The following is a 56,277-nucleotide window of genomic DNA, read 5'->3' as shown; positions in this document are numbered from 1 at the left end:
ACCCGTTGACTCACCTAGTCAACCTTGGAGAGGGATCTCGATCCATCCTCCCCAACGCAGGTACTGTCATCCTCTCACAATCATCTGCAACCTGAAAACCCGTCTCTGTACCAACTGCGAAAGAGACCCTACGCATGCACGCGCTACCACTCCGTTTCCAACTAACCATCGAGATCTTAGGAACACTAGTCACTGTGTCCCCAATCAGACGATATAATCCACCACACTTTTCTCCTTTCATCATAACCATACAGCCGTGTGTGATTTTCATGGCTCCACTTTGCAGCTGAAAACCTTCAACCCCTGGAGTCCAACCGGCCAAGCGATACTAGATTCTTCCGTAGCTTTAGGACATACGTCACACCACCCAAAGTACGAACCACTCCATCGAACATCTTGGTCTTCACTATCCCAACTCCCGTGACGTCACAAGTGGACCCGTCACCCAATGACACTACACCAGCCCTTGTCTCCTGGAATATCAAAATATTTTCTTCTGGAGCATACATGAACAGAGCAACCTGAATCTAGAATCCACTCATCATGAGAAGTGTGATTACCTGAGGAGACTGTGAGAATGTCTCCAAACACTACGCTCTGTTCTCCCGCCACCACAGCATTCGTAGCACCATTATCCACCCGGTCAGTTCGCTTTGGACAATCGCGCTTAATGTGGCAATATTCCTTGCAATGGTAACATTGCACACCCTTTCCGCCGACCCTGGATCTTGACCTGTCTTTTCCTGATCCCCTGTCAGACGACCTTCCTCTTTGATTCCCACCATGAACAACCAACCCTTATTCTTTACTTACACCAAGAACAGGTTTCTTTCGCATCTCATTCGATAAGAGCGATGTCGTGATTTCCTCAAACTTTATCGTATCCTTACCATACAATAAAGTGGTCACCAAGTTGTCATATGAATCAGGAAGAGAAGTAAGAAGCAAAATGGCCTTGTCTTCTTCCTTCAACTTTTCTTCTACCTTGTGGAGTTAATCCATAAGCCCGTTGAACACCGTAATGTGTTCCAGAAGATCCCCGCCTTCCTGCATCTTCAGCCTGTACAATTGCCGCTTCAGATACAACCGGTTGGCCAAGCTTTTTGACATATAAAGCTTTTCCAACTTATCCCATAATTTAGGCGCATCTTCTTCTTCCATAACGTTAAACATAACGCTATATGCCAGACATAGTCGAATCGTGCTGATCGCCTTCGACTCAATGTCTTCCCACTCGACATCCGTCATCTTCTCCGGCTTCCCATCCTTTTCCTTCAACGCCTTAGACAAGCCCTGTTGAACTAGGATATCCTTCACCCTCATCTGCCATAGGGTGAAACTTTCCTTTCCGTCAAATCTGTCGATGTTGAACTGAGTAGAACTTGATTTTACCGCCATCTCAAACTACTCCGCTCTTCACGGTGTAGCGCTCCACCTCGAACGAGAATCTTTCTACTCCAAAAAATCACTCTAACAGCGATCCAACCACAACACCCATGATCACTCAACCCGGCCTCGACGATCGCTCCACCTGAGCTTTGATACCACTTGTTGAGAAAATCCGCTGGGCAATCCAATCCGATCGTGCACAAATATAACATAAAAGTAAAATAAACAAGCAAATCAAGTCACAATATGAACACAAAGATTTTACGTGGTTTAGCAAAGCCTACTCCACGGGCGAGAAACACGATCTTCGACTATGGGAAAAAACAAAATACAAGGATTACAATGGATTAATCACAAACCCATAACATTTTCCTTGCTTCTCAAACCTAAGATCGTACCCAAGAGAAAACCCGAGAGAAAACCCCAAGAGAAACCCAAGAGAAACCCAAGAGAATACCCCAAGAAGAAAACCCTCTATTCTTCTTCTTCTCCCTTTGTCTCTCTCTCTTCACTTCTCTTTTTCTTCTTCTCTCTTTCCCTCTCTTGAGTTTTCCACACTCCAAAGAAGAAAGCCACTTCCTCTTTTTAGTTGTTTCCAAGAAATCCAAATAAGAGGGCTTCTATCTTTGTCTCTTGCCTTCCCACCCAAGCCACCTACGGTGGGTGGGAAATAAGGCAACTTTCCAACTTAAAAATAATTAATATTTAATCACAATAATAGCAAAATTTTACTAAAAATAAATTTTAAAAATTATAATATTAAAGCCCTTTATATGAAAGGATGGAGTATTTAAATCAACAAAAAATTAAATAAATCATCGTAAAAGTGGAAATTATTAACAAATTTATATATGTTAGTCTAATAACAAATTTAATAAAAGAAAAAATCAAATAGATATGGTTACACAATTATAGTAAAAAATAAAATTTAAAAAGTATAATATTAAAGCCCTTTATATGAAAGGATGAAGTATTTAAATCAACAAAAAATTAAATAAATCATCGTAAAAATAGAAATTATTAACAAATTTATATATGTTAGTCTAATAACAAAATTAATAAAAGAAAAAATCAAATAGATATGGTTACACATAGGAAAAAACTCATATTATATGTAGAACATCAATCTATATTGTGGCCCACTTGGCCTTAATTATATGAAATCTTATCACTTTTATAGATGTGAGATTCATTGATTTCCTTAGCCATTGGGTAAATCCACATGAGTGAATAGATCTCTTGTTATTATGCATGTAGGCCTATTGTTTTTTCCCATTAGGCCCCACTAGTAAATCACTCATAAATTTAAAAGTGGACTTATTTATTTTTTGGCTCTTTATTCTGGGGGTGTATATGATACCTGGGATAGAATGAGCATTGTGAACTATCTGCTTCAAAAAAATAGTGAATCGAACTAATACTTGGCTGCTACCTCTCGATCTTTGGGGAATTTGCGGGGATCCCCCCTTTTAGGGCACCCTAATACTGCCAAATCCAAAGGAAATGAACTAGGTATTTCGAATATCGGTATCGAGCCACGGTCACAACGTATAGCGCTTGAGGGGATGGGATTTTTAAAAAAATTACCTACTTGACCCTTAGACAAAGTGTTATATTTGGTTGTTTACTAAAATCTCCTTTTGGTAGAGAAGGATGGATAGTTAGTGATTTAGAAGATATAATTGGAGGACAAGTATATATAGTTAGGTTCCATTTGTATGCTTGGTGGAATCTGGCATCTCTTAACTAAACCATTTGCATGGGCTCGTCAAGCATTTGTCTGGTCTGGAGAGGCTTACTTGTCTTATAGTTTAGTTGCTAGCTCTTAGCTCCACTAGTAGATCATTGATTATTCTACACGTGGGTTCCATTATTTTTTGGCCAATAGGCCAGGCCCCACCCACAACTAGCTTATTATTATAACATCATGTGCTTCCCAAATTAGTTTATGGTTGTTGGTCTCTCCCACTCTCAATCTTAGGCCGTGTTCGCTTTAGATTGTGAAAATCGATTGTGAGTCCAAATCCAATTTGAGCCCAATAAACAGATTTGTTCTCACAATCTAAAACGAATAGGTCCTTAGATTTTGGTCTCACAATCTAAAACAAATAGGGTCATAGATTTTGGCTACAATTTGTGAGTCCAAAAACGATTATTGGACTCAAAATTATCAATTATTGGACAAAATGATGTTTAATTTTGAGTCCAATAATCAGTTATGGACTCACAATCAGTTGTCAAAATTAAAAACGAACAGGGCATTAGCTACACTACTAGATCATGGATTAGTATATATGTGGGGTTTAATTTTTTTCCTTTTATTAGACCCTCTGTATAGGCTCCAGAAATATAAGATGCCTGATCGGGAACCAACACTGGCGGGGCGTCCACCCTTGATATTTGATCCAACAGCAGCCCACTTTTAAACATTTTAAGAGGTTGCTGTTGGATCAAATATCAAGGACAGATCCCCTGCCACTGTTGTTACCCGAGCTGGTGATTTCTTCAACTTTTCAACTTTTTGTTTCCCATCGGACAAAGATTACTATCTTACAGGTGATTTCTTCTGTGTGTTTGTAAGTTAATGTGATAGTAGATGTGTTGTGGTTAGTGGTGCCACTTGTAGCTAGTGCTTTTTTCTCATGAGTGGCATTACCAAAAAATGGAATTCCCACATTTCTTAATAGGGGTGCAACTCAGGTCAGGTTCAACCCGAAAAAATCATGGGTCAGCCTGTGTTTGAGTCGGGTCGGGTTCGGGTTGACCCGACCCGCATCAAAACCCGACATTTCTATTTTTTTAAACTTTTTTTCTGTTTTATTTTTGTTAGAACATAAACACCTAAAAGGGAAAGATAGCACCATAACCGTGTCAACCTGACCCGAATGGAAAATCAGGTTGGGTTCAGGTTGAGATATCAATTTTTCGGGTTGGGTCGGGTTAGCCTTCATCAGGTTGGGAGTCGGGTCGGGTTCGAGTTGCCTCTATTTCTTATCACATTACCCTCAAGTTTTCATCAAATCCAAGCGAGCAGTGTCGTGGTACACTGCTGGCCTCATTACCAACAAAAACCAAAGAAAGAGAAAGAGATATGGTGCCACAATTGCCCACATCGTCAGGTATGATACACAAACATTTGGTGTATACGACCTGATGTGGATTTTCGAGTTGGACGGGTAGGAAATTCAGTCCACAAAAAGGGTAACAAACCCATCACAAAAATCCAACCAAATCCACACATACCCAAACATGGCCCTCTTCCTTCATTCCTTTTCACCTTCTCTCCTCAGCCACAATCAATCAATTGTGATGGTTGATACATCATCATGTGGTGTATACGACCCATCATAGAAATCAAACCAAATCCATATATACACCAAAACTAGACCCTCCATATTCCTTTCCACCTTCACTCCTCAGATATGAACATATCTAAGACTGATGAAAGCTCAGAATAACATGAAGGATGAGGAAGAGGAGAAGGAAGCTAAGGCTTAAAAATCATCATAATAGAGAGAGCTTTTTATATTGCAATGGATTGCTGTTGTTCAGCTAGAAATAATGTCTTTATCAACGGCCTTTTCTCCTCTAAAACCAACTCTTCAAGGAGATTGAAGCCTCTTTTGGTTTGGTCTTGTGGTAGAAGAGCATCAACCAACTCTCTTGTTCTCAAGGTTTTTTTTTTCCCTTCTTATCTCATCTTTTACTTGTTAAATTCTTTTTTTATTATTATTCCACTTTGTTAAATTCTCTGTCATGTTAAAGTCAAGAAACTGAAAAATGGGAGAAATGGGGAGCTTTTTCTCTCTACCCAAATGGGTTTTTCAAGAAATTTCTGAATGGCAAATGATATCAGCACAACCATGCTTTGATAATTGCACTGACCCATCTTGTCTTTTATTATTTAAAGAGCTGTCAAGGTTATTACAGTTCCCAAAAAGCTCTTACAGACCAATTAAAAATGAAAAGACAAGCTGCATTGTGCATTTATTAAACCATGGGTGTGCTGATATCATTTTCCTTTCGTAATTCAGTACCTTTACTCTTCACTTGTTTATGTTTGTAAGAAATTATTTATTGTCAATTTTGCAAGGGAATTGATATTGGCACTACATGATTTGATAATGTGCCTAAATCTACTTGTCTTATATTATGAATGGCCCATAAAAAATGACTGTTTGACAAAATGCCTATGAATGGACCATAAAAATGACTTACAGGCAACAGCAGTTCACATTCAACAGCCAAAAGTACATTTAATTGTATATTAGGATTGTCTGATTGGTGTGATTTTTGGGCCATTGGAGATCCAACATGTTGGAAGGCTGGATCAACCAAAGGTGGGGTATGCTATGTTATAGTTGGTGTACCTTACATTGAGGTTGCACCCTACTCTAGCATTTCTCTAGCAAATGAAATTATGAGATTTAATATGATAAGTAGGCTAGAGGCCAACAAAATAGTCCATGCAATTGTGGGTCTCTAGTGTGGATAGGCCATGGACCAAAAAACTTCTCCATTGGATGATCCTGTTGGAGATTTTGTCAAGAAATCTATTTAGAAATTTTCTATTAATATTTAATATTAGATCTAACCATAATCAATTAAAAGAATTAAAATATATACATCAAGAAAAGGTAAGAAATAGCCTGTTTTAATGGATCGAGGCACGTCAGAAATGACGCTCTCTTTAGAGTCAAAACACCCCCGTCTGCACCGGGTTGTGGACCCCGATCCTGAGAGGACTGGTGCCGGCGAGACGCGAGATCCCTCCTGCAATCCTCTAAGATCTCCACAATGTGAAGGAGAGCTCTGCCAAGGAACTCTCGAAATGGTGCCACCCTCACAGCATAGCATGAGTGGCGATATAAAAAAGAAAGAGATATGTCTCGATCCGGAACCGAGGCTCGAAACCGAGACATACCTGAAATAAACTCAGAGTCGCCATCCATGGACAAGCCATGGAACCAAAACAAATGCTCTGTTTGCAATGGATAACCAGAGATACAAAAGGTCCGTGCCTGGTTACGAATGGGGAAGGGGTTAGGCGCCCCCAATTCGCCCAAGTGCAAGCACCTGGTCTCTTATGCCATTTTTAGTAACTCCAAAGAAGTTTGAATAAAAAATCATGTGAAATGGGAACAATCCTCAGGACTCGTCTACCTAAGCATGCATTTCCTGAGGATAAAAATAATAAACACATATAAAATAAAATGAAAGATGTGCCACCTAAGCATAGCTAGGTTATGAGTGACATGCCTAAAAGATGTCTAAGTTCTGATGTGCAAACACATGCAAGCTATAGCTAAAGGTATAGGATCAGTACAAGAAAGTAAGAAAACACATCAAAACATATAATAACAATACAACAAATCCTAAGACTCTAAATTATTAGCCCGAGTCCTCGGATGGTCTGGTATTCATCCAAAGAAGCCTACGTATCCCCGCCTCCACGAGAATCAAGGCAACGTAGTTCTTCGCGCCTATTCTAAGCTATGATGCCTAAGACACCTAGCCCTCTATCCTAGACTCGATCTAAAAGACCGGACCAATTATTAAAGTTTATTGTACGATTATTTAAATTCCAGTGAATTGTGAATTTTAGGACATCCTATATGCCCTAACTAAATGCAGATTAGCCCTAGGCTAATGCAGGTGGTTCCTACAACCTATGTATAACTAGGCTGTGTGTCCTAAGGAAAACAATAGGATCACTAACGCATCCTAGACCTAGTCATCAGTCGGCGATGTGAATCGCCAACTGACCGGACGGAGGCGCTCCTATAACTCTAGGACAAACCCCTAACTCTAAAACAAACACACAGCAAACAAACAATCAAACAACCTATCAAAAGAAAAACCCTAACTCTAAAACTCTCTATCTAAGAGAAACTCCTAACTCTAGAGGAAGATCTTTTGAAAAACAAGATTTTAAAGGTTTTTGAAGAATATTTAAAATATTTATTTACAAAAAAGTTTGGCTGGACCTGGGATAAGAATCCCAAGCTGCACTACGTACCTCGTGGAAGAGGATCAAGCCAACGTAGTTCGAAACGAACTCTCAAACTACGCTTATAAAAGAAAACACTCAATACTTTAGATTTTTTTAAGGTTTTTGATGTTTTCAAATGTTTTTTTGAGTTTTAAATTTCTAATTTTTTTTTTGATTTTAAAGCTTTTCCAATGCTCAGGACCTTAAAATATTTTTAATCTTAAAGGGAACACGCAAGTAATACCACAAACTAGGGCAAAGCCCTAAAGCAAAAGGGGAAACCCCGAATAAGCAATTAGCGTCTCAAAGAGACAAACCACAACAAGAAAGATAGCGTCCCAAGAAGAGAGAAAACGATCCAAGATCCCAAGCAAGCAAAGCTCTAATAAGACTGAGTTAGCCTCTAATCAAAAGCGAAGTAATCAACAACTCTAAAGGAGAAACTCCGAACTAACAACACTAAAGAGGGGAACAAATGAGTCAGAGACTCTCTAATACTACAACTTAGAGGAGGAATGAGTCAAAGACTCCCAAATAACGCCAACAGAAGAACCAATGAGTCAAGGACTTCCTAGTAATACAACAAAAGAACGAATGAGTCAAAGACTCTCTAAAAGAAATGGAAACATGAGTCAAAGACTCCAATAACACCAACTAAAGGATAGATGAGTCAAAGACTCTCTAAAAGAAAAGGAAACACGAATTTGCACATTTTATCAGTGTTACCTGAAGGCATCGACCCTAACCATAATCTAGCGGAGTGGAGAGAGGATCTCGACTCATGACTTTGTTTGTGTACCTAGGACCGATCGTAGCCATTGGAAGATGGACTACGGCCTAATCTAGACACAAATGGGTAGGATATCCTAAACTAGGCTCACACACGTGATGCACATGTGTTCGTATACTACATGCATGTGTGGGTTAATCTAGGGGTAAGGCCAAGAGTTCCCTTAGCGCGAATCCATGTTCGATATACTGTACCAGTGTCCGGCGTATCAGTACGTGAACAAGAGATCCGTTTACGTACCATAAAGGTACTAGGCTAAGGGTGGAATGCTTCTCTAGCACAGAGGCACCAGGTGATGAAATCCCAGTCAACCATGCTAGATAACACTCCGGGTTCCTAAAATAGGATGTGTGTGCATGTGAGATGCAGGGGTTTAGATGAAAGTGATGTAAGTGTGTGCAATAAGTTCGCGCAATCTATGATGCCTTCAGGTTTTGTTAGATTAAGTTTGAGTAAATGTGATGAGCAAATAAAGCATACAAAACTACTATTTATAATTACTATTGAAGACTACTATTCACAACTACTATTCACAACTACTATTCACAACTACTATTCAAAGCTACTATTCAAAGCTACTATTCAAAACTACTATTCAAAACTACTATTCACAGTAGGACCTACCAAGTACTATTCATACATCGGCGGGCCCCACACAAACGGGCCCCACACAAGCGGGCCCCACACAAGCGGGTCCCACATCGGCGGGTCCCACACAAGCGGGCCCCACACAAGCGGTCCCACATCGGCGGGCCCCACACAAACGGGTCCCTCGGTAATTGGAAACGAAATAACAATTAAATATTCCACCGAAAGAAAAATAATAATACTTAATTAATAGTAATCATCGCGGTCAAAAAAAATTAATAATTTAATAATATTAATAACCGACAAAAATAATAATTTAAATAAAATAATCATTACGGTCAAAAAACAATAATTACTCACCGACAAAAATAATAATTTAATAATATTAATCGACGAAAATAATAATTTAATAATATTAATCGACCTAGTACTGTTCACGCAAGCTTTACTATGCACGAAAATAAAAATTTAATCCTATTACTATGCAAACAGCTATTACTATTTCGACCATTTTAATATTAATAAAACTTCGAACAGTAATGATGAAACGAATGAAACGAGAAAAAAAAATTAAAAATAAATAAATAAATAAACATAAAAATGAAAATACCTGCGATCGGTAATGGTGGCCGGAGTTGGGGCCGGATTCCGGCACAGCCGGTCGAAGGTGGCGATGATCGGAATTTTGGGGAAGACGAGATCCGAGATTTTGAAAATCTGAGCGATCGGTAAGGGTGGCCGGAGTTGGGGCCGGATTTTGGTCGGAAAAAATGGGGGTGGAGGTGATCGGCGGTTGGTGGTTGACCGGAATGAGGTGGCCGGATCTCTCTCACCCCCTCTGCTATCTCTCCCTCTCTGCAGATCTCTCTTTTTTTTTTCTTTTTTTCTTTTTTTTTTTTTTTTTTTTTTTTTTTTTTTGAGCTCCCCCTTCCTCTCTCTCTCTATCTTTTTTTGTATTTACAAATGAACTCCCCCCCCTTCGTTTTTTGATTTTTTTTATATAGGTTAAAATAACCTGTTGATATCTGCACCCCCATTTGATGGGCGCACAAAAATGGATGAGTCGCGCCCGCCATTTTTGTCTTATTTGGCCTGGGCGCGACCATCACAGGATAACTCACCCCCCTCTTCAACTGGATATCCCATTCTGCAGATAATTCACCCCCCTTTGGATTTGTACTATGCACCCTCTCCCGGCTCGTCTTATTTGACAAATCGGGTCGGATTTCAATGAAATTTTACGGGGACCTATGGGGGACCCTAACCTAGCTTAGGGTGCAATTCGAGATCCTAACTTGGTGATTAGATGGGGCTTCGCCCAAGCACAGCGAACTTGGGTCCGGTCAAAATGGGGTGTCTACAGATGCCCCTCTTTGGCAGAGCGTGTGTAACACGCGAATGGAAAAGCTGAACAGACGACACATTTTGACTGACCCGAAAGCAAAGCAAATTTTTGGGTTTTCAGTTTTAAAACGATATTCACAAAGATAAAACTCTACCAACAATAGGGAGATAGCCTCTCACCGACTCTTAACTCGGCAACCAAGACAACTCAAAGAGATAGTCTCTCCCTAATACTCATGACTCAACTCTCTAAACTAGTTAACAAAAAACGAACGAACGATTACAAAAACACAAACACTTCTTCTTCCTTTTTTATCAGGCTAAGCCAAAGTAAACATAGCAATTGCTCAAAGAGCATCAACCAAACAAACAAACAAATCATTCCAATCACTCAAAGAGTTTTCATTTTTTTTTTAGAAACCACAATGTAACTTGTCTAAGACAAGCATAAATCCAAACACTCAAAGAGTTTACTTTTTTTTTTTACCACCGAGTTTTTATCCTGGAGTCGACAGCCAGAAAACACCTGACATAACAAAGTTAGAGGTCGAGGGAAGAAACAAAGTCTATAACAATACAAAGCTAGGAGCATGGAGATACATCGAGTTTTTATCCTGGAGTCGATAGCCAGAAAACACCTGACATAACAAAGTTAGAGGTCGAAGGAAGAAACAATGGCTATAACATAGCAAAGCTAGGAGCCAAGGAGATACATCGAGTTTTTATCCTGGAGTCGATAGCCAGAAAACACCTGACATAACAAAGTTAGAGGTCGAAGGAAGAAACAATGGCTATAACATAGCAAAGCTAGGAGCCAAGGAGATACATCGAGTTTTTATCCTGGAATCGAGAGCCAGAAAACACCTGACATAACAAAGTTAGAGGTCGAGGGAAGAAACAATGGCTATAACATAGCAAAGCTAGGAGCCAAGGAGATACATCGAGTTTTTATCCTGGAGTCGAGAGCCAGAAAACACCTGACATAACAAAGTTAAAGGTCGAGGGAAGAAACAATGGCTATAACATAGCAAAGCTAGGAGCCAAGGAGATACATCGAGTTTTTATCCTGGAGTCGAGAGCCAGAAAACACCTGACATAACAAAGTTAGAGGTCGAGGGAAGAAACAATGGCTATAACATAGCAAAGCTAGGAGCCAAGGAGATACATCGAGTTTTTATCCTGGAGTCGAGAGCCAGAAAACACCTGACATAACAAAGTTAGAGGTCGAGGGAAGAAACAATGGCTATAACATAGCAAAGCTAGGAGCCAAGGAGATACATCGAGTTTTTATCCTGGAGTCGAGAGCCAGAAAACACCTGACATAACAAAGTTAGAGGTCGAGGGAAGAAACAATGGCTATAACATAGCAAAGCTAGGAGCCAAGGAGATACATCGAGTTTTTATCCTGGAGTCGAGAGCCAGAAAACACCTGACATAACAAAGTTAGAGGTCGAGGGAAGAAACAATGGCTATAACATAGCAAAGCTAGGAGCCAAGGAGATACATCGAGTTTTTATCCTGGAGTCGAGAGCCAGAAAACACCTGACATAACAAAGTTAGAGGTCGAGGGAAGAAACAATGGCTATAACATAGCAAAGCTAGGAGCCAAGGAGATACATCGAGTTTTTATCCTGGAATCGAGAGCCAGAAAACACCTGACATAACAAAGTTAGAGGTCGAGGGGAGAAACAATGGCTATAACATAGCAAAGCTAGGAGCCAAGGAGATACATCGAAAAACTTTCAAAAGGAATGAAGAATGTATCATCTATGATCAAATTCACTAATGGGCCAGTCATCTCTTACCGAGAATAATTAAGAGCGCATGATCTTTGCTGAAAGCAAAACTCAAGTAGATTGATGAGATTTTTAGGTGCTGACTCTCTTTAACAGGTGAAAAGCATTCTGCTGAGGTTTGACGGTTGTAGGAGCAAATTCTAGATTCCGCTGGGGAAATTGATTTTCTTTAGAACTTGACTCTTTCAAGAAAGAGGGCTCATCTGAAGAGTTCAAAGATTTGGCTCAAGACGTGCTCGCATCTCTCTTACTTCAACTTGTTGTAAACATTGGCACTGATTGCCTTTGATGCTTGATATCTTTTATGACGCAAGTCATAAAAGATGCCCCTAGTGTATTGTACTTCCATGACAAGAGTCTCAAGAAAAGTAGAACAAGGATAGATAAGGAAATTTTTGGATTTGCATAGGTTCTTTCTTGGGAGTAAAGATGGGAAAATGGCTAAGCTCAAAGACTTCTCCTTTCATTGACCACTATTTGAGGTTCGCTCTTTCTGACACCAACTGCTTGAAACTTGACATATTCAGCCTGTCCGAACAGGATACCTAAACCAGGGTCTTTCATTTTGAAAGGTATACATCCCTTCCTTTCAGTGCCGGACAACTTAGACCTTGAAAGAAAACAAATATAAATGAAGGACAGACTCCCAAGGACTCTATCAAAGAAGGTGTAGATTATTCAAGAGACTCGACTACATTCTGATTCACCCTTAGATCAAATGTGCTATTTTTTCATGTTAAGGCTAGCCATTCTTAGAGTAATCTCGAAAAACCATGTCAAGAAGTTCTAATTTCCTCCATCGGGATCTCCGTCATGGTTATACCACCTTCGGATTGCTCAGTTTCAATGCCCCTAGTTTAGAAAAGTATCAAAGCAAGTCTTGCCAACACTACTCGGATTCTGGGATCCTGCCCTGTTTGAGAATGATTCTCTGTCTCCTTGATTTCTCTCTTCAAAAGAAGTCACAACTCAAACTTTGAAAATTCTGCACAACTGAAGAACTCCTTCGGTATCTCATCAATTTTCAATCCAGCAGACCGCTACCCTTGCCTTTGCATAAGCCAACTTCTTTGGTTAATGACTTAGCAAGCACATGATTTCATTTAGGCCGCCCTTTCGGGTTTTCAACCTAGTGGGTCTTCAGACTCTCGTTCTTTTTTCTGTTTTTGCTTTCATTTGCCTTGAACCTTTGCTTGTTTTACCAGAAGGACTTTCTAGGAAGGCTTAGGTTCAAAAAAAAAAGGGGATATTTGAAGTTCAAACGATTTGGACCGAATCTGGTCTAGCCAGACTACCTACGTACCCCAAAAATGGAGGATCAGATCCGCGTAGTTCGCTTTGGGGTTTTTCAAAGAATGGTTTAGCATTTAGCTTCAAAATTTTAAAAAGGATTTTATCCCAAGGTTTGACCGAACCTGAATAAATCAAGTTGCCTACGTACCCCTGAAGAGTTGGGGATCAGGTCCGACGTAGTTCGGGTGCATAAATGCCCCGGGTTTATAATGTGTTTGAAAAGAAGTATTAGCTTTAAATCGTTGGCCCAAAGGGTTCTCAAAAGGATTTTAAAACGTTAGGATTTTGGCTATTAAGGCTCAAACGTCCAATGATGGCCTCCTGATGTATTTGATGTACAAGCTCTTTTGTTTAAGGTTCAAAGCCTTTGAACTTTTTTTTTTTTTTTTTTTTTGAGGAGTCTGACGGCATGTTAGGCAAAACTTCAACCACTGTGCTCCACTCCCATCTCGAAGATCTTAAATTTATGTTCAGGATTCCACAACTCCCTGTCTGAAAATCTTCCCTCAGTATTTCATCAGCTCCACAAGATGTATGATGCTTATCTCTTTAAAATTTTACCTTTCAACTGGATGTCCAAAGCAGATGAAATCTTGCTTTGCTCAACGACAGGGCATTCCCCTGATTTATCCTTATAGGATCAAGCAAGACTACCTCAAACCCCTATAAACAGGTTCATCAATTCTTTGCGTTCCTCGAGAGATAAAGTTTTGTCAATCCATCTTTCCCGAGCTTCGGATTTCGATACCACTATCAATGACTTTGATTTCTTCTTTAAGTGGCTATGCTAGACGCTCTTCCTCTCGTTTGACCATCTTTCAGATCTCGAGGGGAATTTCGTCTGCATTCTCATCCGAGAAGGGGGTCCTTAGTTATTTAAACATTAGATCTAAAGAGTCAATCATAAAACATCAAAGATTCGAAACCAACAACTTTATTGACTTGAAGACTCTTAAGTACATCAGTAACTCTTTTTTTTTTTTTCGACACGCCTCAATGGGCTTTACATTGAACTTGACAAAGGATGGAAACAACAGACTATGAATGAACACGACTGACAAACATGACACACTTTTTTTTTTTTTGACATTGATACTACAAGGCTCAACAACTTTCAACCTAGGAGTTGGCATAGATTCAACAAAAAGACACTCTAAAAACTGTACGAATCTTCATGAACAAAAAGGTGGCACTGAAAGTTTATGGGTAACCCGCCTTCCTTCATGATGATAGCTACTGAGTTCGATCCCGTAGTAGGAATCTCGGAAAGGGAAACCCTACAAAGTCCGGGTTAAATGGGGCAACAAAGGCTTATGTTGACAATGTGGGTAAAACAATTGACTGCCTGGATCAAATGAGTTCAGAAATGGTCAGTCTTTTGAAAGAATGGTCTTTCGCTAAATACAGACTGTTGACTTGGAAGCACACACACTAGATCAATAATCATGGGATAAAGATTCTGAACAAATAGAGATAGAGTAATCTTGAGCACATCAATGGGCATGTTAATCTAGAAAGAATCCTCAATCTACTCCTTAAGGTGTTCTTTGGGTATAACTGTTCTTCTTTTGGGAATGAAAGAGTCAGGAACGATAAACATCCCTAATCAAAATAAGTTTCGATCTCAGCAATGATCATGCACTCAAAGAATACTGGTAAGATCAAACTTTTTCATCAATGATTTCGATATGATCCAAAGGTAAAAGATATATGATAGGTAAACATGGATCAATGAAAATCAATGGCTCAGATAATAGACCATGGCCATAAGAATGACAAAAGTAGGGTCAAAGACCAGATCTAAAATCTGAATGATGAATATCAACAACTGTATGATCAATATGATCAGAAATGATAGATCATGGTAATAAGGACAGCAAACGAGCTATCGGCCAGATCTCAAGATAAAACAGGTAAGGATCTAATCCTACTGAGCCATGTATATATGGGAATCAAGACAAAGTAGACTGACTCCAAAGGATAGCAATCATGACTGACATGTGTTGCGAAAAATTCGGCAGCACAACGGCTATACAAGGAAGTCAAAGTAAGGCAAACTCATGGTTTTCCTAATTCTAAGAAATATCGGTTATGCTAAAAAATATTCTGGATAAAATCCGGCAGCATAACGACGCTAAACAAGGAAGTAAGGTAGGGTAAACTCATGGATTTCCTAACTCTAAGAGATAGCGGTCATGCTCAAAATATTCTGGATAAAATCCGGCAGCATAACGGCTAGACAAAGGATTCCCACAGCTCAACCAAAGGTACGAATAATGGTGGTAAGACAAGCTCGAATTATGGTTACCTTAGAAAGGTGACCAAATGAAGGACCGACCGAAGGTGAGAACATATGACAACGGGTCAAATCCTATAAACAACAGATCAAATGACAGATCATGGCCAAGGTAATGGCAAGCAAAAGCCACTGACTAGGATCTGAACAGAGAATGGATATAACCAACTGAAATGAATAAGGAACTCTAACTAAGAGGAGAACCCTAATATACATAATCAGTATATATAGGTATATACACATACACACAAATCCTAACCAGGGGCACCAGCCCTAATCTAATCTAACGGAGTCGAGAAAGTCTCGACTCAAGACAGACTGATGAGTGTACTAGGACCGTGTTGTAGCCATATAAAATGAACTACCCTAGTCTACAAAGGGGACAAGGCTCCTAACTCTAGGCTCCACATGTGTGAGCAACACATGTTCGACCCTTTATGAATGCAATACAGATGTATATAAACACAGGTACTTCCTAGTTGGATTTCACTAGGCCAGTAAGTATATACATAATATATAAAACAAAGTAAGGCTCCGGACTCAATCTAAAGGGTACTATGCGTATGAAACATACCTAATATGTATAACACAAGTACGCCCCGTGTCATACATAGTATGCTTCATTGCTCATCGGCTGCTGTAGACAAAAGTACGCCCAATGTCTACGGCTGCAGCACCGGCGCATAGCTTGGAAATAGATTCAACAGTACCATCAGGGTGTAATGACATCCCAGTCGGGCACGCATTCAATCTATCCCGTGGAGCCAATAATAATGAAAAACAATGAAATAAGTAAAGAATAAACAATATGATAACATATGATGTGCAGTGTGTGAATCCCTTGTTTTAATTACGCACCTACCTGGTGCCCCTGGATTCTAACGATAGAGTTCCCATTTAAAATGATTTTAGCTCAAATTTCTCCAAAGTTAATAAAAATGGCATTTTTAAATAGTTAGGCAATGTTTCAAGAACTCCCCAGCAGAGTCGCCAATCTGTGGACCCCGATCCTGAGAGGACTGGTGCCGGCGAGACGCGAGATCCCTCCTGCAATCCTCTAAGATCTCCACAATGTGAAGGAGAGCTCTGCCAAGGAACTCTCGAAATGGTGCCACCCTCACAGCATAGCATGAGTGGCGATATAAAAAAGAAAGAGATATGTCTCGATCCGGAACCGAGGCTCGAAACCGAGACATACCTGAAATAAACTCAGAGTCGCCATCCATGGACAAGCCATGGAACCAAAACAAATGCTCTGTTTGCAATGGATAACCAGAGATACAAAAGGTCCGTGCCTGGTTACGAATGGGGAAGGGGTTAGGCGCCCCCAATTCGCCCAAGTGCAAGCACCTGGTCTCTTATGCCATTTTTAGTAACTCCAAAGAAGTTTGAATAAAAAATCATGTGAAATGGGAACAATCCTCAGGACTCGTCTACCTAAGCATGCATTTCCTGAGGATAAAAATAATAAACACATATAAAATAAAATGAAAGATGTGCCACCTAAGCATAGCTAGGTTATGAGTGACATGCCTAAAAGATATCTAAGTTCTGATGTGCAAACACATGCAAGCTATAGCTAAAGGTATAGGATCAGTACAAGAAAGTAAGAAAACACATCAAAACATATAATAACAATACAACAAATCCTAAGACTCTAAATTATTAGCCCGAGTCCTCGGATGGTCTGGTATTCATCCAAAGAAGCCTACGTATCCCCGCCTCCACGAGAATCAAGGCAACGTAGTTCTTCGCGCCTATTCTAAGCTATGATGCCTAAGACACCTAGCCCTCTATCCTAGACTCGATCTAAAAGACCGGACCAATTATTAAAGTTTATTGTACGATTATTTAAATTCCAGTGAATTGTGAATTTTAGGACATCCTATATGCCCTAACTAAATGCAGATTAGCCCTAGGCTAATGCAGGTGGTTCCTACAACCTATGTATAACTAGGCTGTGTGTCCTAAGGAAAACAATAGGATCACTAACGCATCCTAGACCTAGTCATCAGTCGGCGATGTGAATCGCCAACTGACCGGACGGAGGCGCTCCTATAACTCTAGGACAAACCCCTAACTCTAAAACAAACACACAGCAAACAAACAATCAAACAACCTATCAAAAGAAAAACCCTAACTCTAAAACTCTCTATCTAGGAGAAACTCCTAACTCTAGAGGAAGATCTTTTGAAAAACAAGATTTTAAAGGTTTTTGAAGAATATTTAAAATATTTATTTACAAAAAAGTTTGGCTGGACCTGGGATAAGAATCCCAAGCTGCACTACGTACCTCGTGGAAGAGGATCAAGCCAACGTAGTTCGAAACGAACTCTCAAACTACGCTTATAAAAGAAAACACTCAATACTTTAGATTTTTTTAAGGTTTTTGATGTTTTCAAATGTTTTTTTGAGTTTTAAATTTCTAATTTTTTTTTTGATTTTAAAGCTTTTCCAATGCTCAGGACCTTAAAATATTTTTAATCTTAAAGGGAACACGCAAGTAATACCACAAACTAGGGCAAAGCCCTAAAGCAAAAGGGGAAACCCCGAATAAGCAATTAGCGTCTCAAAGAGACAAACCACAACAAGAAAGATAGCGTCCCAAGAAGAGAGAAAACGATCCAAGATCCCAAGCAAGCAAAGCTCTAATAAGACTGAGTTAGCCTCTAATCAAAAGCGAAGTAATCAACAACTCTAAAGGAGAAACTCCGAACTAACAACACTAAAGAGGGGAACAAATGAGTCAGAGACTCTCTAATACTACAACTTAGAGGAGGAATGAGTCAAAGACTCCCAAATAACGCCAACAGAAGAACCAATGAGTCAAGGACTTCCTAGTAATACAACAAAAGAACGAATGAGTCAAAGACTCTCTAAAAGAAATGGAAACATGAGTCAAAGACTCCAATAACACCAACTAAAGGATAGATGAGTCAAAGACTCTCTAAAAGAAAAGGAAACACGAATTTGCACATTTTATCAGTGTTACCTGAAGGCATCGACCCTAACCATAATCTAGCGGAGTGGAGAGAGGATCTCGACTCATGACTTTGTTTGTGTACCTAGGACCGATCGTAGCCATTGGAAGATGGACTACGGCCTAATCTAGACACAAATGGGTAGGATATCCTAAACTAGGCTCACACACGTGATGCACATGTGTTCGTATACTACATGCATGTGTGGGTTAATCTAGGGGTAAGGCCAAGAGTTCCCTTAGCGCGAATCCATGTTCGATATACTGTACCAGTGTCCGGCGTATCAGTACGTGAACAAGAGATCCGTTTACGTACCATAAAGGTACTAGGCTAAGGGTGGAATGCTTCTCTAGCACAGAGGCACCAGGTGATGAAATCCCAGTCAACCATGCTAGATAACACTCCGGGTTCCTAAAATAGGATGTGTGTGCATGTGAGATGCAGGGGTTTAGATGAAAGTGATGTAAGTGTGTGCAATAAGTTCGCGCAATCTATGATGCCTTCAGGTTTTGTTAGATTAAGTTTGAGTAAATGTGATGAGCAAATAAAGCATACAAAACTACTATTTATAATTACTATTGAAGACTACTATTCACAACTACTATTCACAACCACTATTCAAAGCTACTATTCAAAGCTACTATTCAAAGCTACTATTCAAAGCTACTATTCACAGTAGGACCTACCAAGTACTATTCATACATCGGCGGGCCCCACACAAACGGGCCCCACACAAGCGGGTCCCACACAAGCGGGTCCCACATCGGCGGGTCCCACACAAGCGGGCCCCACACAAGCGGGCCCCACACAAGCGGTCCCACATCGGCGGGCCCCACACAAGCGGGTCCCTCGGTAATTGGAAACGAAATAACAATTAAATATTCCACCGAAAGAAAAATAATAATACTTAATTAATAGTAATCATCGCGGTCAAAAAAAATTAATAATTTAATAATATTAATAACCGACAAAAATAATAATTTAAATAAAATAATCATTACGGTCAAAAAACAATAATTACTCACCGACAAAAATAATAATTTAATAATATTAATCGACGAAAATAATAATTTAATAATATTAATCGACCTAGTACTGTTCACGCAAGCTTTACTATGCACGAAAATAAAAATTTAATCCTATTACTATGCAAACAGCTATTACTATTTCGACCATTTTAATATTAATAAAACTTCGAACAGTAATGATGAAACGAATGAAACGAGAAAAAAAAATTAAAAATAAATAAATAAATAAACATAAAAATGAAAATACCTGCGATCGGTAATGGTGGCCGGAGTTGGGGCCGGATTCCGGCACAGCCGGTCGGAGGTGGCGATGATCGGAATTTTGGGGAAGACGAGATCCGAGATTTTGAAAATCTGAGCGATCGGTAAGGGTGGCCGGAGTTGGGGCCGGATTTTGGTCGGAAAAAATGGGGGTGGAGGTGATCGGCGGTTGGTGGTTGACCGGAATGAGGTGGCCGGATCTCTCTCACCCCCTCTGCTATCTCTCCCTCTCTGCAGATCTCTCTTTTTTTTTTCTTTTTTTCTTTTTTTTTTTTTTTCTTTTTTTTGAGCTCCCCCTTCCTCTCTCTCTCTATCTTTTTTTGTATTTACAAATGAACTCCCCCCCCCTTCGTTTTTTGATTTTTTTTATATAGGTTAAAATAACCTGTTGATATCTGCACCCCCATTTGATGGGCGCACAAAAATGGATGAGTCGCGCCCGCCATTTTTGTCTTATTTGGCCTGGGCGCGACCATCACAGGATAACTCACCCCCCTCTTCAACTGGATATCCCATTCTGCAGATAATTCACCCCCCTTTGGATTTGTACTATGCACCCTCTCCCGGCTCGTCTTATTTGACAAATCGGGTCGGATTTCAATGAAATTTTACGGGGACCTATGGGGGACCCTAACCTAGCTTAGGGTGCAATTCGAGATCCTAACTTGGTGATTAGATGGGGCTTCGCCCAAGCACAGCGAACTTGGGTCCGGTCAAAATGGGGTGTCTACACGGGTTCACCGACGTTTGGCTCCCAAGATTCAACATCCTTCAGGATCTCTTCCGTGTAAGGAATTAATCCCACGAACTCATCAATCGCCCGTATCGTAAACACAATAAAAGATAAAAGATAAAATATGAAATCAAGAACAACATGTAGGGGGTTTTAGTTTTTTGGAGAAGAGAGTTCACTTCAAGAAAAGGACGTTTCCTTTTTAAGAGATAAGATCGAGTTGAGAGAGCCGTTACAAAATTTAAGACGTTTCATACATTTCGCACACCTAAAATCTTTCTAACTCCCCCAAAATAGCTCTTAACGTATAGTGCCTTCTAAGTTCTAATAAATAGGAAAAGATAAAACAAACTTGACTTATTAAATTTTAAATGACTAAAAATTCTAACAGATCCTACCCCTTTGATTTTTGGAGGTTTTTATACCGTCGTTTTCTACACTTTTTAACCATCTATTTTATGCCAAATATATGAGGGGTAGGATCACCCTATGGAAAAGGTTTTTATGGCACAACTAGAACAAATGGATAGCTTGTTAGATCGTATAAATAGGTGGGCTTCACTTTACTTTTTTCTGGGCATTTATTTACACTGAAATACACACTCCTGTATCATATAGAATCATAGTTACTATAGTCCAAAGTGGCCATCTTTGTTTTCCAAATTTGGGATTTTGACAGCAAATGATTATATAGTAGAGAGTCTTATGACCATCCTATATTAGTAAAATTGATGATGATGATGCATGTTTAATTGCTAGGCTGCTAGGCTTTTGGGGCCTGGGACAAATTTTGAAGCCTCAAAGTTGAAGGTGGTGTTCTTGGGAGAAGAGATGGCGAAGCAACCTCGGATTACCCCAAGAATCTATACTGTGACCCATTGCGACCTCACAGCCAATTTAACTCTAGCCATCTCCAACACCATCAATGTTGAACAGGTAGATATTATGTATACTTGGTTATACATTGATCATGTATATCTTATATATTTAAATATACACGACAAAGACCAAAACAAGTGGGTGGCAATACCAACACCCTGGTTTTGTAGTGTAATGCATGGTTTTAAATTTCTCCAAAATTTCTCCAAAATGTCCAAAATGTTTCCGTTTCCGTCCCCACCGAAACAAAATCCACATGAATTCCGTCCATTTCATTATTTCTGTTGAAATTCTCAAAATGTTGACCGAAATTCTCGAAATTCGACTGAAATGGTCTGAACGATAAAAAATTAAAAGATGTTATGATTTGCATTTCATTTCATCAATGTAGATTATGATATTTTGTGGGCAACATCATTGAACTTCACAACAAAGTAACTGTATCTTATGCCTGGGATGTCAGATCGACATGGGACCAACACGTCATTGGGTGTTTGATGTGATTAACATTATGGATGACCTTGCTTATATGTTGGTTTCTAAGTATGTATTTGTGCTTATTATAGCATTTACCAAAGTTTCATCTTAAAATTTCATCTTTTGCATATATTTCCATACATGTCCGTGATTTGACAAGATTTCCATTGAAATTTTCACCGAAACCAAAATGCTTTTGTTTCCATGCTGGCCAAAACTGAAACCAAAATCGAAATTTAAAACCTTGGGATAAGGAAGTAATGATGGGCAGTAGGGAGGTTTTGGTTACTTTAAAATAAATTTTGGGTAACATTTTGTTTATTTTAGTCACTTTTTGCATAATATTTTGTATTTTCGCTTTTCAATTTTCGCTTTATCTTATTGGTTTTCAAAATTTTCAAGCCTTTTGCAGTATCATTCCGTAATAGAAAACTTGACAGCATTACGAGGAACTTCAGGATACTATAGGTGTCCTCGGGTTGGACGAATTATCTGAAGAAGAATAGTTAAATGTGGCAAGAGCTTGAAAAATTGAGCATTTGTTATGATGACCTTTCTTCGTTACACAAGTATTTGCAAATTCTTCAGAGAAATGGTTTTCACTTTGAAGAGATATCCAGCTATAATAATAGAAGGGTACAAAGATGTGTATTGGATTTTTTACCCAGATGAATTTAAGGATTCTAAGCTGGTGGTTGCACGGATTTTCACTTTGGGAGGAGGTACAATTTCTCTGGAATCTGAAAAAAACATTCATCGTGCATTCAAAAAAAGTCTGAGTTTATAGCTCTTTCATCTTTTGTAGGGGAAGCTTATTGGCATAGGATTAGTACTGGTAGACATACTAATATGGAGTAAGCAAGTGCCTCGCTATACCCATATATTGTGATGACAAGGTTGCATTGCTTAAAACATACAATGAGTGTTACAATAGAAACTTAATACAAATAAAGTTTTAAGATTGATGATGTGCCAATTATGCACTGACTTCCAATCAATGTATGAAGAAATTCGAACACAAGGGAAAATTTTGGTTTCTCCTGGCAAATAATCAAGAACAATTCACCACTACCTATAATCTAATATTCGTAAGTCAGTCAAAAATTATCACAAGTTTAGAAATTTTCTGTACTCAAAATTGAACAAAATCATTAATATCTATGAAAAAAGAAGAAAAATTAATCATAATCCTGACTATTTTGAAGTGGACCAACACAACCCGGTCTCCACGGTACATATGGCATATGTATAAGATAGGATTTGCTCATCTAGATACATCTAAATGAATTTCTATCAAATAAATTACAAATTTTCATTGTGTTGATGGCAGTTGAGAGGGTGGTACAACAGATTACAGCGAGATGACGTGATTGCAGAGTGGAGGAAGGTAAAGGATGAGATGTCTTTGCACGTCCATTGCCATGTAAGTGGGGCCCATCTCTTGCTAGACTTAGCAGCCGAGTTCAGATACCATATCTTCACCAAGGAATTACCACTGGTGAGTTCATGCTATTACATCTTAATATAGCCACCCATTCAACCATTATCATCAATTCCTCCATTATCAACATCATCTATCCCATTGTCATTTTCGTCCTGATCAATCCCTTGGAAAAAAATTATAGGTAAAATTTTTGGTGATGGATGAAACTATATGCAGATGTTAGAAACAAATATATCATGTTGGACTCTTTCTTTCTTCTTTTGCCAATTTTAAGTTTGTTATATAGCACCCATTTTCAAATCTCTACGTTGTAAGATAACATAACCAGAATTTGGTGATAATGTCAATGGGTGTTATTGTGATGCCTGCTAGGTTCTCAAAGCTTTGATACATGGAGATTCAGTCCTCTTTAATGGGCACCCAGAGTTGTTGGAGGCCACAGTTTGGGTGTATTTCCATTCCAATTCAAAGAATTACGATCGTGTGGAGTGCTGGGGGGCTCTCAAGGATGCTGCACAGGTAAAACACACACAGACAAACACAGACCAGAGTAAAAATAAAAGAGGCAATAGAGACTAAGTACCAACATTAGTGGGTGGCAATAGAAGCTCCATGGTTGCCATTTTTGGAGACTTTTGGGTCCATTTAACTAGTGGCACACGAGTATGATGGTCGGGTTTGTTAACAAATCTCTTGGAGGACAAATGATCCTAACCGCAACCATCTGAGAGATGTTGGGTTTCACTTCGAATGATCTTTGCCTCTGACTGGTGACGATCATGGTGTTTTTTTTTTCAACGACCCTTATTGCCACACACATGCCATGTTTATGTTCGTAAGTCTGTCTTCAAAGACTTATGAACAATGACCGATTTTCCGCTGAAGTTGGTTTTGAATTTATGTTTAAACTGCTTAAATATGATGAACATTTCAGTCTAATGTGATCTGACTGACTTGCAAACAACGACCGATTTACTGATGAAGTTGGTTTTGAATTTATGTTTAAACTGCATTTGAAAATTTTAGTCTAATATGATCTAATTGGATTCTGCATTCTGTATGACATTAGGGGATTTTTGGGGCGGCTCAATTGGATGAAAAAGGTCCTAAAGAATGGACAATACAGAATCAATTGGATGAAAAAGGTCCTAAAGAATGGACAATACAGAATCAATTGGATGAAAAAGGTCCTAAAGAATGGGCAATCCATAAATCATTCTTCCATGCACTTGTTGCCATCCTACTCTGATGGGTTCCATTCTGTGAGCATGACCGTCAGGGCACTCGCAACGACAACTTGCAGCATCAAGCCTAAGGTACATACAAAATTAGTAACCCGTTTCTTTGATTCATTTTTTCCCCAGACAGTGAAACTGCCATGGATGACATTCAGTAGTGACGCCTTATGTTGCGGCCAATTGATTGATTGAAAACAGATTATCTTGCCATGCTACAACAAGTGTATAAGCAGTAGAACAAGGATTAGATGGTCATTTGATTCATTTGATTGATAATTTTTTCTCCTATGGAAGTCTCTGAGCCATTCATATGTGAGTACTGCAACAATGAGAAGATCGTTCTTATCTTAATTGATGGATGTTATCTTGATTCTTAATGATGTTTCCTCTGTTGACCCCAATTGGATGGATTAATTATGCAATGTTGTGATCATGAGAGCAAGGTAAGGGAGCTTGGGAGACAGCCAAAGTGCCCGTGTAGAGCTCCACTTAAAACACAAATAAAACACCAAAATCCAAAATAAAAGGACTTTTATATATCAAAACAACTTACAAGTGACTCGGTGATCTTTTCCCTTTTTCCTTAGAATCTCTATGCTTCTTCCACCTTGAAACTTTACTCTTTTAACTTACCATCTCTACCCCCTTGAAACTTTACTCTTTACCATCCACACACACACTTACACTTTTCACAACACCATAAGTCTTGATTTTGATTTACAATTTCCAACATCCTCTCTAAGATGTTAGAATGCTTGTTTCATGTCTCAAACATGGAAAACATGTAATTATACATATTTTTGTCAAGATGTTTACTAAGGAGGTGCTCTGCGCACTAACCTTTCATGCATATATCAAAGAGGGGCATCTATGGATGCCCAAAAGTGAAACATTTGTTGGGTATATAATATAACCCATGTATGTTCTAATATAAGCCCAATAAGATAATGGACCGGTGTAGTGGGCCCATTTGGGCTAGAGCCCACTAACCTATTAAAACCCTAGTGTATCTAATATATATAGGGGCTGGAGGCAACAAACTTGGTATTCCAAATTAGATACCTTGGGTGTAATGCTTCAAGCAACCTTGCTTGACCTAATTTCCTCTAACAACACTATGGAACACTTGGGCCATGCTTGACAGCCATGAAAGTTTTTTCCATGGAATATTAGTCTCTCAAGTGGTGGGAGAGGGGTAGCGTGAGTGGGAGATGGAGGAATTGAGAGGGTGCGAGCAAGGAGACTCAACACTTGGCATGCTAATATTCAATAAAAAAAAACATGTGTTGCGGGCCTAGATGGGTCCCACTTAGGGCAGAATAAGTTAGTTTATATTTTGTAAATTATCTTGGGCAGGAGTTTTAGAGGAAGTGGTCAAGTGGGTTTTCTATAATTAACATGTAAGCAGTCTTTTTCAAATCAATGAATAAATCTATCTTGGAAATTGTGTTTTTGCACACAAAGGACTGGCCCTTCCCTTGAAGTGGGTTTGAGAGGCCGATCTTCCCTCTAAGAAGATCAATCATGTTGAGAACCGATTTGGTTTCATAACAATTGGCATAGAATAAGTTAGTAGGATGAGACTATGAGAGAGATCAAAAGGAATCTAACTTGTATGAATGCCAAGTTCAACCAGATGGCATTGTCACTTGGTATGAAGTTAGAAGAACATCCACGTATGTAGGAGCTAAGCGAAGTGTTCAGCAAGAGTACTATCGAGAAGGCTTGGACGATGAAAAAGAAACGGCAAAAAAAAAGAGGAGTAAAGAAGAAGAGAGAAAGAAAGCAAATAGAAGAAAAGAAAACACAGGAAAAAAAAATAAACGCATTTGATTTTTAACGGTGTCGAGTTTAATAAGGTCATCGTAAGAAAATCTATCATTCCTCTCAACCTGTCTTACGACATCCAGAAGATCCTCATTCACGGCCATCCGCGCATCAAAATCTCAATTATTTCAAAAGGGATTTGCTAGCGTCCATCACAGAAGGCATTTAACGTATAGTCTGTTGCATTTGACGGCAGCAACCTCGTGAATGAAGACAAAACCTGCTGAAAAGTGAGCCAGTGTGGCTGCTGTCAGATGCAACAGATCATCTGTGAAATTGCCTTCTACGATGGACGCTAGCAAACCCCATTTCAAAAAAGCACGGGACAGACCTTTCCTATAACAAAACAGGAAACCAGTAAAGTAGTGAAATTTAGGCTCTGTTCATTTGACTTTTTGGCAGACTTTGTCTTATCCATTTAATTCATCTGATGCGGTTGTCCCACATGCAAAAGCCATCCATGAAATGGTTTTCCGCAAAATTGCCTAGCAAATTACAAAAAAATTATATTTGTATGTGTATTTTCCTTTTTTTATCCGCGAAGGTCTATCGGAATTTTGCTAAAAAATTGTTATTATTTAGCCAAAACTTTGTAAAAATTATATCAGAAATTCTTCAGTGAAAATCTCATTTATAATCCTTATAAAATTACCTAATTAATTATTGACAGAGCAAATGGCAGGGATCCATCTATGACTCCTCACCTAACTATAAACGCGCAGAATCATTTCTTTGGATCACACAGCTTTTCTCTGTGTACATAAAGGGATTTGCTAGCAAATCTCATATAATTATAAGCTACTGATGTTGGCACTACCTCATTTTAATAATAGCACTAACTCATCTTGTCTTTTATCATTTGAAAACACTCCCAAGACGGAAATCCATTCTGAATATTAAGATGGAAGTGTAAAATGACCCAAAGATTTTGACCATCTCCATGGTCTTTTAGCCATTATGGGGACTTAAGCTCTATTGTTTTCTTGTGCAGCGTCGCGATTGATAATACCTATTTTTTACACAACAGATTTCCATTTTGCTAGCAGCCCTCACTTTTTTATTGGCTGTAAAAAATTGTTACAATTCGGAAGCCAATTAAAAAATAATAGACAAAGCGAGTTTGTGCAATTACTAAAAACACGGTACTGCCACTCTCTCTCTCAAAAAATATATATATATATATATATATATATGTTGAACAGCCAGTTAAATGGGTTGGGCCCACTATTACCATCCAAACTCATGCGTAGAGAGTGGGGGCCGCATTGAACACCTCAACTTTGGATGCGTGGGGCTCATCATTTTGGCGGGCCTTGCCGAAAAGGCAGTTATGTTGTTATAATGTAGATCCATGGATTTTTTTTTACAAGAATGAAGATAGTATCCTCCTATGTTGGTGCTTGCGTGATTCTCCTTTGTATTTTCTTTGGACAGAAAATCCCGAAAAAGCACGGAATGAGGGCATCAATTTCGAAAAATTATGGATCACATGTGCCCCTAAAAGTAATTATTAAACACGTGTGATTCTTAAAAAAGGGTAGGAAAGATACCCCTACAACCTTATGACATTATCAGAACGAAGATATAGTTCTACTATATTAGTGCTTAAATGATTCCCCTTTTCATTATTTTAGTACTTTCTTCGTTGAGAAAATCCTGAAAAAGTACAGAATTAGGGCATTAATTACGAGAAATTATGGATCACAAGTGCCCCAAAAAGTAATTACTAAGCACGGGTGATTCTTTAAAAATGGGTGGGAAGAGACCCTAATAACCTTACGACATTAACAGTAGTCCTCCTACGTTGGTGCTTACATGATTCTCCCTTTCATTATTTTAGTATTTTCTTTGTGGAGAAAATTCCGACAAAAGTACAAAATGACGGCATTAATTACGGAAAATTACGGATCACATGTACCCGCGAAAGTAATTATTAAACATGAGTTATTCATAAAAGACGGGTGGGAAAGAGTCCCCAATACCCTTACGACATTATCAGAACGAAGATAGTGTCTTCCAATGTTAGTGCTTACATGATTCTCCTTTTCATTATTTTAGTATTTTTCCAAGAGAAAATCCTGAAAAACTGCGGAATAAGGGCATTAATTACAAAAAATTACTGATCACGGGTACCCATTAAAGTAATTATTAAACACGAGTGATTCTTCAAAAACAGGAGGGAAAGTGACCCCAATACCCTTTTGATTGTATCAGAACGAAGATAGAGTCCTCCTATGTTGGTGCTTACGTGATTCTCCTTTTCATTATTTTAGAATTTCCTTTCTAGAGAAAATCTCAAAAAAGTACGAAATGAGGGCAATAATTACAGGAAATTACGGATCACGGGTGCCAATAAAAGTAATTATTAAACACCGGTGATTCTTTAAAAACGGGTGGGAAAGAGACCCCAATAACCTTTCAACAATATCAGATCGAAGAAAGAGTCTTCCTATGTTGGTGCTTATATTATTCTCCTTTTCATTACTTTAGTATTTTATTTCTTTGTGAAATCTTAAAAAATAACAGAATGAGGGCATTAATTACGAAAAATTACAAATCACAGGTGCCCATTAAAGTAATTATTAAACACGTGTAATTCTCCAAAAACGGGAGGGAAAGAGACCCCAATACCGTTTTTACATTTCATGAATGAAGAGAGTGTCCTCTTATGTTGGTGCTTACGTGATTCTCCATTTCATTATTTCAGTACTTTCTTAGTAGAAAAAATACGGAAGAAAAGTACGGAATGAGGGCAATATTACGAGAAATTACGGATTACAGGTGCACCTAAAAGTAATTATTAAACACGGGTGATTCTTAAAAAGAGGTGCCAAAGAGACCCCTACAACCTTACGACATTATCAGAACGAACATAAAGTCCTCCTATGTTGGTGCTTACATGATTCTTCTTTTCATTATTTTAGTATTTTCTTTATAGAGAAAATCCCGAAAAACGTACGGAATGAGGACAATAATTACAGAAAATTACAGATCACAGGTGCCAATAAAAGTAATTACTAAACGCTGGTGATTCTTAAAAAATGAGTGGGAAAGAGACCCTAATAACTTTTCAACATTATTAGAACGAAGAAAGAGTCATCCTATGTTGGTGCTTACATTATTCTCCTTTTCGTTACTTTAGTATTTGATTTCTAGAGAAAATCCTGAAAAATTTCGGAATGAGGCCATTAATTACGAAAAATTACGAATCGCAAGTGCCCATTAAAGTAATTATTAAACACATGTGATTCTTCAAAAACGTGAGGGAAAGAGACCCCAATACCCTTATGACATTACAAGAATGAAGATAGTGTCCTCCTATGTTGGTGCTTTCGCGATGATACTTTTCATTATTTTAGTATTTTCTTTGTAGAGAAAATCCCAAAAAAAAGTACGGAATGACGGTATTAATTACGGGAAATTACGGATCACAGGAGCCCCAAAAAGTGATTATTAGGCACCGGTGATTCTTAAAAAAGGGTAGGAAAGAGACCCCTACAACCTTATGACATTATCAGAACGAAGATATAGTCCTACTATATTAGTGCTTACATGATTCCCCTTTTCATTATTTTAGTACTTTCTTCGTTGAGAAAATCCTGAAAAAAGTACGAAATTAGGGCATTAATTACGAGAAATTATGGATCACAAGTGCCCCAAAAAGTAATTACTAAGCACGGGTGATTCTTTAAAAATGGGTGGGAAGAGACCCTAATAACATTACGACATTATTAGTAGTCCTCCTACGTTGGTGCTTACATGATTCTCCTTTTCATTATTTTAGTATTTACTTTGTGGGGAAATTTCCTAGAAAAGTATGAAATGACAGCATTAATTACGGGAAATTACGGATAACAGGTGCCCACGAAAGTAATTATTAAATATAGGTGATTCATAAAAGACGGGTGGGAAAGAGTCCCCAATACCCTTACGACATTATCAGAACGAATATAGTATCCTCCAACGTTGGTGCTTACATGATTCTCCTTTTCATTATTTTTGTATTTTTCCTAGAGTAAATCTTGAAAAATTGCGAAATGAGGGCATTAATAACGAAAAATTACCGATCACGGGTACCCATTAAAGTAATTATTAAACACGAGTGATTCTTCAAAAACTGGAGGGAAGGTGACCCCAATACCCATATGACTTTATTAGAATGAAGATAGAGTCTGCCTATGTTGGTGCTTACGTGATTATCCTTTTCATTATTTTAGAATTTCCTTTGTAAAGAAAATCTCGAAAAAAAAGTACGGAATGAGGGCAATAATTACAGGAAATTAAGGATCACAGGTGCGAATAAAAGTAATTATTAAACACGGGTGATTCTTCAAAGACGGGTGGGAAAGAGACCCCAATAATCTTTCAACATTATCAGAACGAAAAAAGAGTCCTCCTATGTTGGTGCTTATTTTATTATCCTTTTCATTTCTTTAGTATTTTATTTCAAGGGGAAATGTTGAAAAATTACGGAATGAGGGCATTAATTACGAATCATAAGTGCCCATTAAAGTAATTATTAAACACGTGTGAATCTCCAAAAACGGGAGGGAAAGAGACCCCAATACCGTTATTACATTACAACAATGAAGATAGTGTCCTCTTATGTTTGTGCTTACGTGATTCTCCTTTTCATTATTTAAATACTTATTTAGTAGTAAAAATTCGAAAAAAAGTACGTAATGAGGACATTATTTACGGGAAATTACTAATCACAGGTGCACCTAAAAGTAATTATTAAACACGGGTGATTCTTAAAAAGTGGTGAGAAACAGACCCTACAACCTTACAACATTATCAGAACGAAGATAGAGTCCTCCTACGTTGGTGGTTACATGATTCTCCTTTTCATTATTTTAGTATTTTCTTTATATGAAAAATACCAAAAAAGTAAGGAATGAGGAAAATAATTATAAGAAATTACGGATTACAGGTGCCCATTAAAGTAATTATTAAACACGGGTGATTCTTAAAAAACGGGTGGGAAAGAGACCCCAATAACCTTTCAACAGTATCAGAACGAAGAAAGAGTCCCCCTATGTTGGTGCTCACATTATTCTCCTTTTCATTATTTTAGTAATTTATTTCTAGAGAAAATCCTGAAAAATTACGGAGTTAGGGCATTAATTACAAAAAATTATGAATCGCAGGTGCCCATTAAAGTAATTATGAAACACGTTTGATTCTTCCAAAACGGGAGGGAAAAAGACCCCAATACCCTTTTGACATTACATGAATGAAGATAATGTTCTCCTATGTTGGTGCTTACGTGATTCTCCTTTTCATGATTTTAGTATTTTCTTTGTAGAGAAAATTCAGGAAAAAGTACGGAATGAGGACATTAATTACGGGAAATTAAGGATCACGGGTGCCCAAAAAATAATTATTAGACACGGGTGATTCCTAAAGTGGGAATGAGACCCCATTAACCTTTAAACATTATCAGACCGAAGAAAGAGTCCTCCTATGTTAGTGCTAACATTACTCTCATTTTTATTATTTTAGTATTTTACTTCTAGTGAAAATCCTGAAAAATTTCCGAATGAGAGCATTAATTATGAGAAATCACGAATCACAGGTGCCCATTAAAGTAATTATTAAACACGTGTGACTCCTCAAAAACGGCAGGGAAAGAGACCCTAATATCCTTATGACATTACAAGAACGAAGATAGTGTCCTCCTTTGTTGGTGCTTACGTGATTCTCCTTTTCATTATTTTAGAATTTCCTTTGTGAAGAAAATTCTGAAAAAGTACGGAATGAGGGCAATAATTACAGAAAATTACGGATCACCGGTGCCCATAAAAGTAATTACTAAATGCTGGTGATTCTTAAAAAAGGGTGGGAAAGAGACCCCAGTAACCTTTCAACATTATCAGAACGAAGAAAGAGTCCTCCTATGTTGGTGCTTACATTATTCTCCTTTTCATTATTTTAGTATTTTATTTCTAGAGCAAAATCCTAAAAACTTACAGAATGAGGGCATTAATTACAAAAATTATGAATCACAAGTGGCCATTAAAGTAATTATTAAACATGTTTGATTCTTCAAAACGGGAGGGAAAGAGACCCCAATACCCTTTTGACATTATTGGAATGAATATAGTGTCCTCCTATGCTTTTTTTTATGGGTAGTGTCCTCCTATGTTGGTGCTTAAGTGATTCTCCTTTTCGTTATTTTAGTATTTTCTTTGTAGAGAAAATCCAGAAAAAAGTACGGAATGAGGGCTTTAATTACAGAAAATCACGGATCACAGGTACCCCAAAAAGTAATTATTTAACACGGGGGATTCTTAAAGAAGGGTGGAAAAGAGACCCCTACAACATTTCGACATTATAAGAACGAAGATAGAGTCCTCCTATGTTGGTGCTTTTATGATTCTCCTTTTCATTATTTTAGTACTTTCTTTGTAGAGAAAATCCTGTTAAAAATTAAGGAATTAGGGCATTAATTATGAGAAATTACGGATCATAGGTAGCCATAAAAGTAATTATTAAACACGGGTGATTCTTTAAAAATGGGTGGGAAAGAGACCCTAATAACCTTGCGACATTTTCAGTAGTCCTCCTATGTTCGTGCTTACATGATTCTCCTTTTCACTATTTTAGTATTTTCTTTGTAGAGAAAATTCAGAGAAAAGTACGAAATGAAGGCATTAATTAAGGGAAATTACGAATCACAGGTACCCTTTAAAGTAATTATTAAACATGTGTGATTCTCAAAAAAGGGAAGGAAAGAGACTCCAATATCGTCATTACATTACAAGAATGGGGATAGTGTCCTCCTATGTTAGTGCTTACGTGATTCTCCTTTTCCTTATTTTAGTACTTTCTTAGTCGAGAAAATTCGGAAAAAAGTACGGAATATGGGCATTATTTACGAGAAATTACGGATCACATGTGCGCCTAAAAGTAATTATTAAACACGGATGATTCTTAAAAATGGGTGAGAAAGGGACCCCTACAACCTTACAAAGATAGAGTCCTCCTATTTTTTTTTTATCGGTAAATATAGATAGAGTCCTCCTATGTTGGTACTTACGTGATTCTCCTTTTCATTATTTTAGTATTATCTTTAAAGAGAAAACCCCAAAAAAAAGTATGGAATGAGGGCAATAATTACAGGAAATGACGGATCACAGGTGCTCATAAAAGTAATTACTAAACACGGGTGAATCTTGAAAACGGGTTGGAAAGAGATCCCAATAACCTTTCAACATTATCAGAACGAAGAAAGAGTCCCCCTATCTTGGTGCTTACATTATTCTCCTTTTCATTATTTTATTATTTCATTTCTAGAGAAAATCCTGAAAAATTTTGGAATGAGACGGGTGGGAAAGAGTTCCTAATACCCTTACGACATTAACAGAACGAAGACAGTGTTCTCTAACGCTGGTGCTTACATGATTCTCCTTTTCATCATTTTAGTATTTTTGCTAGAGAAAATCCTGAAAAAATTGCGGAATGAGGGCATTAATTACGAAAAATTAAGGATCATGGGTACCCATTAAAGTAATTATTAAACACAAGTGATTCTTCAAAAAAGGAGGGAAAGTGACCCCAATACCCATATGACTTTATCAGAACGAAGATAAAGTCCTCCAATGTTGGTGCTTACGTGATTCTCCTTTTCATTATTTAGAATTTCCTTTGTAGAGAACATCACGAAAAAAGTACGGAATGGGGGCAATAATTGCAGGAAATTGCGGAACACAGGTGCCAATAAAAGTAATTATTAAACACGGGTGATTCTTCAAAAACGGGTGGGAAAGAGACCCTAATAACCTTTCAACATTATCAGAACGAAGAAATAGTCCACTTATGTTAGTGCTTATATTATTCTCCTTTTCATTACTTTAGTATTTTATTTTTAGGACAAATCCTAAAAAATTACGGAATGAGGGCATTAATTATGAAAAATTACGAATCACAAGTGCCCATTAATGTAATTATCAAACACGTTTGATTCTTCAATAACGGATGGGAAAGAGGCCCCAATACCCTTTTGACATTAAAGGAATAAAGATAGTGTCCTCATATGTTGGTGCTTAAGTGATTCTCCTTTTTGTTATTTTAGTATTTTCTAGGTAGTGAAAATCCCGGAAAGAGTACATAATGAGGGCATTAATTATGGGAAATTACGGATCACACGTACCCGAAAAAGTAATTATTAAACACTGGTGATTCTTAAAAAAGGGTGGGAAAGAGGCCCCTACAACCTTACGACATTATCAGAACGAAGATAGAGTCCTCCTATGTTGGTGCTTATATGATTCTCCTTTCCATTATTTTAGTATTTTATTTCTAGTGAAAATCTTGAAAATTTTCGGAATGAGGGCATTAATTACGAGAAATTATTAATCACAGGTGCTCATTGAAGTAATTATTAAACACGTGTGATTCATAAAAAAACGGGAGTGAAAGATACCCCAATACCCTTATGATATTACAAACACGAAGATAGTGTCCTCCTATGTTGGTGCTTATGTGATTATCCTTTTCATTATTTTAGAATTTCCTTTGTAAAGAAAATCCCGAAAAAGTACGGAATGAGGGCAATAATTACAAAAAATTACGGATCACGGGTGCCCATAAAAGTAATTACTAAACACGGGTGATTCTTAAAAAACGGGTGGGAAAGAGACCCCAATAACCTTTCAACATTATCAGAACGAAGAAAGAGTCTTCCTATGTTGGTTCTTACATTATTCTCCTTTTCATTATTTTAGTATTTCATTTCTAGAGAAAATCCTAAAAAATCACAGAATGAGGGCATTAATTACAAAAATTAAGAATCACAGGTGGTCATTAAGGTTATTATTAAACACGTTTGATTCTTCAAAAACGGGAGGGAAAGAGACCCCTAAAACCTATGTTTCCTTCCTATGTTTTTTTTTTTTGATGGGTGTCCTCCTATGTCCTCCTATGTTTACAGAAAATTATAGGAATGAAGATAGTGTCCTCCTATGTTTTTTTTTAATGTGTAGTGTCCTCCTATGTTGGTGCTTACGTGATTCTCCTTTTCATTATTTTAGTATTTTCTTTGTAGAGAAAATTCGAAAAAAAGTACGGAATGATGGCATTAATTACGGGAAATTATGGATCACAGGTGCCCCAAAAAGTAATTATTAAACACGGGGGATTCTTAAAAAAGGGTGGCAAAGAGACCCCTAAAACCTTATGACATTATCAGAAAGAAGATAGAGTCCTCCTATGTTGGTGCTTATATGATTCTCCTTTTCATTATTTTAGTACTATCTTCGTAAAGAAAATCCTGTAAAAAATTACGGAATTATGGCATTAATTATGATAAATTACGGATCACAGGTACCTATAAAAGTAATTATTAAACACGGGTGATTCTTTAAAAACAGGTGGGAAAGAGACCTTAATAACCTTCCGACATTTTCAGTAGTCCTCTTAGGTTTGTGCTTACATGATTCTCCTTTTAATTATTTTAGTATTATCTTCGTGGGAAAAATTCAGAGAAAAGTACGAAATGAAGGCATTAATTACAAGAAATTATGAATTACAGGTGCCCATTAAAGTAATTATGAAACACGTGAAATTCTCCAAAAACGGGAGGGAAAGAGACCCCAATATCGTTATTACATTACAAGAATGGAGATAGTGTCCTCCTATGGTAGTGCTTATGTGATTCTCCTTTTCATTATTTTAGTACTTTCTTAGTCGAGAAAATTTGAAAAAAGTACGGAATGAGGGCATTTATGGGAAATTACGGATCACAGGTGCGCCTAAAAGTAATTATTAAACACGGGTGATTCTTAAAAAGGGATGAGAAAGAGACCCCTACAACCTTACGAAGATAGAGTCCTCCTATGTTGGTGCTTACATGATTCTCCTTTTTTATTATTTTAGTATTTTCTTTAAAGAGAAAAGCCAGAAAAAAGTACGGAATGAGGGCAATAATTACAGAAAATGACGGATCACAGGTGCCCATAAAAGTAATTACTAAACACTGGTGATCCTTAAAAATTGGTGGGAAAGAGACCCCAATAACCTTTAATCATTATCAGAACGAAGAAAGAGTCATCCTATGTTGGTGCTTACATTATTCTCCTTTTCATTATTTTAGTATTTTATTTCTAGAGAAAATCTTAAAAAATTTCGGAAGGAGGGCATTAATTACAAAAATTACGAATCATAGGTGCCCATTAAAGTAATTATTAAACACGTGTGATTCTTTAAAAACGAGAGGGAAAGAGACCCCAATACCCTTATGACGACATTACAAGAATGAAGATAGTGTCCTCATAAGTTGGTGCTTACGTGATTCTCTTTTTTCATTATTTTAGTATTTTCTTTGTATAGAAAATTCCAAAAAAAGTACGGAATGAGGGTATTAATAACGGGAAATTATGGATTGCAGGTGCCCCAAAAAGTAATTATTAAACACGGGTGATTCTTAAAAAAGGGTGGGAATGAGACCCCATTAACCTTTCAACATTATCAGAACGAAGAAAGAGTCCTCCTATGTAAGTGCTAACATTATTCTCCTTTTCATTATTTTAGTTTTTTACTTCTAGTGAAAATCTTGAAAATTTTCAAAATGAGGGCCTTAATTACTAGAAATTACGAATACATAAAATTACAGATCACAGGTGCCCATTAAAGTAATTACCAAACCCTGGTGATTCTTAAAAAACGGTTAGGAAATAAACCCCAATAACCTTTCAACATTATGAGAACGAGGAAAGAGTCCTCCTATGTTGGTGCTTACATTATTCTCCTTTTCATTATTTTAGTATTTTATTTCTAGAGAAAATCCTGAAAAATTACAGAATGAGGGCATTAATTTTGAAAAATTATAAATCACAGGTGCCCATTAAAGTAATTATTAAATACGTTTGATTCTTCGAAAATGGAAGGCAAAGAGACCCTAATACCATTTTGACATTACAGGAATGAAGATAGTGTCCTCCTATGGTGGTGCTTACGTGATTCTCCTTTTTATTATTTTAGTTTTTTCTTTGTAGAGAAGATCCGGGAAAAAGTTTGGAATGAGGCATTAATTACAAAAAATTACGGATCACAGGTGCCCCAAAAAGTAATTATCAAACACGGGTGATTCTTTAAAAAGGGTGGGAAAGAGACCCATACAACCTTACGACATTATGAGAACGAAGATAGAGTCCTCCTATCTTGGTGCTTATATGATTCTCCTTTTTATTATTTTAGTACTTTCTTCGTAGAGAAAATCCTGAAAAAGTACGCAACTAGGGCATTAATTACGAGAAATTACGGATCACAAGTACCCGTAAAAGTAATTATTAAGCACAGGTGATTCTTTAAAAACAAGTAGGAAAGAGATCCTAATAACCTTACGACATTGGCAGTAGTCTTCCAACGTTGGTGCTTACATGATTCTCCTTTTCATTATTTTAGTAGCTTCTTTATGGAGAAATATACGAAATGACAGCCTTAATTACGGGAAATTATGGATCACAGGTGCCCAAGAAAGTGGACCCGCTATACGAACCAATTTGAGGCTTTATAAGCTTTTCTCTATCATCCTCACCCTCTGCATCGCACGGGTTTCTTACCAGTACAATATAGGTATATCCATAAGCACATGCCCTTCATTTGGTAATGGTACTCCATACTTTATTAACCACTATTCTGATTGGTTGTGGAGAGCATCTTGGAAATTATTGGTTGTGGAGATAATAGCCTTTAGCTGATTAATTTAGAAAGTATAAGGTGGAGTGGACTGGAGTGCCATTATTGAAAGAAGGGAATGCAATATCAATCCTCTTTTTCAAAACGGTTCTCTAGCTAAAGTTTGAAAACTAAAGTCGAAAGTAAGTGGGCCTCACCCATGAAGGCTGTTTACACTTCATAAAAGCAGCTAATCAGAAATTTCTGTAACAAGATCAGAAGTACCATTATCAAAACAAGGGCTCTGGAATATCATTTCCCTAAATACATAATGCAATGAGGAGTGCCCACTAAAGCATAATGGGCACCACCTTGATTAATCAGAACCGTCCAGCTTGCTTTGGATCTCATAAGGCCCAAAAATCATGCACCCAATCTTTTGGCTATCGCCCATTTCACCGTAAGGCCACGCATAATGTATGGTGCATAACTTGCAAAAAACACATTCATATCATACATGAAGGGAAGTGATATAGGCACTCCCTTGTTTAAACAATGCCCTCCCTCTATTCATTTTCCACCTTCTAATTAGCTGTTAAAAGGTGGTTACAATTTCCAAAAGGCAATCAAGAGCCAACCAAATATGTCCTTAAAACCTGAGAAGTGCCATTATCAAAACAAGGGAGTGCAGATATCATTGTCCCACACATTATTTTGCAGGTCAGTCAAACTTTTTGGCATGAAACTACTGGCAAACCATGGTTAGTATGGGATGTTCATGTTCTTCCCAACTGACATTCTTACCAATCTAACAAAGATAAAAAGGGCGGCCCGGTGCACGAGGCTCCCGCCATTGCGGGGTCTGCGGAGGGCTAGATGTACGCAGCCTTACCCCTGCTTTGCAGAGAGGCTGTTTCCGTAAATTGAGCCTGTGACCACCAGGTCACAATGGAGCAACCTTACCAATCTAACAAAGAAGATTAATATAATTTTTCGCTCAATAGAATTGTTCAAAGAGAAAATGGGGGTGGAAGGAATAATTTTAGGATCAGAATATTGCTAGGGAGAGAAGAACATAACAAACAAGTTAGAAAGTAAGAATTATATCCCCTTTGATGAGTCGACCTGCCTGAGAAAGTGACATTTCCAGCATGACCATCAGGTGCAAATAGAGAGACTGAAACAATAGTAGTAGAATTGCGTCTCTGCCTTGTTCCCAAACTTCAAGAAGCTCCTTTTTTTCGAGTTCAAATTTGAAGCGGACCACTGACTGATTCCCTGCTAGAATTGGGCTCCTTGTGTGACAAAGAGAGGGAGGAAAATTGGGAGTCAAGGTCTTTACTAGTACTGCGTCTGTGATGAGAAGAGGTGCGTGGTGGTGGTGGTGGTTGTTGTTGATGCTGATTCTGATTCTGCTGATACAACAATGTACGGAGTCGTGCAATCTCTCTCTCCAACATCTCCTGCTCATCTGCATCACCACCTCAGAAAGATCAGTCTCCCTCAAATTAATGCCCACGTGACGACATTGTTCTCTAGGGTCAGTTTGGTTGAAGGTAGTTACCTCATAGAGTAGTGGTAAATTAAAACTTAAGTAGTCAACAGGAAGGAGACAAGAAAGTAGTCTCCACGTAGTTACCTCGTAGAGTAGTGGTAAGTAGTGTTTGGTTGTCAACCTCGTAGAGTAGCGATATGTCATTACTCATTACCAATAGAGAGGAAGAAGAGAGTCGATCCCAAGGACTCTACTAGCAAAAAAATCACTTAGATTTTGCTAGTAGTTTGCTAGTATGCCATGTGAGCAAACAAGGAGGAGACAAGCCAAGTAGTCTCAAGTGCTTTGAAACTCTACATGCAACCAGAGTGGCTGACATGGCAGCCAAAAGCCACATTTAACAATACAAAACCCGGGTTATTGTGCAACCAAACAGGGGGAGGAGCTATGTTGCATGAGAACAGATATGAGTTTCAGAATCTGACACTCATATCGAGCATCAGATTTAGCTAACCTTAAAAAAAAAGAATTTGTGGATTCTGCTAATTTTAATTCTTTTTACATGATAATGTTTATATTGGTAATTTTGGTAAGTTAAGTATATATAATGTTTTATTTCATATAAAAAGATACTGTTTGGGATAAATAAAACTCAAAAACACGTGATAATTGTAAATTTGTTGTAGTAGTTAAAAAATAGATTAAATAGGTTTAGAGTGTCGTGGTGAATCTTATAGTATTGGAATCCAACGTGGGTACTTCACTAATTCAGACGAATCCATGGAACATAGAGTAGGAGGCAAGGCAATGGTTTTTCCTTGGGGATGGTAAAGAGATACCCAATTGTTCTACATACTAGCATTTATGGAACATTTCATGCTACAGAACTCAATAATGGCATTTTGTATCTTCGTGTTAACATATCGGGTTTTCTAGTGTCACTGTGTCTGACACTGACATGGCCAGTGAACATTTCATTTCATTTACTTGAAATTTCTTAGATGAAAATTTTAGTTGCCAAGGAAAGACAATACATACAAGATAGGTTGCAAGTATATGCAAGAGGTTAAGAATACATACAATACTTTATAAGTTGTTCCTGGGCCAAACTATCCAACCGTTGCTTCAGGGCATTATTCTCCATGCTCAATATGAGGTTCTGCTGGTCCAGAAATTCCAACTCAGCTGAAACTTCAGATCCTTCCACCTAAATTTGGTACATAAAAGAGGATAAAATATCACGAGAACTCAGAATATTCAGTAAGAAAAACCCTACTTTACCATGATGAATAATCCAGTGTGATCACAACTGAATGTCCTTCAATCTAAACATCTATCCAATCGCATGGGACCACCACCAGCAAGGTATTAGGTTCCACAGTTGACAGTGGTCCCCACCTATGTCACAAATATCGTTCTCGGGAACTTCTCGGCAAGGGAAAATCTCGAGATATATTAAATTTTTTTATTTTCTTGGGTTTATATTGGGAAAAAAAGATAAAAATAAATTATTTAAAAAATATATAAATATATAAAAGGGAAGTGAGATATCCGCCCCTTTTGATTACTTGGGACACCCAGCAGCAATGTATGTGGCAATCAGCCCCATTGAATCCTTCAATCGCGAAGTGCATCAGCCCCTCTGCAGCCATTGATACACTGCTGCCGGGTGTCCCAAGTTATCAAAAGGGGCGGATATATCACTTCCCATATATAAAATTTAAGATAAAGTAAAAAATATTTTTTTTTGAATGGTTCATACTAAAAAATTGAAACTGGTAAAAATATATCGTAAAAAATATCGGGATAATATCATGATAGTATCACGATATTTTATGATAAAAATGAAAATATCACTATATTTTAAAATCTCAGGATTATTTTGGGATTTTGCCGTTTATCAAAATGTCGCGATAAAAACGCAATATTTTGAAAATATTGGAGATATCTGTGACATAGGTCCCCAAATGTGTAAGCGACACCAGATTGCTCCTCTTTTGCATAGAGAGAATAGTACAAATTGAGTCACCTTCTAGGTTTTGGTGAGACTTACCTGTAAAGCTTGGACATTCCTTTCTAGCTCAGCTATGTATTGAAGTTTTCGAACCCGGGACCGCTGAGCAAATTGTCTGCGTCAAATAATATCTAAGATTACAAACTACAAAGGTAACATGGAAAGCTATAGCAATTCAATTTTTCTCCATAATGCTAATCTGAATTATTGTGCCTTTTAGACAGTATGGCCTCTTGATTGAAATAATTCAGAATCTCAGCAGCTTGGATAACAAAGAACCCTGTAATGTTGTTGCCTTTAGAGGCAATCAACGATCTTTGGAATTCAGATGTAATTTGTCATAATCAATCACCTCAAAAAAGTAGGAACCTCTCTGCATGATTTTGCGTATCCTCATGTTAGAGGATGTATATGTTCTATACCACTGTAGGTTTGTAAATTATATAGAGGTAATTTAGTCATTTTATATTCCTTTGCTAACCATATTTACCTCAAAAGGGGATATATCATCTCGGATTATGTTTAGTTTGTTAACATGAGATAGGAGACAAGAACATTTTGCTTCATCCAACGTTCATGGCTTCACGCATCCATGTAGATAAAAACTGATCGAATCGGAGCCTCAAGGATTGAACCTCATCTGTTGATGGGATGGGTACCATTGTTTGGCTAGGGTATTGTGGTGTGCTTACAATTTGGAGAAAATTAAAGCAGATTAAACATAGGACAATAAGAGGATGATACAAGAGCGTAAAGGTGGGTGATAAAAGGAGTTGAAAAACAAATGTACTTTCTTGATCTTTCGTCGTGGCGGGTTGTGTTTGGAAAGAGGAGGCCCCATTCTCACATTGTGAAGGCAAACAAATCAAGTTGAAACTGTTCTTGATTAAATTGAAAGTGGTTATTATAAGAAGACATTAGATTTTTCAATGCCTAATATACCTGTAAATGTAATCAATTTTCAATATAATCAATAAAATTAACAATTTATTCTAGTAGGAATTTCTGGTTTCCACTTTCCACGGAGGTGCAGATCCAAGTTCTGCCAATCCCGCGGATACACTTCTTCACCATTAACATCAAATGGCAAATGTTCTTGCTGAAAAAATGCTTCATGATTGATTATTATATTCATCAATATTTATTGTTCTTGAAGGAGACAATGACATTGTTACAAGTTTTTCTTTTCCTTTGAACAAGTCATTGGAAAAAGAAAGCCACATAGCCGAAATGCAACACAGAAGATCCAAAAGTTGCCCAATAAAAGAAAAAACACTAAGAGAAAAAATCCACAATTCCACTTCTCTGGAGGAAATTCATACTATGTGAATGAGATTGTTCGCAACCCCGATCCAAGTGGTTGTTTCTTGGCGAAGTCATACTATGTTTTGGATTATGATGCCAACTCCGTGCTCAACACCCCCGCATTCGGATTCGGATCCTTCCCCGATATTTGTTGTCTTGCTTTGATGAGTGATGCAAGGACGTTGTTATATCTTCTGATAAAACATCCACCTCAACTTCGCCAAAAATTTTAGTTGCAACACTGGCTTGATTTGAAGTGCCCCTTTTATGGCACCATTCACCACAAGGCCATCTGCCTTGGATTCTTTCACTTGTCCTTCTGTATCTTACCAGTTGCAAGAAGGGTTGACGTTACCTCTGTTGTGACCAAAGAGAAGGGTAGTAACTAAGTGATCATAAGATCCATGAAGGGATGCGAAGACAAGTAGTGCATTATCCTCCTCTTCCAGCTTGCCTCCAACATTCAACAGCTTTGATACCACTTTGTAGAAACCGAGAAATACCTTCTTAAATAAGGATCAAACACGAACTGGCAACAAGAAGAAGATGCGAGAAACACAATCACACAACAGATAAGGCAAGATTTATTTGAATCTGCAGTGTGCCTACGTCCACGTGAGAAGAGTTTCACCATTTCAGTTTAGGGTTACAAAAACTAGTCGGCCAAGAAAACACAAAGAAGCTCCTCGTAAACCTAATATGTGACTTATATATCAATGCCACTACATCGAGAAAATTGCCGAAATATCCTTCAGCGGAAAAACAGAAAATTAAATTTTCCTTCCGAGCGTTGCCTCGAAATACCCTTCTTCGGAACAGAATCGTTCTTCATAACGCTTAATGCAAACCTAGGGTTCGCAGGTGATTTTCTGGGAATTTAGGAGCAAATAAAAGATTCTAATTCAATTATAATAGCAACATGAATTCCCAAAACAGGTTAAACCATAGTTATCTGGTCAGGAAACGGATACATGAAATGAAATGTGAAACGGAAACGTGAAACGCGTGAAGAAACTTAGAGGGGAAACGAGAAACAGGAAACGATAGAGAAACGTCTTCTTAAACGCATTGAAAAACGTCTTGGGAAATGTTTGTGATACGTGAGGGAAAGATTCATGCATTTGATTATAGCGAGGAAGATGGAAAATGCCAAGAAGGTGGGAAAACACAAGGGAAATAGGAGTGAAACGTTTCCTACACGTTTCTTGAACGTTTCCTGTGTGTTTCCCATGTATCCACATGTTTCCCACACATTTCCCGAACGTTTCCCATGCATTTTCCCTATTTTTAATAGGTGTTTCATTTCTGTCGACGCACTTCCCACCTTCCTAGGACGTTTCAGTCTTCTATGGATTAAACAAAGCATATTAATTAAATTTTGCTAAGGTATTCATAGAAATTCTACACTTTAGAGTTCACTCATCAAATAGAAAGTAATTTCACTCGACGGAGGTTCCATACATCAAGTCCATAAACAAAACTGCCAGCTAATAAAAAACATATCTCAAATAAGCCATCACAAAACCAGATCTAAGATATAAACCTAACTAGCCATTAAAAAAAATGGTGTAAACCTAACAATGGCCCAATCAACATCTAATAGAGGTAAAAGAATGATGATGGATGATGTGGTCAGGGTAGGGCTAACCAAGGAAAATAAAGGTGTAAATCTGATTGAAAAGGTTTATGAGGGTAGGGAATATGATGGTAAGTTGCTAAAATTAATAAAAAAACGATCCATACCTAGGAGTGACATGCCCGGCTTCGTGCCTTAATCGTCCGCTACATGTAATGGGTGGCAGAGGAAAGAGAGAAAGCTAGCTAGGGTTAGGAAAAGACGGGCTGATCTCAGCCAAGATAACGAGAGAAGAATAATGAATCAAGAATAAGAAGGGGATCAAGAGGTAGGAAAAAGATCACGACGAGAGATCAAGACCAAGAAGAGAGATCAAGATCAAGAAAAGAGAAAAGATAGGGGTAGAAAGAAGAGTGGTTTATGAGCCCAACCAAGGGGGATGAAAAGGAATGAGGAAAGATAAATAAGACTACAACGAATGAGAGGAAAAAACAGGAGAAGGGGGAGAAGAGGAGAATACCTTCCGGTTAGGAGCTCCTTGAGCTTTCGTCAAAACGTCCAAAATTTCCCTAGGAATTCCTTTTATATGGGACTGAGGGTTCTGTTTTGCCATGGTTCGTACTTACTAAAAATATTAAGTTCGCGCTTAAGATAAATAGTAAGCACGTGGTTACTAAAATATTTTGTAATTTAAATTAATAAGGGGTGGGCTTGGGTAACAGGTGAGAAAGGTGGGTCCTATGTTGATGTGGACATCCTCACGTAGTCACGTCTAAGAAAAAAAGTACAACAAAAATGAAAAACAAATTTCAAATAAAAGAACTAAACAAGTCTTTGATGAAAAAAATAACTAAAATCAAGTTTATGGCTAATGGATCACATCAATTCCCCCCATGTGGGAAGAACTCGACTCTGTGGAGTAGAAGTCTATAACATGTTGTATCACGTCCTCGCGAAGTTACTGCAACTGTACTCTATCCAACTATGAACACTTGAGCAGATAACGTCCACGCCAACAAGATTCTAGATGGATTTCCGTCATGTGAATGTCCATGTCGTAAACTTCAGAAGTAAATAAAGCAAATGATGATATGCTCTGGCAAGCCTCCAAGGCCCATGAAGATATACTCCAATCACGAATTGATCCCCAATTCTATGGAAGTGACGTCTCTCCTGTTGGTGATGCAAGAGTGCCTAAGATCTCCTCTTTGCAAGTACAAGATGGTAGAGCCAACCTATGTTTTGTTTTGAGGTCCCATCATTTTACTTGTTGATCGGTCATTACAAGTTGAAATAAGTGCTCATGCACAACACTTGGGGGTAAACTTGTCTATGTGTTTTCATTTCTTCTTTGAAATTCGATTGTAAAGGGGGATTACATAAAGCCTTCCCTCCCGTTTTTAGTGTCAGTTTTTGGCATTCTCAATTGGAAATTTTGGGAAAGGATTTTTGTAAAAAGAGGAATTCATCGCTAACAAGAGAGGATTTGGAACTTGGATCTGGAAGCTTTTCTCCCTTGGTTGTTCATCATCTCCTTGTGTGCAAGGATACTATTTTTGAAAGTTTGCTGGGAATCCCCTTGCTCAGTTCATTTGATTCTTTTGCAAATTCATCAATAAAAAAGTTCATTCTATGTTACTTTTGATCATGCATGTGCGGTGATTGAAGCACCATGTTCATGAGCATACTACCACGATTGCATGTTGAATCTTGTGAATTTCTACTTCTCTTCATAGATGAATCCTAGTATAAGGAAAGCTTCTCCATATCTTGAGTGAAATTCCGAGATCTACAATTAATTGGACTGAAATATAATGGTACAAGACCGAGCGGTAACAAGCAGAACTGCATCAGTATCACTCAGTCAGTTTGTGGATGAGATTCACTCAGGGTCCTTTCGCCTCGCCTTGCATTGCACAAGTGAATAGGCTGAGAGTGTATTCTTAGGAGTCATGGCATCCCCGGAAGACTTCGGCCCATGATGTTTGTTGATGCGATTAAGGGTAAGTTTTTTTTTTTAAAGTTGAATTTAAAAGTGACAGGGGTGCAACACGGCAATTAAGGGTAAGTTTAATCTCAGCTAACATGTATGAGTGCTGTGTTGCCATGCCCCTTGAGACTGGGTCCTGGACTCATCCTTGATCTTGTAAGACATGGTTGGAAGCAAAAAATTTGACATGGAGGAGAACCCTACAAACTCTGGAAAGATAATAGGGCTAAACAAAAGTAAAACGACACAATAGTAATTAACCGACACCTAAATGACCTAGGACAGATCCTACGACTTAAGGATGCCCTTATTGTCAAGATTGATTAATCTAGATTCTAGAATTTAATGGGAATTTAAACGAACAATTGACGCGCGCTAAATGAGTTACCTAGGACCTATAACTAAAGGGGGCTCTATTAAAACTTTTACTGAGCACTTGTTGGGATGAAAATGAATAAACTCTGGGATCTAATCTCCTGATCTCTAATAGCAATTAACACAAACCTAGGGTTCGCAGGTAACTTTCTAGGAATTTAGGAGCAAATAAAAGATTCTAATTCAATTATAAGAGCAACATGCATTCACAAAACAGTTTAAACAAAGCATAATAATCAAATTTAGCTAAGGTTTTCAGAGAAATTCTACACTTTAGAGTTCATTCATCATATAAAAATTAATTTAGACCGATGGAGGTTTCATACATCTAGTCCATAAACAAAACAGTCAGCTAATAAATAAATAAACATGCCTTATAAGGGATCACAAAACCAGATCTAAGATATAAGCCTAACTATGGCCTATGGCCAAATCAATATCTAATGGAGGTAAGAGAGTCGATGGTGGATGATGTGGTAAGGGTAGGGTGGTATAGGTTGGGCTAACCAAGGAAAATAAAGGTGTAAATATGATGGAAATGTTCACGAGGGTAAAGAATATGAGGGTAAGGTGCTAAAATGAATAGAAAACGATATGTATCTAAGAGTGACCTGTCAAGCTTCGTGCCTTAACTGTCTGTTGCAGGTATGGTTGAGAGAGGAAAGAGAGAAAGCTAGAGTGAGGCAAAGAAAGGGCTAATCTCAGCTAAGATAACGAGAAGAATAATGAATCAAGAATCAGAAAGGGATCAAGAGGAAGAAAAGAGATCAAGATCAAGTAGAGAGATCAAGATCAAGAAGAGAGATCGAGATCAAGAAAAGATAAAAGTAGAGAGGAGGGAAGTTTATGAATCCAACCAAGGGAGTGAAAAAAGAAGAGGATGAAAGGAGTCAAAGGACTAAGCAAAGATAAATAAGATTGCAAAGAACGAGAGGAAAACAGAAAGAGAAGAAAGGGAGATAAGAGGAGAGGGAGAAGAAGCTAGGATCTCCTTCAGCTTTCTTCAAAACAACCCAAAAATCCCCTAGGGCTTCCTTATTTAGGTCTTTTATATGGGACAAAGGGTTTTTTGTCATTGGGGGTTTTTTTTTTTTAATGGTGGTTTTTTTGTTATTGGTTCATCTTATACTCAACTCAACTCAGCTAAGCCTTTGTCCCAAACTATGTGGGGTCGGCTAATGAATCTTTTAGAAAATTTTCATGAAGGTGAAAGGATCTACCCGGCTCAAATTAACTAAGTCTAATCTTGAGTTCTTGACATTAGCTGGGTTCCTCTACATGAATCATTTTCTTCCATTCTCTCCTATCCAAGGTCATGTTCTCTTTTATGTCCCTAGTCCTTAAGTCTTTCCTCATTGTTTCTACCCAAGTTGTTTTCGGTCTGCCTCTACCTCCATCAACTTGGCACGGGTCACTTCTCACTGGAGCATCCAAAGGCCTACGTTGGATATGCCCAAACCACATCTTAAGCGGAGCTCTCTCATCTTCTCCCCAATTGGTGCCACCTCCACCTTTTATGGAGGCTGTCTTCATTTTTAATTCGATCTAACCTTGTGTGGCCGCACATCCATATCTAAGAATTCACATCTCCGCTACACTCATCTTATGCACATGCTGCTTCTTGGTGGCCCAACATTCTGAGCCGTATAGCAGGGTTAGCCTCACAGTTGTCTTATAAAACTTTCCCTTCAACTTGGTAGGTATTTTACGGCCGCACAGAACTCCTGAAGCATGCTTCCACTTCAACCAACCTACTCTTATTCTGTGGTTAGCATCCTCTTTAATCTCTCCCTCCTTATGTAGGATTGAACCAAGATAGCGAAAGATATCCCTCTTAGTTACCTTCAGTCCAGTCATATTTACTACATCCTCGCCCTGCGTCCTTACATTACTAAAGTTGCACTCCATATACTGTCTTAGTCCTGCTTAGTCTAAAACCTTTGGATTTCAAAATAGTTCTCCATAACTCTAACTTAGCATTAACTCCTGCTTTGGTTTCGTCAATTAAACCTTGTCATCTACAAATAACATACACCACGGTACCTCGTCCTAGATACCCTCTGTAAGTTCATCCATAACTAGAGTAAAAAGATAAGGGCTTAGAGCTAATCCTTGGTGCAGTCCTATTGTAATTGGAAACTCACTAGACGTGTCATTTGTAGATCTGACACTAGTTATTGCTCCCATGATTCAAACTTAATAAAGTCTAAAAATAATAAATTTGTGTTTACTATAAATAGTAAGTTTGTGCTTACTAAAAATACTAAGTCTGTACTTTGCATTCGCAATGTGTAGGCTTGGGTAAAAGGTGAGAAAGGTGGGTCAAATGTTGTGTGGACATCCCCACATCTAGAATTAAAAATTATAACTAAAAATAAAAATAAATCCCAAATAAAAGAACTAAACAAATCTCTCGTGAAAAAAAAAAAAAAAAAACTAACTAAAATCAACTTTATGGTTAATGGATCACATCTACACTCCCTGACTTCCCATACCCGATTTACCGTCATCATGTTGTTGGGCAATCTAAGTATCGCGAAGATTCTCATCACTCCGCTTGAGAACTTTGCTTCCATGTTTGAGACAGCAAACACGTTGGTAGACAGATTGGTCGCTAGTGTTGATGTTGAAGATTTCGACATTCATCGTTCTAATGGGTTCCAGGCATGCTGATTTTTGTAGGGAACTACTATAAGAAGCAACAAAGAGAAAATCCATCCGTAGAGCAAGAAAGGAGAATAATGAAGGCTAGATATTGTCGGGCATCGTGATGCATGCAGGTCAAGAAGACGACCGATCCAGCCGTCTGTCAGAGAATAGAGACTTAGAGTTGTGATCAAGGCAAGGTCTAAATGTCTAATGTCTAATCGACCCACTCTTGTTCCATGTTAGAAATTGAATTTCACTAATTGTTTTTGGTGATTACAAATTAGAATCAATCTATGAGTGTTTATATAGAACACTCAAAGGGGATACACAAAAAGATATAAAAAATAAACATGGAAATAGATAAGAATAGAATAATCCTAATCTAAGCTAGCTGGGGATACACAAAAAGACATAAAAAATAAACATGGAAATAGATAAGAATAGAATATTCCTAATCCAAGGTAGCTATCTCATCTAGTCTAGTTGTCAGATCTAACACCCAAACGATAAAACGGTGAGTTCCGGTGATCTCATATAATCTAATAAATATCAACCCCCATCCCCCAATAGACATCAAATCAACCACGAGCTCACCTCACAATGAACATGGTTGAAAGAAACGTGTAGAGTAATACAGATGCCTTAGTTAATCCCGAAAAATACTTGAAATAGAACAAAGAAGATGGTGGCCCCACATTTGAAACTTCACTAAGCATCATGCATCATAGAATGGAACTACAGTTAACAAAAATGAAGACAGCTTCTAAAAAATGTAGCATAGATAGAATGTTTTTTTTTGGTTTGGTAAGCTGGGATCGAACCTGCGACCTCAAGGTTGAGAAACAAAGCCTCAACCATTGAGCAACAGGCCCAAGCCCACATAAATCATCATACCACTAGACCAAATGCCCAACATATAGCATAGATAAAATGTTAACAGGTGCCAAACAGCCTAATGTGTGCGCATCCTACCAACAATAAAAAATGAAATTTTACCTTAAAATTAAACATTAAGAAACAATTTTAGTGACTTGTTTGTTGCTTCTACCGTATTCTCAGATACTACATGATTGCAGCTAAAATGAGCTGTAAAAATATTAATTGGCAACATTAAGAAAAAAAAAAATGACAGAGAATAAAAGATGGAGAATAAATCAGTAGAAGCTTACTGTTTAGCTCGTTTTGGATCCATCTCAGAGGGAGAGGACTTAGAGTACAAGCTATCCTTTCTTTCAGAAGAACCGCTCAGATCATGCCGACTAAATTCTTCTTGGCCTTGCTTTTCATTGGTTGTAGATGCCATCCCTTCTGGTTCTCGTGGATCACGTGATGATCCTGAGCTTCTAAGTATAATGCTATCCCTTGCAGATGGATGGCTGTGGCTGCTTGGGAAGGCTATAGAATTCAAGGATGTGTCCCATCCCCTGTTTGGCTGTCTTCTGAAAGAATTCGCCTCTGTACGATGCACATCTTTGAAGTTATCAAAGTCCAGAGAACCCCATGAAGGTACAGATGTTATATTTCTTGACTTATATTCGTTTTGAGCTAGGTTATCAATTCCAGAAGAATTATTAGATGCCTCCAAGTATGCAAATGAATCACTCGATGAACGCCGATGGGCCCCTTTCCTGACAGGTGTCTCTGGCTCGTTAAGAAGTTCATCAAGCCAAGAAGGTTGCTCATCAATGAGAAAGCTCTCGGAGGAAGTACGTTGGTGATGTCGATTTCCCTCTCTTGTCCTTGGAATGCCTTTTGATGAACTGGGGCCATAATCTGGATATGATGGGGTTATGCTTGGAAAGGGACTTTTAGGTGGAAGTAGTGACTGTTTACCAGTGAACGGCAAATTTCTAAAGTTTGTTGTCCCTTTGAAATTATCCATACTGAAATGCAATTCAAACCTATTCAAAAAAAAAAGGTTGTAAGAAATACTAAAAATGTCAGGAAAAAAGTAAACAAATGGTATCAAATAAAATCACATTTGGAACTCTTTTCCTAGCAATGCATTTTGTCTAAAGGATTTATTCAGTCAATGAGATCAAGTAAACCAAAATAGAATGCAAGATTAGACATTCAACAAGAATCAGACGAAAAATAAATTTGGAAACCTGCTATTAGAAAAACCATGAAAACTTCAAACTGAAAAATATTCATGATAATATTATTTATGTTCATACCCAACCCAGCCCTGGTTATGAGTGAGTCGTAAGTTATGTGGCAACCGCCACTAACGTCTAAACTCTAAAGCCAGTAGAACTTTCTCCCCATATTAAAGACTTACCAGGTCAATCATTGACCCACCCAAGTTGAAACAGTTTTGGCCCCAAGAAGTCAATCAAAAACATTTTTGACGCACCAAATCAGCAAACACTGGCAGGGTCAATTATTGATCACCCAAGTCGACCAATTTTACTAGTCGAATACTTGACCAAGTACGTGTTTTTAAACACTGCTTTCTCCAAAACGGTGTGATTATACCAAATCAATACAGGTTCACAAAGTTCTCACCAATCACTTCCACATGAGACAATGGGTCATAGTCATGCGCCACACAGGATTTTTTTATTTTTTATTTTGAATGGCATGTGCCACACGGAAATTCTGCTCCCCGGACATTCGCAAATAATAGGCAGTTAAACATTTCTTGGGAAACTCTAAGAAAATTTTTCTATCAACCTTGATGAAGGGTCTAGGTCATCCAATGAACATCGACAATAGACTGTACTCATCTAATGAACAGTAACAATGAGTGTTTCAGAATGCAGATGCGGTGCGGAACACGGCCGAAGAAAATCCTAGTTGACTCAGCACAACGCGGTCAAGTACTCGGTTGATGCGACTGAGTACTCGGTTGACGCAGTCATAATTCGGGGAGAGTCAAAGGAGCTTTTATTGACTACGTAGGGAAAAACATGTAACGCAGCGGCAAAACGTGGAATTGGGCCAAGGTAAAAGGGAGTCGACTCGGTAGAGTCCACGATGACACGGGGGAGTTTTAAAACTATGTTAACAATATACTGGACTCGTGGTGACCCACCACATCAATCTACCAAACCACGGTACGTGTGGGCCACATGTACATAGACCACAAATGTTCACATGACCACCCCAGAAGAACTGTTAACAAATAAGTGGAAAGAAACATAGAGGATCACCATACAGAGAGGACCCCTTCAGTAGACCTTGTAAAGAAAAAATAAATAAATAAAAGAAAAGAAACCAATTCCGTGAGAATATAAAGAGATACACATAAACAAGGGATTTGCTAGGGACCATCGCAGAAGGCATTTCACAGACCGGTTGTTGCATGGGAAAGCAACCACCTCAGATGAATTAAATGAATGAGACAAAATCTGAGGCTATATGGTTGCTTTCCCAAGCAACAGCTGGTCCGCAAAATGCCTTCTGTGATGGTCCCTTGCAAATCCCATAAACAATGTACTACACACACAGATTTCCTAGGGGCCATCCCAGAAGGCATTTCGTGGACCTGCTGTTGCATGGGAGAACAGCCACATAGGATGAATTAGTTGAATAAGACAAAAATTGAGCCTATGTGGCTGCTCTCTCTTGCAACAAGCGGTACACAAAATACCTTGTGTAATGGTCCCTAGCAAATCCCCCACATGTGTGTGTGTGTGTGTGTGTGTGTGAGAGAGAGAGAGAGAGAGAGAGAGAGAGAGAAACAATAACAAAAGAAAAAAATGGCAAAGTACATTTCAAAGCAAAAAATATAAAGAGGAGAGAGGCGGGGAGGGGATTGAAAACAGTGAGGGGTAGGTTGAGGGTGCAATCTAATTGGGCTTTGGGTGCAATTTTTGAGTAAAATTGCAATCTATAACTTTTTTCCATTGCACGAACAAAAAATTTGTGACTTATCCCACCCAAAAAACCGATTCGATTGCACACCAAAACTAGCCCTTAAAAATCTCGAATGGATACAAGGTCAGTTCAGGTGTGAACTAATACAATCGGATAGAAAATTAGTAGATATTATCAATTAGTTATCATCTTATATTTAGAATTTAGTAGGAATCATTATTCATATTGGCTATTGGTTTCTTTAGCTTTATTAGGACTCTTTTTTGTTTAGGAAAGTGCAGAAGAGATCTTTTATTAGCATGTAATTTCCATTTTTCAAAACATGAATGAAAATTGTTTCTTCTCTCCACTCTCCATTGTTCTTGAGGCTATCTCCCCGGACATGAGATTAATTGAGTCTCTCTTCCGAGCATCGTATTAAGTGGTATCACTATCAGAGCCAACGATCCTTGGCTTTTGTATCGATAATCATAGCAGATAGAACCAGACTTGAACAAATTGAGGTGGAATCAAAACTCTATTCTACCACAATTTCCAAACTGCAAGAGATCATCTCTCATCACTCGGAAGAGCTCACGAAGTTGCGTGAATCTATTGAGACCCTGAATCTACTCATTTGGAATCTTTGACTACAAACCAATTTACAGAGATTCTACGACACTTGGGAGCGACTACCATTCGGACCGTACCCGTTAATTCATAAATTGGAGGCAACACTACCGATCAGAGTGAGGTTGTTTTTCCACAAATCCCGGCTCCTTCCGGTACTATTCAACCCAGCTATGCAAAGATTGACTTTCCTAAATTTGCAAGCAATGATTGGAAGGGTTGGGTTTATCATTGTGACAAATTCTTTGGTATTAATGGAATTGATACAGAGCAAAGGGTGGCCCTAGTTTCGATTCACTTAGAAGGAAAAGTTGTTCAATAGTTCCAATGGTTTGAACACACCCATGGAATCATTTCTTAGCCCGTCTTCAAAAAAGTTGTTTGTCAACATTTTGGACCAAGAGAAGGAGATTATCCCATTGGAGATACTATGAAGCTTCGATGGGACAGTTGCAACATATCGGAAACGCTTTGAAAATTTACCAAGTAAAACCGAAGGTCTTCCTGATCAATTTTTGGTAAGTTCGTTCATTGCGGAACTTAAGGATGAGATTTGACCGGGTGTACAATTGCTCAATCCTAAAACTTTGGATCAAGCCTCGAGTTTGCCAGGTTACATGAGGAATCAGTTGATGCTATTACCTATCGTCCTCGACCCTCTCCTAAACCTGCTCTACTGCCTTTACCGCCAGGTCTGAAACCTCAGTCTGGTCGTAACAGTCGCCATCCCCCATCAAACACCTCACCAAAAAATAAATGATGGAACGCTGGGAAAAGAGCCTCTGCTACAACTGTGACGAGCAGTTTGTACCGGGGCACCGTTGTAAGCGACCCCAATTGTTTCTATTAGAAGGCTGTGATAATGACGAATTTGAGGCAGAAATGGAAGATACCGATCTTTCCCATCATGAGGTTCCACCTATAGATTTATAGATATCTGTGCAAGCACTCAAATGTTCGCCATCATTCCCAGCTATGTGTTTGTAAAAAAATGCCGATTATGATCCTTGTAGATCTTGAAGTACGCACAACGTCCTTAACCCACGGGTGGTGAAGCGAGTTGGTTGTGTTTCGCAGAAAACAAATCCCTTGCCAGTGACTGTTGCGGATGGTACCCAACTTTTTAGTACGGCAATATGTCGTGATTTTTAGTGAATGATGAGTGGAAACAATTTTCGTGTTGCAGCGCATTTATTGCCTTTAGGCAGCTGCGACATGGTTCTAGGGGTATGTTGGTTGGCAACGCAAGGCCCAATTATGTGGGATTTTGCAAATTACGCACTCGTGACGACCAAAAATTTGTTGGGTGATGTTCAGACAATGGACTCTCAGCAAGCAAGGTTCTGCAGAAATCTAAGCAAGGAATGTAGCACAATTATGCTCCCTACAAACAACAAATATCACTACGAATCTTATCCGAATGATGCCACATGAGAACACTAGAGTGACTTCCAGCAAAAATTTCCAAATTTTAGACCTTGAGGACGAGGTCATTTTGAAGGAGAAGGGAATTGATACAATCACATAGATAATTAGTAAACATTATTAGATAGTATCTATTAGTTATAATCTAATATTTAGAGATTTAGTAGGAATCTTTATTCTCATTGGGTATTGATTTATTTAGCTTTATTATGACTCTTTTTTGTTTAGGAAAGTGCCTGACGTAGAAGAGGTCTTTTATTAGCATGTAATTTCCATTTTTCAAAACATGAATGAAAATCATTTCTTCTCTCCACTCTCCATTGTTCTTGAATTAATCCCAAAAAAAAATGCACCCAAAATGCAATTATCAATTAACAAAACAGAAGGAAATATTAGAGAGTTTAAAAAGGAACCCTAGCATAAAAGATATTTCAAAAAAAAAGGGGCGAATAATTTTTAAAAAAAAGGGAAAGGGAAAACTCAGAAATCAAAGAAAGATACAGGAACAAATTTTATTGGCCACAATATCTTGTTTAATAAAACGAAATTGAAACAAAACACAAAACACAAAACAAATTTGCAGAAATCCCAAAATCCTAATTATATTTCAAGGAAGACATTGGATTTTTCTCAAGAAATTTATAACTATTCGATCTATATTTTCATGAAAAATTAAAGACATGAAATTTACCTTCTTCTTCTTCTTCTTCTTCTTCTCTCCCAATGTCAAAAACAAACCCTAAAAAAGAGGTATTCTAGAGAGAGAGAGAGAGTTGTTGGCATTTAATGCGAAATCGTCAAAAAATCGGCAAAATATCGTCGATTCTTTGTCTGTGATGTGTCTCGCCAAATACCAGATATATTTTCTATAAATATGATAAACCCGCACCCCTTGTAGGATAGCCCGCACCCCTGGAGAGTGAATTAACGTCAAAAAGCGTTTAAGTCTGCCACTTTTTAACTCTTTTGACGCCTTTTGACGTCAATTCAGGGTACCGGGGGGCGGATTATCCTACTTGGGGTGAGGATTTATTAGCTCCCT

At 38.0% G+C, this 56,277-nt stretch overlaps 2 protein-coding genes across 4 annotated transcripts; one reads left to right on the top strand and one right to left on the bottom strand.

Moving 5' to 3' along the window:
* Positions 1 to 4,661: 4,661 nt before the first annotated feature.
* On the top strand, positions 4,662 to 24,906 carry LOC143889457 (magnesium dechelatase SGRL, chloroplastic-like). 3 transcript variants are annotated; one of them, XM_077393667.1, is made up of 6 exons: positions 4,674 to 5,063; positions 21,251 to 21,427; positions 23,178 to 23,345; positions 23,664 to 23,810; positions 24,361 to 24,436; positions 24,479 to 24,906. In XM_077393667.1, the coding sequence occupies exons 1-6, from the start codon at positions 4,923 to 4,925 to the stop codon at positions 24,538 to 24,540; spliced, it is 771 nt and encodes a 256-aa protein (XP_077249782.1). In that variant the 5' UTR covers positions 4,674 to 4,922; the 3' UTR covers positions 24,541 to 24,906. The 3 variants fall into 3 exon arrangements, with proteins under 3 accessions (XP_077249783.1, XP_077249782.1, XP_077249781.1); XM_077393666.1 differs by having other exon boundaries at positions 4,675 to 5,063; positions 24,361 to 24,906; XM_077393668.1 differs by lacking the exon at positions 21,251 to 21,427 and having other exon boundaries at positions 4,662 to 5,063; positions 24,361 to 24,906.
* Positions 24,907 to 38,955: 14,049 nt separating this feature from the next.
* On the bottom strand, positions 38,956 to 56,065 carry LOC143889456 (uncharacterized protein At4g06598-like). The gene is made up of 5 exons (XM_077393665.1): positions 55,927 to 56,065; positions 50,549 to 51,280; positions 41,524 to 41,599; positions 40,551 to 40,677; positions 38,956 to 39,446 (listed from the first exon to the last, which is right to left on the bottom strand). The coding sequence occupies exons 2-5, from the start codon at positions 51,259 to 51,261 to the stop codon at positions 39,223 to 39,225; spliced, it is 1,140 nt and encodes a 379-aa protein (XP_077249780.1). The 5' UTR covers positions 51,262 to 51,280; positions 55,927 to 56,065; the 3' UTR covers positions 38,956 to 39,222.
* Between the last annotated feature and the right edge of the window lie 212 nt (positions 56,066 to 56,277).

The sequence above is a fragment of the Tasmannia lanceolata genome, unplaced genomic scaffold, assembly GCF_043159265.1.
Source record: "Tasmannia lanceolata isolate RefF3 unplaced genomic scaffold, GAP_Taslan_0.1 ptg000013l, whole genome shotgun sequence".
NCBI lineage: Eukaryota > Viridiplantae > Streptophyta > Magnoliopsida > Canellales > Winteraceae > Tasmannia > Tasmannia lanceolata.
This window is presented reverse-complemented; position numbering and strand designations above follow the sequence as displayed.

Excerpts from the sequence above, each read along its gene's own strand:
- LOC143889457 (XM_077393666.1), top strand. The coding sequence starts at position 4,923 with ATGGATTGCTGTTGTTCAGCTAGAAATAATGTCTTTATCAACGGCCTT. Across the intron at positions 23,346-23,663 it reads TCACCAAGGAATTACCACTG|GTTCTCAAAGCTTTGATACA; the intron begins GTGAGTTCATGC and ends GATGCCTGCTAG. Across the intron at positions 23,811-24,360 it reads CTCTCAAGGATGCTGCACAG|GGGATTTTTGGGGCGGCTCA; the intron begins GTAAAACACACA and ends GTATGACATTAG.
- LOC143889456 (XM_077393665.1), bottom strand. The coding sequence starts at position 51,261 with ATGGATAATTTCAAAGGGACAACAAACTTTAGAAATTTGCCGTTCACT. Across the intron at positions 41,600-50,548 it reads GATCCAAAACGAGCTAAACA|ACAATTTGCTCAGCGGTCCC; the intron begins GTAAGCTTCTAC and ends TATTTGACGCAG. Across the intron at positions 39,447-40,550 it reads GGAACAACTTATAAAGTATT|ATGAGCAGGAGATGTTGGAG; the intron begins GTATGTATTCTT and ends GTGGTGATGCAG.